Source organism: Odontesthes bonariensis, chromosome 17 (assembly GCF_027942865.1).
Source record: "Odontesthes bonariensis isolate fOdoBon6 chromosome 17, fOdoBon6.hap1, whole genome shotgun sequence".
Classification (NCBI taxonomy): domain Eukaryota; kingdom Metazoa; phylum Chordata; class Actinopteri; order Atheriniformes; family Atherinopsidae; genus Odontesthes; species Odontesthes bonariensis.
The window spans coordinates 20298590-20368925 of record NC_134522.1 but is presented as its reverse complement, the minus strand read 5'-3'; the positions used below and the strand labels follow the sequence as shown (position 1 = coordinate 20368925).

The window sequence follows — 70336 nt, the reverse complement described above, 5'->3', positions numbered from 1 at the left end:
AAATTAATAATGAAAAAAAAAAAAAAGATGTAGAAGTTACAAACAGCAAGCATGGACCGCAAAGGTCTTCAATCACCGATTTAAAAAAAACAAGATCAACCTATGTTTGTACTGTACATTTTTCTAGGTATGTATTACAGCGCTGCATCTATAACCCGAGAGGAAATGACGTTCTTTTAAAAAAAAAAATTAAATAAAATGTGAGGGCTCCTAAATAAACGAGACAGCATAATCATGGATGGAGATGTGGTGGCAAGCACAACTGGAAATGTCTAAGAAATAGAAAGCAGAGATAAAGTCCTTACTATACCAGACAGTCGTGATTTTTTTTTCTTTTTTCTCTCTCTCTCCTTTTTTGTGTTTTTTTTTCCTTTTTTTTTTTTCTCTCTTCTTTCAGCAGTTCAGACTCAAGTAGGCTCCGCCATGAGAAAAGAAGCCCTTCGACATGACAGAATCACAAGCGGGTCAAATTATCAACATCTTCAAAAATCTGGTCCATAAATTATATAAATTAAAAAAAGAAAAAATCTTTTATAACTCTTAAAATCATCTCGTCACCATACTGTGAAGGTTATTTTCTTTGTTTGTTTTTTTTGTTTGTTTTTTCTTGTTTTTAAACCAGCCCTAGTTAAAAGTTGTAGTCTGCAGACAGAGCTGTTGCAGTAGTGTGGTGTCCTGAGGCTGGCTGAGAGGAGCCGCTTATCTCGGACTGTCGCCCCTTCGTTTTCCTCTGCGCCGCTCGGCTGTGTAATCCTATTAATCAAGTGAACAAAATCCATAATCACAGTATCAATACTACCATTAAATTCATAAGAAAAGAACTGTATGCTGATCAAAGTTGATACTTTTTTTGTTTGTTTTGCTTTTGCCAAAAACATGGTGTACCACGGAGCATTTTTGTACAGAAGTGTTTTGTGTATATGTATTTACAAATATACACAAACATTTGCAGACTTCAGAGTGTTTTCTGTGAAGGGTTCATACCCCATACCCACCCCCCTCCCTTTCTGCTCATCACTCTACAGCAAGCAATCGTTTTATATATACATAAATATATATATACACATATGTATATATATATTTATGTATTAACAAAGTGACTATACTGTCAAAAAAAAAAAAAAAAGAAATAAGACAGCAAACAGAAACGCATCCTGTTCAGGACGTGCGTCCCATTGGACAGCTGAGTGATGCCACCGCAGGGTGTGGGGGGGGCATATTGAAATTACAGCTTTAACATCTGTGGGAAAAAAGCTGCACGCAGCCCGAGCAGCAGAAGCGCTTCGTGTGGCTGCGATACACCGATGCCATCCCACTCCTATCCTTATCCGCCAATCAAGAGCACGAGCGGGTTCTAAGGCAGGTTCTTTTTACCCTGCTGCTAGTGTTTCGTACTGAGGGCGCCGGCGTGCGTCAGCGGAGCCAGACGCTGTGACCGTTACTGTGGAAGAGAGTCCCTGTAAACCCATACAGAAAACATCTGAAGGAGGGAAGCATGTGATTAACTTAAACTGAGACCTTAAAAAGGATACTTATGTCAAGTAAATCTTTCGTTGCTTCTTTTTTAGAGTTTTTGCTTTGCTAGATTTTTTCTACGCTTTTTTTTCTTTTTTCTTATTTACCCTTTCTTAAATCACCTCTTCGTGTAGTTATTGTTTGTTGAGTAGAATTAGACATAGCAACAAATCTCTATCATTAGAAACACCTTAAAAAAATCTGAGCAACAGCAAATTTCGATTAGCCGTGTCCCGCCCCCTCGTGCTTTTTGTCATAACTGTTTACATATGCATTTCCTTCATAATAAACATTTCTATGTTGTTGTTTTTTTTTTGCGATTGCGATGCTCACACACGGGGTACATTCATAGACGTGAGGTGGAGACGGAATCCTCGGCTCCGCTCCCTGCGTCTGGCGTGCGACCTCGCATCCTGCCCGGGTCGCTCTGACGCATCTCTTCTTCAGCACCGCTGGTCCTCGGACGATGTCAGCAGATTAAGTGCCGACTTCCTTTTCTACACCGGCAGGGGAAGAGACGACGGAGGATCCGATCTCACGCAGCTGGGGGTCGACGACTCATAAAAGGGCTCGGGATTTGATTTTTTTCACAGCTCCTCGCCGACCGATACTGCTCCCCATATAAACACACGCGCACGTACGCAAAAGCCAAAAAAAAAAAAAATATCTTCAAGTCACTGTTTAGCCCGTGTAAAAGTTATGTGTGCCAGAAAAAATGTGGCAGAGCCAGGAGCCGGGGCCAAATCTGACACACAGAGCAGCTTTGGGAGGGCCGAAGACTCTGACACAGCAAGCTGCCGAGAGAAGGAGGAGGAAGAGGCTTTGGTGAAAGAGGAGGGGCACGATTGCAGGCGGGAGGATCTGTGATTTCACTGCACTAGGGGGGGAAGAAGAAGAAGAACAAGAAGAAGAAAAAAAAAAAGAGTTCTGTTTGTGTGTGGCTGTGTGCGCGCGAGTGTGTGTCAGAGTAGTGTGCTGTGTAATGCATGTGGAGTTGACAGCACATTCCCAAAGAGGTGTGCGTTTGTGCAACGGAGAGGAGATGTACATCGTACGCGAGCCCTCACACCAGGTTGTACTCCTTGAGGTTGAGCTGTAAGATGGTGTCTTTGACAGCTGCAAACACAAAGCGGATGTTCTCAGTGTCCGTGGCACAAGTGAAGTGAGAGTAGATGATCTTGTCGCTGTCTGGATTCAAGTCCACAAACATTTTGAGGATGAACTCCCGCGCCGCCTGAGCATCTCGCTGGGGACCTTCGAATGCACAGACAGACACGTCCAAGTTAACATGAAAAATGTTTCCCAGACTGCCTTTAAAAGGAATCGTTAACACCTGGGTCAATATTAAAACAACAGAAATTCCACCTTCATACAAAAAGTTCTGTTGTGTTTAACATTTAAGACATATGCATTAATGGGACCCATACAGCACTCAAACCAGCCATAATTAGGCATCATTTTACCACAGTCATCTAACAATTCTTCCTCTCTGTAGTTGTCAGAAAGAGTTTGCCACCAAAGAAAATCGTGGAGATGGTCAGCTTACACATTACACATGACTTTTTCCAGAGTATGAGTGAAAAAAGATCATTTCTTTTTGGTTACAAATCTAAAATCATGGGTCACCTAAACTACAAAATTTAAGGCAGAAGCATACAAGAATCATGCAGTTGTACAATATACAGCCAATCTAGTGCAATATAAAGATCATCATCTCACCATCAAATTCGGGAAAGTAATCCACCAAGTGAGAGTAGGAGATCTTCTCCTCCAGCAGGTCCTTCTTGTTGAGGAACAGGATGACGGAGGAGTTTTGAAACCAGGGGTAGGTAATGATAGTCCTGAACAGAGCCTTACTCTCCTCCATGCGGTTCTGATGTGGAAAGTTGGGAAATAGAAAAAAAAAAAAGATTTTGACTTCAATGTGTACGAGAAAATTCCCTTCTACTGTATGGATGACATTGTTCAACAAACACAAGGTACGCTCAACTCTCCGCGCTCACCTCGTTGTCCGACTCCACCAGGACCTGGTCATACTCGCTGAGCGCCACGAGAAACATAATGGAGGTGACGTTCTCAAAGCAGTGGATCCACTTCCTCCTCTCTGACCTCTGACCCCCTACATCCACCATCCTGAGGGCAGCATGAAGGTGAAGAGGAGGATAGCAAGTGAAAAAGCAAAAAAGGAGGAAAACACGTTAGATTGGACGACTGGGCAGCTTGGTTTTCATTAAAGGATCTATCTAAAGACAATGATGATTAAACAGAATTGTCTTTAAAAACTCCCTCTTGCTGCTCTCACAAAGGTTTTGAATCCATCAAGATGCATTTAGCAGCATCACATAATTGTGAAGAGTGTTTATTCTATGACATAAATATTCAACTTGTTTAAAAGGAGAAGGAAAAAAAAACGCACCTGATGGATTCAACACCTTAAGATGGCTTATATCACATTCACCTCATCCGCCTCTCTGACGTGTGTGTTAAAGTGTCTCACAACTGAGACCCACGTTTCAAACAGATCTGGCATCAGTTTTAAAAGGGAACGCCAGTCACTTTGGGAAATGACGTCATCTTCAGCAATCAAACTAACCTAAATTGTGGTTCATCATTTGCAGATACTGAATATTCCTTCTTTGGACACAAAAAGGAAGTTTGTGTTCGAAAACTAGACGAGTACGCTTCGAAAAAAGCTGCAGGACATGTCTTGTCTCATTAAATTAGGTGTATAAGGGGAAAAAATGTCTCCTCGTTCAATACACATCAAAGTTGGTGCAATAACACAAACACAGGTCTGTGGCTGATTAATGTGCCGCACATTCTATGGTCTCTTCTAGACATCTTTGATCAAAATGCTGTGCTGGGATTTTCAAACTGAATGGCAGATCTGTTGTGATCTGACATCCAAGCAGTCCACATCCAATCTGAATCTGTTCAATCTGTACTTGTGTGTATGTGTTAAAGTGGAAGGTCGTGGCGCATTGATTTCTCTACTACACAGGTTTGTCGGCATTCCCCGTTGTGCATGATAACGCCCAACTGTCAAGTTCTGAAACACACTTTGAAAAGATAGATGGGGCAACAGGAGACATGAAATGAAGGACAAAAGAAAAGAGGGACATGAGGTAAAGACGGAGGGCAGACAGGGGAGTAGTACAAAACAGTGGTGAAAGTTACCAAGAAGCCAAAAATGAGTAAAAGTAGTTTGGTTGAGCGCATGCAGGAGTAATTCTGCAAGTCATTTAAAAATATGCACACTGACAGTAAGTGCAAGTTCTTAAAAGACTTCAGATTTCGCAAGCTTCTCCTTGACAATGTCACCCCTCACTCATCAGGGACTTCAGGTCCCAGTTTCATTAAGCCTTCATTTGTGACGCCTGATTCGGTTAGACAAGAGCCCTTTTTTCACTCAAAGCAGCATACATAGACGTGATCGAAACAATTAAATGCCTCGCTTTGCAATTTTCTGGGCTCCTCTGGATGCACAGGTGCTGACAGACAGACCAGGTGCAACAAATGATCTGAGAGAGCTAAACAAAAACCAGCTGGAATACACTGTGCAATGGTGCCCCCTGGTGGTGGCCCAGTCCACTGCAGTCCACAGAGACCCAGGGCCAATATAGGCCCTCCAGGACCTGCTGCCTAAAATAACATTCCTCCACAGCGGAGAGGACGACCTCGTTTCTTGTGACAGCCGGGGAGGAAAGGAGGAGAAGAGGAGGAAAAGAGGAGGTGACCCATTTACAGAGACCGGGCACCAGAATGTAGGACTTTGTCTTTATTTGGGGTTGTGTTCTGTGTGGTGCGGTTGTTGTTGGAGGCAGCAGGTAAGTGTAGGACTATAAAATAGACAAAATGACTAGTTTTTAGGATTTAGAATTGTAGGGAGTTGGATACAGACAAACAAGAAAAAAATTGGGAGGGATAAAAACATGGTTTATGGGGTTCACGAGAGGGACAAAAAAAAAGAAAAAAGAAAGACACTGAATGAGTTGATTATGTTAAAACAGAACATTTAAGGACGCAGCCACAGTGGGCTCTTTCTACCTGAAAATGATGCTTTGCAAGTCGAAGGGGTACTCTATGATTCCTGTAGTGGGGATGCGCACCCTGAGTACATCCTGCTGAGTGGGAAGATAGTTGGAATCTGAAATACGATCCAGATCCGAAAGATAACTATAGGCAGGCCCATCAGGGAAAAAAAGGAAGAGAAAAGAGGAGGGAGAAAAAAAAAAAGAGAGAGACAGGAGAACAGTTATATAAAGCGTGACAGGCAATTACCGCAACCCCCTGCCATTCCAGGAAAGTGTGGATCTGTCCTGCAAAGGAAGATTCGGAGAAAAAGCCACATCACAGAAACAAAAGGGTGTTAGTTTGTGCCTCTGCTCCACCAGCACTCTTTCCATGAACCCATAAAACTTTTGAGACTTGCCATCAACTTGTTATTGCAGCTTTGCATTAAGTCAAGTCATTGGTGGGTTATGGTGCGAACAGTGCGGTAAAATCAGTGGCAGCAGCGTTGCCTTAGCAGACCTTGTATAAATATGAAAGAAGGATTGGACAAGTTGACATCAAGGACAGCAGGGAACACAACCACTGCTTCCATTTCAGAAAGGCACGAGGAAGGTGCGTTTTCAATTGAAGCTTCAATTGTTGGATATTTTAAGAGCAGCTGCTTCGCACGTTTTTTTAATCATGATTTCCTGGAGAATCTTTGACATCACTGCCTAATCCTTCTTTATCTGGCAGTTTGCGGCTGCTCACCACTCGCTTCAGAGCAGCATGTCTGGCCTGAGGCTTTATCCTGGAGTCAGAAACTCAGCACGATTCGAAACACAAACCACAGATATCTCATCAGATTGCATAAATCCGATTTATCTCCTCAGAAGAACTCATTCAGACTAATAGTTTGGGGTCAAATTTAGAATTACTACTGTAATGGCAAAGATAAAATGGAAACGTTTCCCTCTTTTGTCTTTCATTTCAATCAGACTACAATAAATCTCCCCTCTGTCTGAGCTGGCGTGTCTATTCTGACGGTCATCTGTGGTTTATGTCCTCTTGCCATGGTGATGCTGCAGTCTCGGTGCCTTAGTGGTACCTGAAGATGACGTTCTCCAGGTCAAATGGGTACTCTATTATACCCGTGGTGGGAACACGGACCCTCAGCACATCCTGCTGGGTGGGAACATATCCCTCCGCTGTCACACGGTCTATATCTCTAAGGTAACTGGAGATATTCATGAACAATATGGGTAACACTGAAATGAAGATAAATTCAATTAATTATTCATATTACTTTTTCCTCACACACACACACACACACACACACACACACACACACACACACACACAGGAACTACACACATTTAACAACACACTGCGAACACACCTGCATACATGCAGACTTAAAACAGAATTCAACCGCAGTACAGGAAGACCACAACCAGGGGGCACTATACAGTGAGACAACTGCCTACAGTTGGGTAGCCTGGGGTCACACACTGTTACATATTAAACACGTAATATTAATTTACGATTAGGAGTGCGACACTTGAAATGTGGAAATTATACACACGGTTTTAGTGGATATGCTGGCTGAAATTGCATCATGATGAACAACATTTTATCTCTGCTGCAAAATGGAGCACATTCACACACACAACAGCACGTTGTTCATGCCTATGGTGGAATTACAGGCAGGATCATGGCTTCAAAGTCTCTGCTCTGCTCCACATTAGCCGTTTGGTTCACCGTGAACTCGTCATCAGGCCATTCTTCCCCTTCAGTTGTAAAAACCTCAATGACACATTTCACGACGCAAGAGTATCTAAATGACAATTAAATGTGAATACGAGTTCTGCTCTTGTGCTTTGGGTGTAGTGGATTTTTCAAACAACATTCTCATATTGTGAAATTTAACAGCAGTTACTACGCATGAGCTAATGGCTGACGTGATGCCCCGCCCAGCATACATTACGAATGTGAATTTGTAAAAAGATACTGCACGCTGAACACGCACACACGACCTGACAACATACCACTCAAACACACGTCGACAAGACACTGAAGCACATGAAATCTAAGAGTCAGCTCACACAGAACCATTAGAAATGTCTTTCCTTTTTTCAGCTTACCCCAGGCTGTATGTACTGTTGCTAAGCAGAAACTATGAAAGCAAAAAGAATAGAATAACTGCCCGTTTCTTTTCTGATTTTGGTGAACTGACCCTTTGAAAACCCCTTCATGCATACGATATCTTACTAAAGCACAAAAAACATCCCATAAACTCCCACAAGCAGGTTTCATTACCAAACACATGCATTCATTTCCACATTATCAAACAATGCGCATAACATGAGCATACATGTTTGGAAACCGACACTTATTTGTCATTTTACACTAACTTCACAAAACTGACAAACACTCCCAAACCAGCACCACAGAGACAAAATATCCAGAATATACACACACACACACACACACACACACACACACACACACACACACACACACACACACACACACAGACAGAGACATAAATACCATCCTTAAATCCTAGACATGGATCATACCAACTGCGCTCACAGGGACACTGACACGCAGAAAGATGGACAGACGTACTATTTAGTGGAGTCAGAGAGCTGGTACTCTCTGCGGCGGTCGTAGGCCTCCTGGATCCCCGGGTCAGCCCACAGGGTTTTAATAGCTGCAATGTAGGGATGGTCAAAGCCATTGATCTTCTCGATATCCACCTCCTTCACGATCATGGCGTTAGCCTAGAATGAGATGCATGAAAGTAAAAGATAAGAAGGAGGGAAGAGAATGGGCAATGAATAAGACAATAGGCCAGATGAAGAGTCAGTTACCAGATTCAAGTTACTTCCGAGCTGAAGACTTAGGATACGTTTTTAGCTTTCCTCACTGTCTGTCTACACACATGGCCAATTCTAACCACCCACCTAGTCCATTTCCTCCAAAATGTTTTTGCTAGACAATCTACATTCACGACTTTCTGTTCGCCAGAAGCTTTCCCAAACTAAGAACCAACGCAGTCTGCCTACCTGCAGTGCAGCTTAATAAATGGAGAACAAAGAAAACTAAAAACTACGCAATGTCCCTTTGTTCATTTCCGTCCAGAGCTGCATTAGTTTTTCGCTGAGATCTCGTGTTGATGACGGAGGAATTGGACCCCCACGTTACGTCTTCTCCGGCACATCCCAAAGATTTTCACCGGGGTTAAAGTCTGGTGAAACCCCGTGTATCAAAAAGGACATTTCATGCACCCTGAACCACTCTTTTCACAATCTGAGCCTGATGAATCCAGGCATTGTCATCTTGGAACACGTCTGTATAGTCGGGATGAAAAAAAAAAAAAAATCTATTCATGGAAAAACATCGTCTTTCAGTATATTCAGGCAGTCAGCTGACCTCATTTTTTGGGGCACATAACACTGCTGAACGTCGATCAGATCAACCAAAGCAACCCCAGATTCTCAACGCCGCCTCTCACAGGGTTTTACAGTCGGCACTAGGCATGATGGGTAAAACACCACCCTTTTTATCCTGTTGTAAAACAACATTCTCGAACAGGGTAAATCTGAAATCAGACCACATGACCACCACGCCAATCTGTAGGCTCCCGATAAAATTGAAGCCTTTTTCCCCAATATCAGCCTCACTATAAGTGGTCTGCTAAGACTATGCAGCTGTTTAGTCCCAGTACCTTGAGCTCTTCTGAGCACTGTGTGTGCGTGTGTGTGTGTGTGTGTGTGTGTGTGTGTAAATGTGGAAACTCCTGCTTTTAGAAATAGACATTTTGCCAAACGTTTAAGTGATCTTCAATCAGCGTTTCCTTCCAACTACATTTCTTCCTGGAAGATCAGCACCATCCTTCCAGGTTTTAATAACGCGCTGGACACGTGACCCAATTTTTTAAAGTTTCAGCGAGCTCTTAAGTTGTTTGCCTCTTTTCCTTTTCGCCGCTTGATGCAGACCAGCCGTTTCAGAGGAAGGTCTTTTCCACAACCACGGGATGTGACAAACATGGTTGTTTAAGGAATGAGAAGCTACTCACTGTATCAGTTATTGTTGCCAGTTGAAATAAATTACTCACCGCAGTACTTTTCCAACGGGAGGCTCTTATCCGTTTGCTTAGTTAAATCCAGGTGGTGACTTTTACTTTTGGCTAATCTTTTACCTTTTAACCTTTCATGCTTCGCTTAAATAAGCATTAAAGTGTTATTTTGAGGCCACCTGCTTATCTACACAAAGTTAAGACAGTCTCTTTTTCCAATATGAAGATGTTTTAATCAATGCTTTGATTACACCATAATCTCTCCTAGTTACCGTTATATAAAAGTAGAGACTAACATCATTTCCTTGTTATTGTGGCATACACAGAGTGCGGCTTCAAGTTGCCAAATATTTGTCTGATGGATTTGCTACATAATTCAATTTTTGATTTGGGATTCAGCTTTTCCCAAAATCCATCTACCTGGCAAAGAATGGAAAACGCTTGCGAAACGCTACAGCTGCTCTTACTTCCGTGGGTCAGCCCTTACCCGGTTCTGTTCAAACTTGTACGGGATCTTGAGGTTCTCTGTGGCGCGGATCATGGCCTGCATGGAGGTGAAGATGTTCTGGTAAACAAGCCGAATGAAGCCTCTTTTATCTTCCTCAGAGTAGCCAGCGCCATGAATGATCCTCATCTGCTTGATGAAGGTGCTCTTTCCACTTTCCCCCGTACCTGCACAGACCACAAAACAGAGGCGGAAGCAGAGTTAGGTTGAGGGTAGCAACTTTTAAGGTTCGTCCATGCAGTATCGTTAGAGTGATGGTGTCTTCATACAGTGATATCTCCTTTGTTAAAGTTTACACCTGTATAAACGGATGTTTCCAGTAAAATAAAGATCTTCAAAGGCTGTTACTCTGCCATAGTCACTTGAGCCAACAAGAAAAAGGGCCAGAGGTATTTGCATATTGTTACACACCTTCTGTTACTTGACACGAGGAAATAAGGACCAGTGTGAAACTAGTGCCTCAGTCTTACCGACCCATCTAATGAAGGCAACTATTACTAGCCAGAAGAAGGCAGGTTATGTCTCGACTTCCAGAACAATACTGAATGCAATGCAGATCAGAGGGAATGTGGAAGTGGGTATACTCTATGATGACGGAAACTATAAATGGGTACACTCCATATACCCACGCATACCCTGCACGCATACCACTGCTCATCGAGTAGCTCGTACACGTGATTTGTGGATTCACCTGTACGAATGTTCTGCACTGAGGTGGTTCACTCAGGCAGCAGCACTCACATTTTATATGTGCGCATCTATATTCAAGAAAGTTATCTGATTGAAGGCACTCAAGTAAAAACCTAATAATGATTCATCTGACTGATTAACAATAGAAAAAAGTAGGTATGTGTGGATCAAAATACTTTGTATAGTTAACATGAATAATAATGTAATCACATTTTGAGGCCAGGTAAGATTCATCCCTCAGTTATGGACGCCAAGGCTCATTGTCTCTCTTACTAAGGGCGTAAAGACGTGCTATATTTGTGTTTGAACATCCTGAGCTATTGATTTGGGACGTTTAAGCCTTTCTTAGGAGTGAAAGGGTTTTCATATTTCTTGTTTGCGAAAAAGTGCGCAGAAAATGTCCCGTTTTCTTTGGTCACAGTGAAGAACTTCCACGGAGATGACATGCTAGCATAAGTGGTGTAGTGTCGGTTTCTGTCGCCGTGCACATAACATGAACCATCCTTGACTCAGCAATAGATGTATTCTTAGGGATCACTGCTGTTCTCTGCTATCAGTTAAGAGTTTAAAATGAGACTCCTCATCTGTAGGAAGAATATCATCTGCATTCAAAAAACAAAACAACAACAACAACAAAAAAAAAACAGATAAACAGTTCCATAAAAGCCACATATGTCTGAAAACTGCAGAAACTTTCCGTGTTTGATGTGTAATTATTCTTTCCTTATCTCGGTTTATTAATAGGCAATGCTTCTAAGCACAACCAGCTATGAATGCGTACTCCTCTCAAAACTCTAATGTCTGATGACTCGACTGAGTCAGATTTATACGTTACGAAATCTCTCTACTGAAATTCCAACTTGATTAACTAAACTAGTTATGAAGACCAACATGTCAAAGCTCCTTTGTCTGGCGTCAGGAAGTGGTGTCACAGTTTGGGAAGCGAACGAATCAAAAATACTTCTAGGAAGAATAAGACAGTCCCGAAGGGAGGGGGGGGGGTTAGTAACTGAATTAAGACAATTAAGACAACTTGCCCTAGATATTCGGGATCTGACACTGAACTACATCTGCCCAAAGGTGACAGCAGGGGTCACTGTCAGCGGGCCGCCTCCCTTCAGTGACCCTCCCCTGCCCTCCTTGGTCCGTATCTGGAAGTAAGATCACTGAAACATCTCCAGCTTTGCTTTCCAGTTTTACACTCGTGGTAAGGAGTTTAAGAAAAGGTTTGTTTTCAGGCAAGTTCTTGAAAACATTTCATCAGCTTCCTAGATTTCAGTGTAAAAGAGCAATTGGTGAAAAAGTAACGCCGGTATGATAGCTTAATTATTCTTGTTTTGTTTTGTTTTGTTTTTTTTGGGGGGGGGGGGCTCTATATTTTAACATGCTGCCTGGATACACCACCCTCAGGCCATGAAAATAAAATAAAATAAGGCGACGGCATTTCGTTCTCAGCGACATGAAAAGGGATGCAGCACATCTATAATATCTGCAAAACTGAAAGGGAGAGACGAGGTGGGAAAAAAGAAAAAAAAAAAGAAAAGAATGCACATACACACACATCTCACAACCACCTACATTCAAGGTTTTTGAAGAGCAGCCATATTTCCGTTACCATGGCAACCCCTCCTCTGTCTCCCTTGCTTTTTCGTTCCTGTGTGGGTTTTTTCCCCCCCTTCTTTTTTTAAACCCCTCCCATCCGCCCCTTCTCTCTCCTCTCTTTCGTGGCAGACGGTAAATATAACCGAGAGCCCCTCAGGCTTGCTCTTCATCTTTTGGTGTACTACAGAGAAGAAGGGCCTGAGCTCCACTGAGATTTAATTTTTCTATTCTGTTTATTTTCTTTCTTTCTATTTTTTTTAATGTTTTATTTTTATTTTTTTTAAAGAGGGTAGGGGATGTTCTGAGGTCAGCAGCAGGTTGGGAATGATAGCTGCTTTATTGTTCGTACGAGAGGGGGATATCTTCATCTCAAACACAAAGTTCGGTCTTCAAGTCTCGCTGCATAAAGGGGGGGGGGGGATCGTATGGATGTGTCATTGCATTGAGGGCTACACACTGGTGCACACAAGGGAGTGGTCGGCTCAATGAAAACAGATTGTTTAGTGAACAAAAAAACAAAAAAAACGAGTCAAACACAGAGAGGGTATTCTTTGTGAGGGGCTGCGCTGGTAGTGACGGCAGCCTGCTTCAGCAGAGGAGCAAGAAGATCACTCCTCAGCTTAATGTCTGATTTATTTCTCGTGACCCCGTCACAAGATCTCCCTCCGCTGTGCTCTCGTAACCATCATGTCCCCCTTTGACCAGACAACACACTACGTGCCTCTGTCTTCCCTTTTTCCTCCCCAGATTGCACCAGCGCCAGCCACAACCATTTCTTTGCCCTTACCAACTCTCTCCCACAAGCCTGCGCCCCCCCCCCCCCCCCACACACACACACACACACACTCCCCCTGGTCCATTTCATCACACCCCCTCCTAACTTCCCCAAGGCAATCAATATGCCTCTCCATTCTCATCCCTCTCTGTCAAGAATTTTGGATATTCATAAGTAGAATCCATCCATTCTTTTTTGGTAATGACCTAGAAAAAGGAGGTCACCTTTTATTAGCTCAGACACTACTTCGGCTTGATAACGTTTTTCTGTTCTTAGCTCTCTAAGAGAGCCGAGATGATGTCCCAATGCAACACTGCAAGGTACAACACACAGCCCACATACCAACACTGGTCTATTGAGTCTTTATCGAGGGGAACCTGACGACAATGAGCTTTCAATTAAAAACTTACCCGGAATACTCTTATTAGAAGAACTGGGGAAGTGAAAACGGTGTGTAAGCAGAACCGCTACCTACCACGTAAAGGCGATAAACACTTCCCCTGCATCCTCCACCGCGGGACTAGCTTTCATAAGTCTTTACATAATGCGACTGATGCCAGCTTGTGACACATTACCTGATAGAACTGATGCACAGCTGTCTTAGGGAAGCAGTTTTGGTTGCGGCCAGATTGCCACACCGTTAGGCGTGTGAGCGCAGAGCAAATCTGTTAAACTTCCTGCTCACATCCTATAATTCTCCCATCCTGCTTCAAATGCAGACATGGGTGGCCACAACACCATCTCTGCTAAACCAGGCATCCTACTGCAATGCTCGTCACTGCTTTCGGCGCACATCAGATTATCAGCATCATTGGAAACCCACATGCAAATACACACAAATATAATGGTCCACTGGTATGAATGGTGGTGGCTTATCTGGGTTTATGAACTGTCCTTTCAGGCAGCACATGACAATTCAATCTCAGCAGGGGATATTTGCAAAGATATTTGCATAAATAGCAGAGATTCAAGTATTATGAAACCCTCAGAACTGGACTCAAACAGGCAGAAAGATGCTGTATGAATCAGACAGACACAGAGCTAACAAAGTCTTAATCTTAGTCACTAAATTCATCTTGGAAACTGGCCTCTTTCAGGCACACAAAGAAAGGAGACTGAGCCAAGACAGCCTGGAGCAACACAAGACACACACCACCTGCCTAACCAACTGTGGACACACTCGGATCCTGTGGTCAACCTCAAGGCACGGATGTTACCTCCACAGTCACGGCCCAATTTTTTTTCCCCCCTGCAACGACCTAGGCCACGCAGACTGTACATGGCTTGAAACACACGAGCAGGAAGACAAAGTAAGAGAACAATTGCAAGACACACAATAGGCGCACACACGGCAGGCAGCAGTCGGGATCTGCTGCTTTGTGCTGATGTCTCTGCATCTGCTGAGCGCTCCACGCGCGTGGGCGTCGCAGCTGTAAATCGAAGATACATGCTGTAACACGCTCCGCACGCAGAACAAACACGTCTTCACTGGACCACCTTCGGACGGCCTTGTCTGTTGAGTGAGCGTGCGCCGAGTGTTCTGTTAAAGAGTCAGACGCAGCATCAGTTAGTACACGCACACACACGCACACACACTGTGCTCAGCTGCTCACACTAGAAGCGGCCAAATCCTTGATGGTGAGATTATTTCTTTGGTCGTCGCACTCACTTTATGGAACCTCATGCTGGAGTTCCACTTCAACAAAACAGCTTGGTGGTCCAACGAGAGGCAGAAAAACGAGGTGAGGATTTACAGAAAAGTGCGGGATACGCTGTGCACGCCAGCCCCGATACAGGCAGTGAACAGAGATGCGGGCTATGTCCCCGTCCTTCCAGGGGACCGGGGTACCAGCAGTATATGGGACAGTCACCATCCAGCCTCATTCGCCCTCGAATCTCCAGAGAACCAGCAGTGACCCCTTTTAAGAGCGCGTGTGTTTATATGTGCACCACTGAGCCAACTGTGTGAAAGACACCGTGTCACAGGGAGAGAAAAAAGGAATATATGCATGCCTGGCTGAGAAGAAGGTTCCTGAGCATCTATTGCAAACAAGCAGAGACAGGAAAAGGGGCACAGATGGAGACACGGCCTTTTTTGATGAGGCGCAATCTTTGTGTGCGTCCTTCACTGCTCAAAACTGATGTTACAGAGGGTGGGCCCTGTGAGCTAAAAGGGACATGCAAACAAAGATTTTTTACAGAACTTAATAACAAGTCACTTTGTTATTAAGAAAGATTTGGGGTACTGAGTAGCCTGACACGCAGTTCTTCCTATATATATATATTTTTTTTTGTTTCTCATAAGACTCGGACGCACTCCGCCTTTTCTACCAAGAATCTGTAAAATGTTCCCCACCACAAAGTCAAAAGAAAACTGCACTCATTTCTCTCAGAGGCACAAAGAACATCAAATAAACAAATTTAATTTTTGTTTCTCCTCAATCACAAGGAACACAAACTTTGTTACACTGCTCACCGGCCAAGGGCCGTTGTTTTATTGACATTCCTTCCCTCCATCCCCCCTCAAGTCTTTTCATCATCACTATCCACAGAATTATCTATCATTGCTTATTTGGAATATTTCAGCTTGAGCCGAACAATAAAGCCCTACAGTTACATCATTACATTAACATTCAACTGCCATCGAATTACAAAGCAGTAGTTGGGTTATGTAGCTTTTCCAAGAGTCCCAAGATTTCTTATTCGAATTTACAGGATCTTTATCAAAAAAATTAGTTTAATATATTTTGGAAAACAAATATCACCCTTCACATGGTTGTCTTTTTTTCTTTCTTTCTTTAAAGAACACATATGAAGAACATTTCAAAGCGTTGGATCTGACGTTGTAAGAAGATTTCAGCCATGCCGCTCCATCTGTGTGGCTCAACATTTGCTGCCAATAAAAGCAGAGTACTCGCACACAAGCACGGAAGACACGCTCAACCACTGAGGAGTAAGAGCCAACACATCCCTATTGCCATATAAGAACAAAATACCATGGCTTGGCAACAGAAGCGAGGTCAGCAATAAACATCTGAGCCTACACCTCTGATCCTCTTCCTGGTTCAATCAAACTGTTCCTGTAAAGGATGTCTGAACCCGGTAACTAGAAGAAGCACTGCTGACACGAGCAGCCTCAGCAACGACACCAAAATCATAGAGGACTTGATGACTAAACATGCCTTCCTGGCATCATCAAAGATGGTAAATATACGAGTTAGCGTGATTCAATTCAAACTTAATGTTACATGTGAGACCCATCAGAAGTTAATGCCGGCCGATACACACCGAGCGCTCTACTTCGAGCAGTTTGGGTAAACCCAAAACCATTTACCCCGACCATCTCACTGCACTGACAGCTCCAACAGTTCATGTACCCAACGCAGCAAAGGTCACAGCTCTGAGCCCACTGTGTTTTGACCAAGTAGAGGCAAATCACTGGCCTGTGGAGCAGGAAGTTATCGGTACAGCCTGATATGGCACTCGGTGACAGGCAGGCAGACTGTGGGCACGGCTGGCAGAGCTGTTAGCTTCTGAAAAAGTGGTTAAAATTCACACTCACTGTATTCTTGGTTTGGAAACTTTTTGAGCCGGTATGAAAATCAATTCGGATCTTTAAATTGTTTTGTTTTTTTTGTCAGAACATAGGTATTCTTCTAGTAAGGCAGTTTTTTTTCCCTCTCTCCTCTTTTTTTTTTTTTTTTCCTAAATTGATGAATTGGATTCTAAAACGTGCCAAATTTCCATTCATTACAATTCCTGAACTTCCAACTCGACGCCAAAAACTGAAACCATTTCCATCTGCGATGTCATAAGGGTGCTGTTCCTCCTACAAGGGGAACCTAATACTGAGGTCATTCTTGTTGAATTACGTAAAAACCATCAATAATGTGAATTAGTCGTTCTGGACAAATTCAATTTTAATCAACTAATTTCATCGTTTTAGTTTAACCTGTTCTCCATAAAGCTCAGTCAGCAGTAACACATTATGCGCTAAAAGCACACATTTCCTGTAGGTTCTCTGAATTGCTTAAATGAGCACGTGATGACGGTAAAAACCTTCAATCCCCCCTGTTGAACTTCTGTAGAGTAGAACACACTTCATGGGGAGCTGAAGGGCGACTGTGACTGCGTCACGGCCCCTTAATCATATTTTAACTACTGATTTTATCTATTGTTCTTATACCTTTCTTTTTTGTTTAAGATTTAAATCGTGCTTTTTATTTCTGTTTTAATGTCTCTGTAAAGCACTTTGAATCACCTTGTTGTTGAATTGTGCTATACAAATAAACTTGCCTTGCCTTCAGACAAGAAGCGAGTAGCATCAGGGTACATTGCGACATATTCTCAAGTAGCCAATAGACTTCGGCAATCCAGTCGAGTACAGAAGTCCAAATGGATTTTAAAGAATGATATAGTGCGTGTCTGAATTGCTTCAAATGAATCATACAACTTTGTGGTAATTTCTCCTGTCCCCATGGGGCCACTATCTGAAAGCACAGCAAACCTCTCCTGTGCATTGAAACTAAAGCTGCAGCGGTGTCATCGGTTTTGGGGATTTAATTGTTTTGCGTTGCGCACGTTCGCGCATTGTAACGTTCACATGAATCCCCAACAAATCTTTCAAACTGTGGGAATTTTGTAAGTATTCATTACAGTCAGGTAGGTCTGATTTCTGGTTGATGTCGGTGCCTGGGGAGTTGCCATTTCGTGTTCATCGATTACCCTTCATAACAAACTCAGCGTCAACTCAAGTAAGACTCCAAACCGGCTTGAAAATGTTCACGAAAACAAGGTGGTCGGCATGAAAAGATTGTGGCGCTGCATTCCACCTCACAGCGATGCCCCTGCGCCGTCTTCTATGACAAACTAAGCCAATAAAGCCTTGTGTGGGTGTTGCGTTTGGGTGTTTGGCGGAAATGAAACCTGTAACAGCTCAAAGAAACTTTCGCACAGGTGTACCTTTGGCTCCCTGTATCACGTAGGGTCACTCCCTGTACGTAGTTTCGTTTAAATTTCATTGGAAAAAAAAAAAAAAAAAAAGACTAATAAATTCATTTTGATTTAAAAGCTTGAGCAATTGTGTTAAATAATCATGAATATAATATTGACCAAAATACTTATGACTATGGTTTTCGCTATATTCGAGCAGGCCCAACATGGGTTGGAAAATGAATGGGAGTTATGGCTATTTATTGGTGAACTAACCTAAATTTCATCATTAGCCCAAACTGAAAAGCACACTGGCACAAGTTCTCTTCTTCTTGCTGGAGAGGGTAGTGGCAGAACTTTAGAAAAAGATAAACGGATAAATTGAATACAAAACTACAATGGGGAGGCATTCAAATGCACAAAACAGATGCATCTCCTTCGCTTGCAAAAAACTGCATCCAAATGGCATGCTCGAAATTGAAAAAAAAAAAAACAACTCTGCAACCGACCAGAGTGCAAGTCAGTGACCTAAAGGGCCATAAAGCCGGTCTAACCAAAGAGCTCGTCTTTTCAATCCTGTCAACATCTCTCGAGGCAAAACACAAAAGAAAAAAACGACACCGTTTTAACAACCAGAGCTACATTTTACAGGTTGGGTGCAGCCAACTGTGCGCACGCACAAATATAAAGCTCTATAAAGCTGCTGCTACTGTTGCACGTTTGGTTAAACGTTCAGAAACAGAGAGGGTCTTCTTCCTCCAGTGAGGCGTGGAGAAACAGGCGGCTTACTGCGGCCCTGAGAATAATGCCACAGGATAATAGGAGTCAGTGACATCTGAAAGTCTGAGCAGCAGATGTGTTTAACGAAGCCTATTAAAACCTGGACTAATTCCGCCCTACACGTCCTTATCCAGGCATCCGCTAACAGACTTAACTCGAGCAGGATGGTCCTCTTACAGGATGACTAATTGCAGTTCTTGTTTGCTTTCCGTCTTTCACACTGACACTTTGATAAATGCTTTTTAATGTCGGCTATAAAATCAGGGTTATGTTGGCGACGGAGAGGCAAACAGCGTCCAAGAATAAAGCTAAAAAAGGCAGAATTGAGAGTGTTTAAATGTTGCCTGAATCTTAAATACATTGAAATCTGTACTTTCAGCCCTCTCACGTAGGATATGGCCGAAAGAAATACGATTGGAGCACACAAGCTTTCAAAAGCAGCATTAAAACAAGCACCTGCTTATCTTGGCAGCCAGGTAAAAGAGAGAGCAGCGGCGATTTAAATGTGCGATATTAAACGGAATATGTCCCATCAACGGTATTGCTCTAGTGTGGCCTACTTTACTGAGCTGAGGTATTCAGCAGGGAAATAAAAGGAGACACACATGTCAAATAACCAGGGCTGCTTTAGGAGGGTGAGAAATGGGAGCAAACGTTTTGAAACCAAGGATGCAACCTAGATAATTCTAATTGTCCTAAAAATGGACACCTTTCTTTTTTTCCCCCTTTTCCCTCTCCTCAACAAGCTCTCGAGTGGCCGGCAGGCCACCATCATGCACGAGCAGTTGAAGATACAAAATACATTTTCCTGCACGGAACACAAAAAACTTGTGGCTTTCTGTTGAATTTTGTGAGTCCACAAGAACTATGAATCAATACAGTGCAGAGCAACTTATTCAACAGCAGCTCCCACCTGCCCACACACGGGCTATAAAAATAGCTAACCTACTCAGCTAGACTCCAGGATGAGGGGGCAAGTCCCTCAGCATCCTTGTCCTCTGGAAGGGTCGACTCGCGACTCTGGGTCCTTACAAAACAATAGAAAATGAGCAGGGTTGGACGAGTCGGGTCCCACTCGAGGACTACGTGAGGCACCAGAAGGCTTCTCTAGGCTTACAAACGTTATGCAACCCAATGCTTCTCCTTGTTCCATCTTCCAGGGACCAACAGGGGTGAAACAGCACATGTGCTTCATCTCAACCCATTAGCTGAGATGCAAGCCTTTGAAGACGCACAAAGAATACACATTACAAATATGAATCAATAAAACATGGAACCAAAGTTGACATCATAAGTCAGCTACAGTTTTGGCCACATTAGCAAAGGTCATGTTACCACTGCCATCAGAGGAAGAAACCAAACTTAACTCTTCAGCTTAGGTGGGACGCACATGTGGAAACAATTTGAACACGCAAACAGTGGTATCACCCGAATGTATCTATTAGCAGGATGAGACAGAGCAAGAGCTTAAGGCAACTTCTTCTCCCTTCAGTGCTCCAGCAGCCTCTCCCTGCACCAAAGCGGCAGCGAATGCAACAGGGACGTTAATCACTGCTGATACGCAACTCTACTGTCGAAGAAAATGACAGATTTAAGCAGAGCGTCAAAGAGTTGGAGGCCTGCTGCAGCGTGAACTCATGTGCACAACCTAGTCTCATGTGGCTGCCATATGACCCAACTCAAAGAATGACTACAAAAAGGCAGAAATGACCAGACAAACCAAACTGAGTGCAAATAACCAAAAAAGGGGTGCAAAAGATACAAGTAAAAACACACACACAAAAAAAATACAATAACAACAATAACCTGCCAACAATAAGGCAGGAAATGTGATGCAAATGCAAAAAAAGACGACACGTGACCAAAAAGAAAATGAACCTCGTGAAACAAAAGACAATAATGCAAAACCTCCCCAACCTCTGGACAGACTAACACCTCAATATCTTGGTTTATCATTCGATGATTAAAATGAAAGAATCAGAGGAAATACAGGTACGACTCGTTTAGATATATTACAAAAGTTTAAATCATTCCAAAATGACAGCAAATGCAGCTCAAAAACTTCTTTGGCGTCAACAAGGGTGGATGGTTAAATTTAGTAGTTAAATGCTCATTTCCTAATTTCATGCATGATAGCATTGAGATATCGTCAATTTGCCATTTTGAATTTAATATGCAGAATTTCTCAGATTCGATTCATTAATGTCACGAATGAGCTGTGCTGCATCATGGTGTTTCAAAAATTGTGAGACATTGTTGACACCTACTTCAGGGAGGTAAAATATTTCCCCATAGGGGACCTTCCCTCTCTCAATGAAACCAAGTCCCCTTTTTCACCTCCATTCTAAACTAATTCAGCTGTGACATACAACCTGCATGTCAGTCAACAGTGCCAAAAGCCCAGTCTTTGAATGAGAATTTAAAATTGAAAAAATTGTATCTCCATGAACCCTCAAATCGGAGAAAGTTGTGTTGAATCAGATAAATGTCTCATAGAATTGGGAAATGTTCATAGTTTGCCTTTCATATCAAGCAGGAAACAAGTTGCATGGTGCGTTATTGTACCAAAGTTCATTTGCCTTCCACATCAAATTCCACATCCTGATGTTCCCTGATGTGTGTGCTTGGGTACATCTCAGTCTAAATGTTCCAATTGCAGCTTATAGCAGCTTAAATACACAGATGGAGACACAAACAACCACAAACCGTATCCGCATGCTTTGAAGTTGCATAGTCTCGGTTTTTGGTGCGACAAGTAAGGAGGGGGGGGGGGCTTTCGCCAACCTGTGCCCAGGGGCCCGTTGTCTCTGAATACGTCCATGGCTCTTTTAGATACGCACCTGGAAAAGCCAGCTAACTAATGTTAACTCGACAAGCATGACGACACGCCATGCACTTAGTAAAAATCCTACCAAAACGTTCCTTATATTGAAACCAGACTTTCAGCTAGCAGCCTTTGTAGCATGTTTGCTAGCATTGCCAAGAAGGCCTAATAATGTTGGTGGTGCATTTACCGACACACACACACACAAAAAAATATGACAGTTAAAAAGATACACGAGAATTTCTGTGCTACATACCGAGTAGTAGTAATTTCAGCTCCCTCCTGGAGTCTCGCTTGTCTCGGCGGAGTTGTTTGTCAATTTCTGCATTGATTCGTTTCGACTCCTTCGCCTCCTCGCTCAGGCAGCAAGCCATCATGGACTCCAGAGTCATCCCCTCTGGTTTTGGCAGCCCGGTTCAAACGGGACCTGACAAGCACTTGCTCTCGGGTTTCAGCTTCTCCCGAATCCCCGGTCCTCGCTTGGATCTCTCAAGCGAGGAAGTGGCCAGTCGGGCTGGACGGATGGATGGACGGGACTGGGGGAGGGGAGACTAGCCAGGGGCCTCGCTGTCAAGTTGTCCCCCCAGCCGAGAAAAACTGCGACTTCACCCGGGTGCTCACCGCAAATCACGGGGGATTCAGGCAGGAGAGGGAGCCAGGAGACGTGAGTGGCCTCCAGGGGTTGATCTGGCTGCACCTCTCAGAATACAGCTCGAGGTAAAATTGTAACACAGATTAGCCACTTACTATCTGTTTATATCATTAACCCCTTGTGTCACTTGGAGGTCCGATTCTATATTTTCGTCTGTCACTGCCGTCTTATTCAATCCTCCCAATCCGCCAACGGTGTATCAAACCTGCAGTGTCGCGGTGTCCAAATCCGTAACAGCTGATGTCTGTGCAGTCTCCCCGACGTTTGTCCAACTACACCAGCGAGTGTTCGCTAAATTAGACGCAACCGCTTGGAAAACTGCACTGCTAGCCCGCTAGCTCACTAAACAGCGCCTCGGCTAATGCAATGTCAGCCCGCAGTGATTGAAACAGCAGGCTGGTTGAAGGAATTTGTCCGCCTAGCTAGCAACAACAGGACAGCACCCCATCACATCCTGACTCATCTTCACGGTGAAAATACAAAGCTACAGCAACAATGGAGAGAACGCGAGCCGAACCGGCGGCTTTTGCAGTAAATGTGTTCACTTCAAACAGAAGGATGTCGAGTCGCTCGTCGCTGGAACAAGGTGGGCACACCAGGATGATGCCAAGCGAGGAGGAGGAGGATAGCGTGGTGTTGACTGACAGACGGCGGACTGCATGAAGCAGATTTGGGGCAGACCAATTGAATGAACGAGGCGGGTCTCGGGGTGGGATCTGTCTCACAGCGCTCAAGTTGGGTCGATGAGATGGGGGGAAATAAAATCAATGAATATAAATTGCAAAAGAGCTTGTAAAAAAAACAAAAACAAAAAAAACTTAATTATCATATGAAGCGTAGGTGGTGTCACATCTCTACAGTTATGACATAAAATGAAAAATGGATACACAACACGTTAATTCATAAGAAGACTGAGAACATACGAATCCATTTGACCAATAACCGCACTGAACCCATCCAGGTGTGCTGGGGTAGCAGCGACATCTTGTGGCCATGGAAAGCAACTGCACGTACTGAGTTGGCTCATGTGGGAAATAAGGACGAATGGCATTTTTTTTTTAAAAACTGTGGGATTAGCGTCTGCGCTAACAAAAGTATAAAAGTGTCTCTCAACAGTTTTATGTATTCAGTTTAAACATGCAAACACGTTCCGAACAGTGTAAAAACAAATGCAGTATGCAGGATTGATTATTCTTTCACTGTTGATGCAGATCATCGAGCTTTCTCATCCATCTCCACGTCTGTCTGTCATCCCATTGCTTGGTTTAAATTGTCTCGAAAGTAAGGAAATTATTCACCTCTTTCCCCACCCAATGTTATAGTTACAAGCTACTGAAATAAACTACAAAAAAATCCATAATTATGAGAGAAACTCATAGACAGCCAACACATTTCATTGGGAATAAAAGATGAATTAAAACGTGAATCTTTAAACAGCAATGCAGCACACATCCACAAAACGGGTGAGAATGGTTAAAATGTCTTTTTTTATGACTGACATTTCTCTGAGTAAAATGGTAAAGTAGTGTCACCCACTGAAAACATAGGTAAAGACAAAGTACAACGCTGTGGTTGTTAAAGAAGCTGCACAGTTAGTAAACTAGTACTAATACTTCTGTTCCAACTACAACAGTTGATCTGTTGAATGCGTACTGTGTAACATGCCAATAGTCAACTTAAGGATTCATGTTGACGATGGGTAGTGTCGCACGAGGAGTGTAACAACATTTACAAACACAACAGCAGGTTTATTTGATCTTATATGATCCAAGTCAATTACTTTGCTGTGCAAAATAGTCACAGAGGAGGCCTCTGACCTCCTCGGCGTGACTCTGGTCCATGCCGGTTGAGATGAGCGCCTTGTGGCGGGGTTGCGGGCTCTCTGCCTCGGCCACCTCATCCTGCCACTCGGCTTTGAAGGCATCCCCGTGGGATTCGCACACGTTGTGCAGAATGCAGCAAGCCAGGATCATTGTGGGCACCACGTCCAGCCCGCAGTCATTCCTTTTGCTCAGGCACTGCCAGCGCGCCCTCAGCCTCAGCAGCGCCTCCTCAGACACGCGCAGCGCTCTGCCGACCTGCCGATTAAACAGCCGCTGTGACTCAGTCGGCGCGGCGTGACTCGCCTTCCGGCTCCTCTCCTCAGGATAGGCTTTCATCAGCCAGCTCTGAAGCGGGTAGCAAGCCTCCCCCAGCAGCACATATCTGCAGACGATAAATGACGTTTCAGTCATTGACAGATGGGCTACAAAACAACAGGCCCCTGGGCACAGGAAAGTAAAGCGCCCTCAAATTCTACTGCTGAGGACTCACACACAAAAACTCAAGAGTTTCAAAAAGTCCTACAGATTTGATGTGTTATGTGTGTCCACCTGTGTGTCTCACAGATGTTTTGCACTTTGGGGTAATTTTGCATCTCTTTATGGTTGTTTAGTGCCTGATTTCATTGTTTAATTAGTTCCTTGTCTTGTTAATTTTGTGTCCAATATTGTTCAATTCGAATCTAATTTTGGTTGGTTCGTGTCTAAGATGAGTCACTTTGTATCACTTTATATCCTTTTTAATGGTAATTTTGCATCTCTTGGTGGCCATTTTTAGTCTCCGCCATAATTTTGCATCTTTTTATGGATGGCTTTATTGTTAGTTTCTTTTTTTTTTTGTAGAGAAGACTTCTCCTTGTAGGTTTTGAAGACGGCTCTTGTGAGGTCAAAATCAAAAGAGCAGAGAAAGATTGTGGCGCATAAATATTCAAACACGGCTCGCGATGATCCTTATGACTGATTTTAATAACAAATTAATCTCTAATTATGCAATTGTTTTGTCAACCAAGTGACAGCAAAAGTGGAAAGGTGGTACCAACATTTGGCAGTGCAAGAGATGTCTTCAAATGTCTTGTTTCAAAGACTATTATGTGAGAAGAAAGTAAAACATTCCCCCAATTTTAGGGAAATGATCAAAAGATGAAGTGATGACCAAAGCTGCTACATGCTGTTTTACACGTGTGAAAACTTAAGTCTACCTCAGTGGTTTTCCCATGAAGACAGGGGGTGATGCAGGTGATAGCCCACCCTCTGCAGCCGTGGCCCACAGCGATGAGTTCTGTAAGATGTCAGCTGGGTCCGTCCCACCTGGGAAACTGGCACATACATCCCAGAAGTGCCCGCGGCCACTGACAGCCACCTGAAGCAGCGCAAACAGAACAAGGCAAGCGGTCTAAATCTGCAGTGACTGTGAACATGCAGCAGGATGCATTCTCTACCTGAGACAGCACGGAGAGCCAGCCAGCAGGGTTGGCATAGTCGGACGCGTTGCTCGATGGGGTGATGATAGCGGTGTGTAGCGTCGCTATGGCAGCAACACAGTGAGGGAAGCCCCAGTAAGACCGGAAGAGCTGAGCCGAATCCTCCAGCTCTTGTTCACCGGGGGGCCGCAGGTAGACGGACCCGAGGAGCGCCACGATGGCATGACACATGTCTCTGACACACCTGCACACTGTGGACTTCCCCACACCAAACAGGGTGCTGATTGTGCGGTACTCAATGTTCGATGCCAGACGCCAGAGAGCCACGGCTACACGTTTCTCCACAGGCAGTGCCAAGCGGAAGCTGGTGTCCTGGCGAGCCAGACGGGGTCTCAGCTTGTCACAGAGGTAGAAGAACGTCTCCCGACTCATACGGAACTTGTCCAGCCAATCAGAGGGCTGGAATTCTGTCATCACTACTCTCTCCCACCAATCGGTGCTGGGAGTGGTGGTCCAGGGACGTGTGCGGATGCGTACGTTGGAGTGGATTCCTCCTGCGATCATCATCTGAGGAGAGAAAGATGAAATGAAAGTAATGAGTTTGCTCAGAGGTTCCTGTTTGGAAAATGCTGGAGACTTTCTGTGGTTCACAGAAACTTGCATGTTCACGTTCAACCTGTGTAGGTTTTTTTTCCCCAGGCACTCATGCTTCCACCAACAGTCTGAAGACACACATTTCTGATGCACTGATAATTGAACATAGGGATACAGCAGCAGTGACTAAAGGCATTATTAAAAAATCTCATTCTAATCTGTAATAATCTCTTCCTTTTGGCTTTCTTTTATCACGTCTTCTGTGGTGACCCATCATTAGTTATGCATATTTCATATCTGAATGGCAGATTCTCTGCCTTGAACTATTGACAAGCCCAGACTAGACATCTGATACTGGCTTTTATTTAAAAAATCTCATGCTGTATGCTGCTCCATTCATGCTTTTAACTCTGTAGCTTTTTACTTTTTATTTCTCCACCTTCTTTATTCATAACTAAACTTGGACTCGAGAGGTTGGTTTAGTCTGTGATGGTTGTGATTCTGTGTACATGTAGACTGAGAAATATGCGAATGGCAGCGTCCGTGTGCGTCACAAACGCCTGCGATCACAGCTGATATGCAACAGAGATGGAGGCACTGACCATGAGCATCCTCCTCTGTCTCTGGAAAAAGTACTGTCGGTGTCGGATCCGTCTCTGGATCTCATGGCGCCTCTGGACATTAGCGTTGTTTATGTCTCTCCTGCGTTTCAGCAGCACGTAGGTCATCAGGAATAACAAAGACCGAAGCTGCTCCTCTTCTTCCATCCTGGCCTGGCAAACTCAAACGGGAGACAAAACGCCAGTTACATTAAGCTAAAAGTATTTGGAGCGCTATACCAAGCTGCCCATGTTCTTCTTCTACTAAACAAATGTCTATGCTACTGACTTAATAAACCTCTATTATACAACTGCCTTTCCATTATGCTGGTTATCGTAAAGGTTCTCATATGAACCCGCTCTTACGCTGCCAGTTTTATTCCGCCATTAAATTCACTTCCGGTTTTTGCTTGTTCGTGTCTGCCTCTGAATGGTGCCGCCACCTAGCGGCTGAAACTAGTCATTTCGACATTATGTCAATGGGCCCACTTATCGCACAGACAAACGGCATCAGTTGATCTTTAATCCATTTAGCAAGTCTTATCTACTTCACTTTTTTATATATATGATCAGAAAAACGGTAAGCAGTTGCAACAATTCATCAACACATATGCACACATAAATCTAAATGCAGTGTATAAGGCAAAAACAAAGTTTGTAAAATTCTAACAATTTTGAAAGCCAATGTTACGACTGCTGAACCAATTTAGAAGGCATTTCTTGTGATTTCTTAAAGTAGTCTTTAGGACTAGCTTTCCAGGCTTCTCGAAGGACATCATTAAATCATGACGAAGAAGTTAAGGTATCACGAACCAGAAAAACCGCAGTTAGTACCTTTTCTGGCTTTTGGGACAGCTTGAATTCTTTGAGGACTAAACTAGTGAAAAACAAATGTTTTCATCAGTCTAGCATCTGCATAGCAGTTGACAGATCAAATTATAGGATGGGGTCTTGTCATAAAACGTTTTTTCAATTTCCATCCTAAATTTTCTCATCTGTCATTCAACTCATTTATGTCCTCCCTAAAAAAAGGTTTCAGTGCTCTGTGCTCTGAGACACAATGCTTCACCCTGAAAATGACCTCAGCATCGCAAAACCTTTTTTTCATTGATGGAATGAGAAACCTGGCCCCTTACCCCTGGCCATCACCCATCACAGACCAAGAAAAAGCCTGGTTTTTGAGCAGTTTGCCACAAAAACAGAGTGTTTTCCCAGGAACACAGCCTGGATATATAGCCGGTTTGCTGCCAGGCCAGACTGTAACGTTTTCAGTTGATTGTGTTCGAAACCTAGTGATCAATTTAACTGTAAAGCTAGTAGTTTGTTAGTCTGTTCACTTCTTTATTGAGTGAATCCTGGCACGCCTACAGTGTCTCTTCGAAATCCACCACTAAGTTGTAATATTTCAAAGCATGCAAGGGGATTTATTTTTTGGGGGGGGGTGTTATAGAAGGCTGAGTTTTGCACACGTATCAGTGATTTTTCATCAAAATTAAAAGACTTCCAGTTGACTTGCAAACAAACATAAATGTAAATGAAAATGAGGCTTATGTGCAACTAATTTCGGATGGTCTGCGATGTGTTGTTTCAAATGTTTGTGTTTTTTTTCCCTTTTTTTGCATTGGCTCTGTAAAGCACTGACTAAAGTCTGACTGATTGATTGATTGATTGATTGATTGATTGATTGATTGATTGATTGATTGATTGATTGATTGATTGATTGATTGATTGATTAATTAATTAGTTGATTAATTCATTCATTTCTGATGAGGCTTCTACCAGCTGTACCTCTCAGGTCATTGCTGTTTTGTTTTTTTACCTTTTTCCTTTCCTTTTTTTTGGCATTGACTTGAGACACAGTTGTTGAGCAGGTGTTAAGATCAGGTCAAATCAGTGTTGGTAAAAGTCCAAATCAGTTTCATGGCATGACTTAAACTTGACACGTAAGTTTTATTTATTTATTTGTGTCCTTAGACATGATTTTCTCCATTTTATATGCTAGTCTTTGTTATATGTGAGCCTTTTGAAACCAGGCGGCAATTTTGGGTGAGCTGGCTTTGAGTGAGTTGTATGGCTTGGTTTTTGCTGGCATTTTTAGTGATTATAGGACTGTTTAGGTGAGTTTGTCTGCTGAATCTGCTAGCGTGTCTTGTCCTGCCTACACCTCTGGCACCCTCTATATTTTCGTTACCCCCACCCGAACCAGGGTTTGAATCCCATTCCTACTTATCTTTACCTCTTTTATTTCTCCCCCTACCTGAACCAGGGTTTCCATCCCCACCCCGCTGTGACTGGTGTGCAGTTGGTGAGAGGCTGAGGTAGCTTGTGGCTGTAAAAAAAAAAAGATGGTTGTTGTGGTGTGAGGAGCAGTGTTGGCTGGCATTAGGGGGGTGACTCTGGGACGCCAGTGGGCATTGTCTAGCCTCCTGGAGGTGTCGTGGGCCCAACTAGACGAAACACTGATGAAAGGAGGTTCCCACCTGATGACCCCAATGATATGTTGGTCAGCACTGCTCACTGATCTAGATAGGGAGTATAGGGAATTACTCAGAGTCTGGTAAAAAAAATAAAAAATTTCCTTTAGCTTGTGCTTTCTTGTGTTTACCTTGAATCCAAATCTAGCCTAGCTAGTGACTGTTGTGAATAGGCCAGCTGACAACAAGGGAAAGACCATGTGACAGATTGGAAAGACAGCTGACAGGAGGCAAAGACCCCAAAGGTGCTGCCATGGGCTATTAATCCATGGTAGCGGTAGTGAGGCCTAGCAGCTTTGTTACAATCAGCATAAGCTACAAATAGATCAAAGAGAATACCTCTAGAGTCAGCGAGAGCAGGGGCGGAAGATGACTCACAGGCAGACTACATGGCAACTGACACTGGAACGAACATGACTAAGAGGTGGATACGCGACTCAGTGAAGGATAGGGGCACGGACCTATTCTCTAGGGCTAGAACTGACCAGAATAGTTCTCAGAGGAAAGAGAGCGTAGTTGGACAAAATAAAAGTGGTAGACTAGAGGGAAGTAAGCTCCAGGTTTGTCCTTGTGGCTGGCAGAAAGTAACATCAGTTAGAGGCCTTAAAATGCATCAGGGAAGAAAGAGATGTGTGGTAAAGGAAGGGCAGTGTGGCCGTATCGATCAGTACTTTTTAAGAAGTTAATCGAGTAAGTCGGATGAAGTCCAGCGGCAGGTAGAAAACCACAGTTCAAAGGATATCAATAACACAGCTACGGAGGGGGAGGAGGAGGTTCTAAGAAGGGATGCAGCTGATACTGAGGTGAACAGGCCAGTTATAGAGAGAAATATGGAGCAGAAAGCTAGAGTTAAGTGGCCTAGGGCAAATAGTAACAAAGAATGGGAGGCAGTCAATAAAGATTTGTCGATAATATTGGGTAGGTTAGGAGGAAATGCAAGCGATAGGCTAGAGAAGATGGGAGATATAATTTACTCCTATGGTGTAGAAAGATTTGAGGTGCAAGATAGAAAGAGGGTTGAAAGAGTACATTTAGGTAAGTCTAGACGGCAAAAAGAGATGGAGAAATTGGTTTAGGAAAGAAGAAATTTAAGAAAGCCGTGGAAAAGAGCTACAGAAGAAGAGAGGGAGGGAATTAATGTTTTGCAGGAAGAATTGAGAGGCAGACTAGCAATACTCAGAAGGGCTGAATGTCTTAGGAAAAAGAGAAAGAAGAAAGAATATGTAAGGACGGCATTTTACAGGGACCCGTTCAAGTTTGTTAAAGGGTTGTTTAACCAGGAAAAGTGAGGGCAGCTTAAGGCAACAAAGTCAGAGGTGGAAGAGTATCTAAAAAATACATATTCAGATCTTGAGCAGCGTAGAGTAGTAGGCCTTCCACCTGACATGCCATCATAGGAGAGATAGCTCATAAGATGGATGTTAGACCAGGTGGAAAGAGGTTGAGGAGGTAGTCAGGCGTGCAAAGGCTTCGTCGGCCACAGGGCCAAATGGAGTCCCCTACCAGGTTTATAAAAGTGCACCTGATATCCTAAAGTTTTTGTGGAGGCAATTAAGAATAGTTTGGGAGAAACAGGTTATTCCTAGAGCATGGTGTGGGGCAGGAGGCGTTCTTATCCCTCGAACCCGAGTCAGTTCCGGATGAACTCTCTACTAAATGTAGAGGGGAAGATTTTCTTTAGTTTAGTTGCAAAGAGATTAGCTAATTATTTAGAAAAGAATAGCTTGATAGATACTACTGTGCAGAAGGCAGGAATACCAGGTTTCGCAGGGTGTTTAGAGCACACTAGCATGATTTGGCATCAGATTCAGACAGCCAAGATTGAGAAAAAAGACTTGCATGTTATATTTCTGGATCTAGCAAATGCATTTGGTTCAGTGCCTTATTTGGAAAAGCGTTTGAGTATTTTAGAGTGCTCGTAGTAGCTGTTAACATAGTAAGAGCATATTTTCAGCATATTAGACTGTGCCTTTTTTTTCCTTTAGCACAAGTTTCTTGTGTTTACCTTGAATCTACAGCACATGAAAATAACTCCAGAGAAAAACAAAAAGTGAACAGGCACATATTGATTGTTGCATCACATTCGTTTGACTAAAAATTTTTACATTTTGAGATTGAAGTGGCTGGAGGGGGGCGTTAATCTTACTGCCAAGTGGGAGATTGGAGAGCTAGTTTCATTCTAACTACTAGCGTCTTTCGGGAACTTCAGCTGCTGTTGCTTTCAAATAACTTCACTTTGGAGTAACAAGTCCTCTAACTGAACCAGTCACACAGGACATTTTAACTGTAGTATTTAGGTGGTGGTCCACACCTGTGTGCTCGTCGATCAGAAGCAGAGCCTCTATGGCAGCGTTTTCAACTTCGGTCGCCAGGGGCCTCTGCCCTGCATGTTTTAGATGTTTCCCTAATTCAACAAACCTGGCTTAAATTGATGAGTCATGAGCAGGCTTTTTTAGAACTCCACGACGGGCTGTTCACTTGTGTTGGAGAAAGGAAACATTATAAATGTGTAGGGTACAAAGAAATAAAGTAAAGGAACACTGCTGTAAAGAGGTGAACACTGAAGAAATAGAAAACATGATCCTCACAGTGCTCCCAGGCTTCTCCAAGTGAGTTGGAGCTCGCTGAAGGAAGAAGATGATGCCGTCACCCACCCCTTTGTCAGGCAGTTAGCCACCTGAATGGCTCCATCTAACTTTTAACAACACTTGTGTTCTGTCTGATACTGAGACTAAATTTCTTGAATGCAAATCTGAGTGCAGATGATTTTCTTTTGGTCAAAACCATATGCACGGTCATAAAAGAAAAATAAATCTCTCAAAATGCAGTAGTGTCCTTCATTCCATCAAAGCTGAGGAACAACTTCTGAAAATCTTCAAAAATATGTAAAAGTTTTTGCAATGCCTTAGATTCAGATTTCCTCAGCAAACCAGAAAAAAACAAACACCTTTTAAACACCTTTAAAAACTGAGGATACCAAAAGTTTATTGATATCAGAGTCTGGATATAGTGCGTTGAATTCCCATATTACATAATGTAACCAAATTAAGTAAACTTTTAAAAGAAGTTTTAGTTTTTTTTAATCAAATATTTATAAACAATATTAAAGATCCATAAAGTTGTATTGACAATATAAAGATAAAGATTCCGTCATTGTCACTATACGTAGGCCTCGTACAGTGAAATTGGGGCAGAGCTTTCTTTTCGGCAGAGCAGCATACGTACATTCTTACGTGCTTTTTACTCATGCATTCATTGGTCAGAATATAAATACTGAATATAAAAACAAATAAATACACACAAAATACTGTGACCTAAAAATTAGTACTGCATTTTTGTAATAAAAATATTAGATAAAAAGGAGAAAAACTTAATGATAGTTTAATAGGAACAATTTAATTGAAAGCATTATTTGACCGTATTATAAAAGACAAATGCTCTAACTCCTTACGCTACACTGACGAAACGTAATTCACAAGAAAGTTGCAATAATTAAAAAAAAAATTAAATATGAGACCTGTTCTAACAAACTGAAACATCACAATTCATATATATTTTTTAAAGTTTTTTTTTTTTTATTTAAATTTAAATGTATTTGGTTTATTTGGCATTCATGGACTGTTTATTGTTTTTGGTTAATGCCTTTTTGGGAAGTAGTGAGTGCCAGTTAAGCCAATAACCTAAGAAACCACTTCTTCCTTTTCTTCTTTGTCTTCTTCTCTGTAATTGTTTTCATTTTTTCCTCTAGTTGCTGCAGCTTGTCGTCGATGATCGTTTCTGACTCGTCTTTCTTCATCTCTGTCTGTTGAGCTGTCATCTCTTCAGCCTCCTCTCTTTGCGGATCATTTCCCACGTCATCAGTTTCTATTTTATGCTGTTCTTCAAGTGCAGTGCTGGACTCTTTGGCTTTTTTAAGATCTTCCTCCAAGCTCAAGGCCTTGAGCTCAGATTTTTCTTGAAAATCCTCACTTGTAAAGAGTTTCTCTTTCAGCTGAGTAATTTCCGAGCTGAGCATCACTTTGTCCTTATCGTGTTTTGCTGCCTGCTGCTTTATGTCTTCCTGTGTTGTTTTGAGCTGCTGCTGGAGCTGCTCCATCTTCTCCTGCTGCTTCATCCACTCTGAATCAGCCTCTTTAATCACAGGAATTTCCAGTTCTGTCTGCGTAGACGCAGTCTGTGTGTCCTTTGTTCTTTTGGTCAAAGCCTCTCGATGCTGCCTCAGTGTATTGCTAGCCTCGTCCAGCTCGTCATTCAGGTGTCTGCTGTATTTTTCTGCAAAATGCAAGCTGATAGCTGTGTTGCTCTGATCAGCACGAGTTTCACGCAACTCACATTTGAGCTTCAAAATAACCTCCACCTGAGACTTTAGCTTAATGTTGGAATTTTCAACCTTGTCTTTGAGGTCTTTGATTGTTTTTTCGGAGTCCTCTTTCTCCGTGCGAAGCTTTTGCAGCTCCTCTTTAAGTTGTTTGATTAATTTCTCAGATTCTGCATTGTTCTCCTGCTTGGGGCTCTGCGCCTTATACATCCCTATCTCTGATTCAGCCTCTCTCAGTCTTGCCTCAAGTTGAGCATTTGTATCCATCACGTGTTTCATTTCTTGTAGGGGTAGATGCTCAGTATGTGAGGAGTTTTGTGCCATGTGTTCTGGCTCTGCTGGTTCAGTGTTTCCAGGTTCTGATCCATGGGCAGCTTTTTCATGTGGATTATAAAGATCTCCCTGCTGCTTTGGTCTAAAGTTTGGATTCTTTGGATAATGGTGGTTGTATGTCATTTGTCTTGGCTGTGGGTTATAGGTGGGGGGCCCATAACTATTGTACTTTGGATTATAATTGGGCTGCCAGTACTGATCGGGTGTATACTGTGGGTTATAAATTGGGTTCCTGTACTGATTGGGTCTGAAATTCTGAGGAGAATATCGATTCCCAGTTTTCCAGTTGTTCTGGGCCATGTGTCTCGGCTGTGTATTTTCCCCTGGGTTCATCTCACTTGTTTCTGGACCAGAAGCAGCGTTGTCCAGGTTGAAATGAACTCTACGCTGCTTCCGTTTTGCCTTGACACTTTCGGGATTATTTTCCACAGTGTGCTCCGTGTCTTGGATGGCGTTTTCCTTCTGTTCCATTTCAACTGAGAAATTGGTTCAAATAGCAAATTTCTCTCTGTATGTTCTGTTGGATAGTTGTTTGACGACGATCTGTGTTGGTGTTTCTCACACTGCAACGTGAAAATGTTTGAGGATGTAGAACTTATACCCTGAAAACCTGGTTCCATAATACATCAAAGAAAGCATCACAAAGATGTCACAAAGTAATGACATCACAATGATGTCACAAAGTAATGACATCACAATAATGTCACCATCACAGGATGCGATGTAATACTAAACTGGGTGGTTGTTGTTTTTTTCAAAATAAAACCAAACCCAACAGGTGGTGGGTGGGAATCTTTTAATTTGAAATACATCATTTCAAATGAATCTAAAAACCATCTGAACCAAGTCAGTGACCGAAAGAAAATTTCAGCACTTGTGCTGGAAAAGCTTCTAGTGCGGAAAGAAACTGTTACTTGCGTGTGCAGCATGTTCTGATGTTCATATGGTTTGAAGACTCTTCTCATGCTTCTGGCTTCACGCATATCCAATAGAATGGAATAGAATAGAAAAGAATAGAATTTAATAGAATAGAACAATCCTTTTCCACCAACAGGGAAATATATGTAACTTCAGCAGAGCACAGATGAAAACACATGTATGATTTAAATCAATGCACATTGTACTTTGATTTAAATCATACCGCACAATCATGTGTGAAGCAATTTCAGTCTTTATTTTATGTTCTGGTCTTTTAGAAGCAGTGCTGGTTGTACAGTCTTACAGCCACAGGCAGGGAGGACCTAAGATATTGCTGAATTTCCACATTTGGGCTGTCGGAGCCTGCTTTTTTAGGAGAAGAAGCTTTCCAGTTATGTCACAGTGTCATGCATGGACTGAAAACAATTGTCTTGGAGCGATGACTGGCACACACCTCTCATGAATGATCAGTACAGAGTTAAGAGAGCATTGCAGAACAGAGCTGACCTTCCTGATCAGTTGAACAAGTCTCCTCCTCTTAGCAGTTGAAATACTGCTGCCCCATCTGATCACTCTCTATTGTACAAATAGTTAAGCTTTAGTTGTTTTTCAGACTGTTGAATTTAATAAATGAATAAATGATAAATTAATCTAAAAACCGTCTGAACCAAGTCAGTGAACGAAAGAAAATTTTGAAGGAAAAGCTTCTTGTGCACAACGAAATAGTTACTTGGGTGTGCAGCATGTTCTGATATTCATATATCAGCAAGTGAGGTTTGAAGACTCTTCTCATGCTTCTTGTTTCACACATATCCAATAGAATAGAATAGAAAAGAATAGAATTTAATAGAATAGAATAATACTTTATTATTCCACCAACAGGGAATTATATGTTACTTCAGCAGAGCACAGATGAAAACACATGTATGATTTAAATCACTGTACAATCATGTGTGAAGCAATTTCAGTCTTTATTTTATGTTCAGTTGAAATACTGCTGCCCCATCTGATCACTCTATTGTACAAATAGTTGAGCTTTAGTTGTTTTTAAGCCTTTTGAATTTCCAATAAAGCTTCTTTCGGTCACATAATTTTCTTTTTCTCTTGTTAGGCCACTTAAAGCATCAGAAACTGACTGAAAATCAGCGCATTGAAACTACACGTCAACCCATAGTCATTTAAAGCTTTTCCGGACTGTTGGTCTGCTTGAATCAAAACCTGTTTTTATAACCGCGCCGTTATCTCACAAAATCACAATTTGTCGTGTACAATTTTCTCCCACAGAGAAAGTTAGAAGCAGCACAATGTCTTCAGCGTTTACTTCCAGCCCACAGTTTGGCAGTGTTGGACATACTTAAGTAAGAAACTTGATTTCGCTCTTCTGCGTGGATACTGGGACAAATTTGGCCGTCCAGTCAAATGGCACCGTAGCTTTATTGCAAACCTGCAACACAATATAATCACATATAATAATAGGAGAAGGTTTATAGCCACAAAACGTGGCATACATTTTCATTTTACTGCAGCTTTTTCCTGCAAAACAGTTACCAGGCAGGTTATGTTTCTAATATGCAGGAAAACAATCAAAATCATCATCAATATATAAGGAAATCTTTTATTGGTGGTCAAAACAGGATTTATACTCCTTTATTTCAACAGATGCAGAGGACACAGAGCTACTTTCTCATTGGAGGACTTCTTGATAACAGCTGTACACTGCTAAAAAGGATCTAGATTAATACAGATTTCCTGGAATAGATATGATTTAGGAAAGGTCAAGGCGACTTAGCACAATTCCTCATTTATGCCACAGTAAGTTTAAGAGCTGTCCAGCTACCATCATGTTTTACAGAGAGAAGATTGGGTTTAGAGTCCATCATCGTTTAGAGTTTATTTTTTTTATATAGGTGTCATGGACACCTAGTTTGCATTAGAGGTAACAGAAGGTAATTAACTACTCTAAGATATGCTGCGGGTTGCTGTACATACATGGATCATAAGAAAAGTTAGGACACGACTTTTACTCGAGTGATAAACAGCTCTGCGGCTGCATTTTCAAATTCCTTTGCGTCCATGTTGCCACCGGGGCCCCGTGTCTGTGCTCCGGCCATGGACTGTGCTAGCTTGTTGGGAGAGATTTTGGCACTGGCCTCCAAGTAGCGGATAGCTTTAACATTAGCCTCCAGACAGCTATAAGATTTAGTATTAGCATTAGCACAGCAATTTGAATCGCAGCCCTGGGACGTCTCTAATGCTTCCTTTAAGGTCCCAAGCACAGCCAGGCACAGCGCCCGCGAGGCAGGCCCCTCGTCCGGGCAGCACACCTCAGCGTAAAGCTTCTGAGCCTGCCGGATGTAGTCTGAGAAAACGGCACACGTGAGCACGCCGTGACGGAAGACATCGTATGGGACAGCCTCATGGTTCTGGCAATGAAGGCGTCGGAGGAGTGGGGCAGAGGTGGAGGCAGGGACTCCTCCTTCGCTGCACAAGCACTGCAAAGTCTGCATGTAGAGGCCTCCTCTGACACCTCCACCTCCAGTGGGGCCTTCAGAGCCATCAGAGCCTTCGGGCGCCTCGCCTGCTTGTCTCTGAACCCCGGTGAGGTTTAGGAGGTCGTAGGCCACACGGACGTTGTTGCTGAAAGCTGACCTGCGTGAAAAGTAGAAATCATTGGTCAGTCTGTTATTATTATTATTATTATTATTATTATTATTATTATTAATTTATTTTTTTTAAATCATATTTGACCTGAAACGTTTTGAGAATAACATCAGTTCAGAGCAAAAACATGTCACATACACTTCAAATATCAGTTATAACTATTTCTAAAACCAAAACTTTGAGCTTATTCACTTTTTTCCAAGGGTTTGTATACATGTTCCTATTTGTTGCCTATGTCTATAAAAGGAGACAAAATAGTGTCCAACACCAGCCGCGGCCGCTGTATTTGGGCAGGATGGGCAGAGCCCCGCCTGCCGCCACACCCCCAACCTTTCCGAAATTATAGATAAAATATTTATTTCAACTTCAATCACAGTGGGAATCGTATTACACCATATTGTGGCTTGTGACGGACTTTGCGAGTGGAATCTGTTTTTATTTTCGCTGAAATATAGCCTACCTCCAGTGTGGCTGCTTAACGTTAGATCTATGGCCACTGGCCAGGGCAGATGCCTGGCTGCCCTCAGCTAAGCCCGGCCCCGCCCCCCCTTCTTAGAACTCTCGAGCACATTCTACCAATCAGAATCACTGTAGGCCCCTACTTAGCATAATATCATGTAACATTTAGCGCGCCTGTATAGATGCTATTGGGGCAGGTGTATGATCTGCCCTGATATGATGTAATACTGGACATGGAAAGGACTCAAAGGGTTTAAGAAATATATTACTCCGCCCATCTAGCCAGTGGGAACTTCAGTGCCGCCAAATTCACCTACAAACTTGTTGGATAAAACGGATAACTATGTCAGATTTGATGAAGGATATTGGCTGTTTAATCCGGATTCATGTTTGTGGTAGGTAAAGATTTTACTTTATAGTTGCTATCTTACAAAGTTTAAGTGATTGTGAATGAAGTCTTTGCTAAATGGGAAACTGGGAGTGATTTAATGAAATACCTTAGCTTGATGAGCAAAGCAATGTTGAGACAATAAACAATGTGTTGACAGCTTCGTACATGTACAGTAGGTTACTTGTCTGCTAGCTTAGGTTTCCCCAAGACTAGCTAAAAACGTTGTAAGGATCTCCTCCGAGAATCTTTGCTAGACACTGTCCCGCCTACTGCTATATTACTCTGCACAACCTCAGGAGCGAGTCAGTCTGATAGTAGGCTACAGTGAGTGAAAGCAGTAATCCGCCGGTGAAGTTTTAACCATGGCTGCTAGCCTCGAACCTGTAGTCAATAGCATTGAGTTTCTCTTGGAGAACTCATTTGAAAGACTAGATTTGGGAACAAAATTGGCTATTAAAAACCTCGGCCCCCATAAACCTGATATTAATATAGTTCAGCAAACAATGGATAAGGGTAGGTCTTTCAATCGGACGTTTTCCCGTACGTGGTATGACAAAAAGCCCTGGCTCTCTGGTTGTTCCAATAGGAATGAAATGTTCTGTTTCCCATGCTTGCGCATTAAAGTTTCCCTCTAATTGAAACGTAGGCAGTATTAATTCCTTTCACAAACTTTCTCTTCGCTCATTTTCATGGGGCTTTTGTGTTTGTTGTATGGCAGACTTTTATGCGAGTGCGCACATCCCCTCCTGCGTATGGTTGCATAGACTATTGGCCTATTGCGTATGCTCCATAAAAGCTTGCATTTTGATAACGCAGATCATTTGCCCCGCCTATTTTCCAGACCACGAGCCGCTACTGTCCAGCACTTGTCTTTACTGACATATTTGGCCAATTAAGGCCACCACACTTCAATAAATAGGTATTGGTTCATCTATATCATATTGTTATTGTCGTTTTGCTAGTAGTTTCTTTTTTTTGTGGCACAACAAAACAAAACAAACTAAGCCTGAAATATACTACTATGTATACTGTAAGTCTGTCACTGTAATGTGTGGAGATCTCGGCCTTTTTAAATCGAAGCTTAAGACCCACCTTTTTAGACTGGCGTTCCAACTCTGATTAGGGCCACTATGCTCATTCTATCCGCTCTCTCTTTTTTTTAAATATCTTAATTTTATACAAATTTTATTCAATTAATTTTATTGCACTTGTGGAAGGCTTTTAATGCCCTGCAGCACTTTTAGCACTTTTACCATTTCTGAATCGTGTTTTATGTTTTGTTTTACGTATTGTTGTTTTTTATCCTGTTGTAAAGCACTTTGAGTACCAGTAGGTGATTGTAAAGGGCTATATAAATTAAATTTGATTGATTGATTGAGACATTCATGGATGCCATGGGATATTAGAGATTAGCTTGTTTTATTGTAAAGGTCCCTGTGAAAACCATCCCACTATTTTAGCATATCTGCTTGGAAATTCTGTCTAAGTACTCCTTTCTTAAAGACGGAGAGCCCAGACCTCTGAGAGTGGTGCGCCAGCCGCAGGTGCCACAGAGCCCGGTTGAGATGCTGCTGCTCCTGGGCGCATGCGCTCACGGGGCCGGTGTTCAGCTGCTCCTCATCGCCGCATCCAGCTGTGCCGCTCTCTGTTACCGAGGCCAGGTTGCAGAAGTGGTCGGCGAGAAAGCCGATTGGATCGTCCGATCTGGCTTCGACCATCTTCAGGATGGCCCCACGGAGCAGGTCTCCCACCCCCGCCTGCGTCAGAAACTCCCTGTCGCTGTCCGATTTGACAGCACTCCCCGCGGGCATCCCCGGTGGAATAACCGCGGGCCGGCGCTTCTCCTTGTCAGCCATTGCTGTTGACGTCCAGTGTCGCAGCAACGGTAGCGGAAGTGCTGGGGAGACGGTCGGGAAACAGGAAGTGGTGGATGACGTCTCAAAAAAAAAAAAGAAAGAAATGATAAAATGATTTTTTTTTTTTTTTTTACAAAAAAATTACTTAATGCAGCAGGGTTGATTTCAGATTGACAACTAGAACTTTACTCTACACTTTTCAGATAGTTTGACTCGGGTGATGTTTTACATTTAAGTACACCTTACGCTTCTCTGTTATTTGCACTGCCAACTGTAAAGAAGATCCATGACTCCGTGTTGTATGCTGGGCCGTCAGCGCCATCTTGTGAGGAATGCCCTTCCTTTACCACGGTTTATGGAGTCATTTGCGGTGGACTTTAGTATCACTGGTTTTGATAAATAAAGATTATTTTCTATTTAAACTCTTTAAAGTTGTGTTGAAGTGCTGAAGATCGAATTCAGGGTCTGTAATTAAAAAAGACAGCCCGTAAACTCAATTTATTATACTCCAGTAGCAATAGTTCTATTAAAATGACAAACGGCTCCACCCCTAGATTTGACCTAAAACGTGGTATTCGCCAAGGATGCCCCATTTCTCCATATTTATTTTTACTTTGTTCACAAATTCTTACAATTTCTGTCTCCAATAGTGATGTAATATCTATTGTTCTTATTTCTTTCCTTTTTGTTTAAAATTTAAATCATGCTTTTTATTTCTACTGTTTTAATGTATCTGTAAAGCACTTTGACTCGCCCTGTAGTTGAATTGTGCTATACAAATAAACTTGCCTTGCCTTGCCTTGCCTTACAAGGAATCAGCATAGCTAATAAAGAGCTTATAATCAGCCAGTTCGCTGATGACACCACAATTTTTTTTAAGGAATACAAACCAGATCCCTCTTGCCTTAGATGTGATTAATGTCTTTTCCAAAACCTATGGTTTATGTTTAAATTTAAAAAAAATGTGAATTACTAGCAATTAAAGACTGTCCAGCAAATGTTATTTGTAATATCCCTGTTAAACAAGAAGTTACTTACTTAGGACTTTTAATCTCTAAAGACCAACAGTTAAGATGCTCCTCCAATTTCACTAGCCTGACTACGTCATACTCACGATTCTAGTCACAATGTGAGTCTGATACCGCTCAATAGAGATTTGAGTATGGGGCGTGTTTCAATAACCTGACTCACGTCATCTGGCTGCGTTCACCAGCTACACGCGGGGGCGTTCCCTTAATACCAGAGGGCGGGAGTCAGGTTAGGGCCATTTCAGACCAGGGCGGCAAAGCGTGGCGGAACGGAAGCGATTTTCACCGGCGGAGGTGAAAATACATGGAAACAGATCTGTCCTTGCACACCGACGCGGCGGTAGTCGGGCGGTAGCGGCGCGGAGACGCCTCCGTCCCGCGCTGCTTTTGGAAAATAGAACTCGAGCGGAATTTGGACGGCAGCGGCCGGCGGTGTCCCGTTGAAATGAATGGGGAATGCAGACAGGGCTGGAGCAGGGCTGGAGCAGAACTACCGCGGCCGCGGACTGTCCGGTGTGAAAAGCCAAGTTGAACACACCGCCTGATAACCGGCGTAAGACTGCCGTCGTTTCGCTGCCGCCAAGCCATGCTCTGGTCTGAAATCGGCCTTAGTGTTTCAACCGAACCAGGAGAAAAAATGCCTCTTCGCTCAATTGGATAGACCTACAACCAATCAGAGCAACGTAGTATGTGACGTAGATTAAGCGACACACACTTGTTGTAGGAAAGACGGCAAAAACATCTTTTCTATCGATAAAAGCCTTTATCGCGTTCCTCTGTTCGTCTTTCAAAATTAATGCAATGTGAAGATCCTGTAGAACAGACTCGATGGCAGAATCTACACACCCTAGCTCTCCAGCAGCAGCCATGTTCAGCTCTTTAGTGACGTACTCGATAATGTCCCTGTTGATCATCTGTCCATCATCGTATAAAGCCCGCCCTGGCAATCTGATTGGGTCGACCGATTCTTGGTCGGGCATAATGATTTCCCAACTGAGCAGAGCAAGACCGAACTTCCCGACCAAAACTTTTATGGGTGGGGCTAAGTTCGGCTGGCACCCAGGCTATAATTTCACACCAATTATACAGAAAACCAAAAAAAAGACTAAACCAGTGGCTGCAGAGGAACTTATCTCTAAAAGGTATAGTATTAATTACTAAAGTTTAAGGATTATCCTGACATATGCTGCTCTCCCCTTACATTTAGACAACAAAATTAGTAAAGACAATTACCGTATGCTTCTTAATTTTGTATGGAAAAATCGTACACACAAACTGTTATTATGAATAATTATGAATCAGATGGGCTTAACTTTTTTGATTTCTCTACCCTAAATAACACATTGGGCTAAATTGGGCTAAACACTTTCTTAAAGGGGAACTCCGGGGCATTTGAAGCGCAATCCCATTGCTAGAGGTTGTCAAATACTGACGGTAGGACACAGACTGGTGCAAATCGGCGCTCCCTGTGCGGCGATTGCGCTGTTTGCGCAGCCTGTCATGCTAGCCAACTACGTGGTGGCTAGGGGCAAGTGCTAAACCTTCCACGTAAAACAACAACTTGCACACTGCAGAAACGTCACACCACTTTATAAACCATCCGACAATAAAGTCACAAGCCTTACCATCAAAACCATATGCATGGTTCTCACATTACTGGCATGGGGACGTTACAAAACAACTTTATAAACAGCATGTCACTTACCTCTTGTCGGTATGCTCGCGCATGTGAAAGCCCAAAACAGTCAATGGACGATACTCCCATAAACAAAACAATTATCTTCTCTAGAAAAACTGCGTTCAAGTATTTAAAACATTACAACAATACATGCCCAGTAATATTGTTGTAATGTTTTAAATACTTGAACGCAGTTTTTCTAGAGAAAATAAGCCATTATCAGGTTTTCTTGCGCTTTGGTGGCTTTAACTTCATTTTAAACTGTAATTACAATGTTGAGAAACTTCCTGTAAAACTCTCATCTTTCCATAAGCAGGTGCTCTTAGCGTGGATGCTCATTTATAAACATAACTTCTCACCTCACAAATACCTTATCTGGAACAACAGATATATTTTATTTAAAAACAGGTCACTCTTGGGTTCAAAATGGTATCCTACTAGTGGCTCAGCTAGCTAATAAGGAAAGATGATTACTCAGTTATAATTAATTCATTATATCCATCATTATCCTTAAAGCTGCAGTCTGCAACTCTTTTTCAAGCATAATGCCTGGAACTGTCCGGGGATTCTGAAAGTAGTACATTAAATACCCCAATACAAAAAAAAATGAGTTCTCTAGGTCCCCTATATGTCCCGCTAGGTCCCTCCAAAGCCAGCAGGTTTGTTTACAAAATTGCAGACCGGACCGGTAAAAGGTAACCAATCAGGTTACGAGCTGGGCTCTGCTGCCTGTCAATCACCGATTGTGCACGCGCGATACAAGGTAGGCTCGTCCCCATGCTTATTTATCTAGACTATTGAACTTCATTACGGGCTAGTCTACTTACTGTGTCTTCCATGATCGCAAATGACAGGTGAGTTGATGAATGAGGAGTCGTGTACGCGCATCTGGCGTGCACGTAGACGTGCACGAGTTCTCATGTGTTTTGATGGGGCGGGACAGGAAGTTGAATAACTTTTTATTTTTCGGTTAAAAAATAAGCATTTCTTGCATTTTGCGACTACGGAGGTCACCGTTTTCAACTTCAAGCGTTCTGATAGATCATGTAAACTCTTAAAATGCCAAAAAGCAGGACTTTACGTATGACAACAACAAATCCTGCAGACTGCAGCTTTAATGTTGTTTAAAAACACTAACTATACTATTCCACTCACTGTCCCTGATCCAGCCGAATCATCTGTGGGAAAAATCTGTTTTTCACAGGAGAATGGGAAGAGCAATAAGGGAATACACAGGTTGTTCCAAGAAATTATCGTTTCCCGTCCATTTATAACATTTTATTGGAGCCATTATATCCCGAATATATCCACTGGAAAACTGTTTGGATGATCCCCCATAAATATTTAATTGTAAACAAGGTGAAGAAAGTGTCATTTAAAATTCTCTATAAAATTGACCCTGCTAAGCACTATATAGTAAAATTTAAAAGAGACATAAATATTAATTGCAGTTTCTGTAATGGCCTTCCAGAAACTGTGACGCATCAATTTTGGCTCTGCCCTTTCACACGAAGGTTTTGGATGGAGTTTAGCAGGTTTATTAATGACCATATTTTAAGGAATTTTCCCTTGTGCTGGGAAAATGTTTTATTTTGTTTCTATAGCTTCCCCAGAAAGGATGCTAAATGTTTTTTTTATAATAAACTTGCTAATTCTTTTTGCTAAATTTTCTATTCATAAATGGAAATTTGCAAATAAAACGCCATTTTTTCCTCATTTTATTAAAGATATAGGACTATATTTTAAATCAATAACAGACTCTACTAATGAAAAAGCTCTAAGGACAATTTATATATGTACATCTTTGCATTTTTTCATCTAACACCCCTGGTTGTTTGTTTGTCTGTTTAAATAAAGTATTAAAAAATAAATAAATAAATAAATAAAAACAAAAATAAAATAACCTCGATTTAAATCAAATATCACAACCTCTTAGACACTCTTATGCTGTCGCAGAATAATATGGAAATAGCACAGTATTTATTAAATGCAGTATTTTTAGTGGACCTGGGTCAACAGTCTGCTTTTATCTGTTGGAAAGTTATCCTTAAAGGGACGTCGTGAGTCGGTGGGGGGAATACTTCGAGGGCCTCCTCAATCCTACCGACATGCCTTCCGATGAGGAAGCAGAGTTGGGGAGCTCGGACGTGGGGCCTCCCATTTCTGGGGCTGAGGTTGCCAAGGTGGTCAAAAAACTCCTCGGTGGCAAGGCCCCGGGGGTGGATGAGGTCCGTCCTGAGTTCCTCAAGGCTCTGGATGTTGTAGGGCTGTCTTGGTTGACACGCCTCTGCAGCATCGCGTGGACATCGGGGACAGTGCCTCTGGACTGGTAGATCGGGGCGGTGGTCCCCCTCTTTAAAAAGGGGGACCGGAGGGTGTGTTCCAACTATAGGGGGATCACACTCCTCAGCCTCCCTGGTAAGGTCTATTCGGGGGTACTGGAGAGGAGGATCCGCCGGATAGTCGAATCTCGGATCCAGGAGGTGCAGTGTGGTTTTCGTCCTGGCCGTGGAACAGTGAACCAGTGGACCAGCTCTACACCCTCGGCAGGATCCTGGAGGGTGCATGGGAGTTCGCCCAACCGGTCTACATGTGTTTTGTGGACTTGGAGAAGGCGTTCGACCGTGTCCCTCGGGGACTCTTGTGGGGGGTGCTCCGGGAGTATGGAGTGCCGGACTCCTTGATATGGGCTGTTCGGTCTCTGTATGACCGGTGTCAGAGTTTGGTCCGCATTGCCGGCAGTAAGTCGGACATGTTTCCTGTGAGGGTTGGACTCCGTCAGGGCTGCCCTTTGTCACTGATTTTGTTCATAATTTTTATGGACAGAATTTCTTGGCGCAGCCAGGGCGTTGAGGGGGTCCGTTTTGGCGACCTCAGAATCGGGTCTCTGCTTTTTGCGGACGATGCGGTTCTGTTGGCGACGTCGGGCCGTGACCTTCAGCTCTCACTGGAGCGGTTCGCAGCAGAGTGTGAAGCGGCTGGGATGAGAATCAGCACCTCCAAATCCGAGACCGTGGTCCTCGGCCGGAAAAGGGTGGAATGCCCTCTCCGGGTCGGGAATGAGATCCTTCCCCAAGTGGAGGAGTTCAAGTATCTCGGGGTCTTGTTCACGAGTGAGGGACGAATGGAACAGGAGATTGACAGACGGATCGGTGCGGCGTCTGCAGTGATGCGGGCTCTGCACCGGCCCGTCGTGGTGAAGAAGGAGCTGAGCCAGAAGGCGAAGCTCTCGATTTACCGGTCAACCTATGTTCCTACCCTCACCTATGGTCACGAGCTGTGGGTAGTGACCGAAAGAACGAGATCGCGAATACAAGCGGCTGAAATGAGTTTCCTCCGCAGGGTGTCTGGGCTCTCCCTAATGCCCCTTTTCCACCGAACATTTTTGTAACAGTACAGCTCTACACGGTACGACTCTACCCTGACTGGGAGCTTTTCCATCGCGGGTTGAAGGTGGGACCCGCTACGATTTTTAGCACCGGCTAGTACCTGTCTAGTCGGTACTAGCCGATACTAAAACGTCACGTAATCAGTGATGTCCACTGATTGGTCAGGTGAAATTACATCATACACGCCACGAAGCTCGGGGAGCTTTAAATAATCACCCGCCATGTATGAAAACACACCTGCGAGAACAACAGAGAGTAAACAGAACTACGAATATGGAAGACCAGAGAAGGAAAGCCAACCCATGGACAGTGAGCGAGGTGCAGGTATTGCCAAAGTTTCCTTTCTTTTTCAAGTGTATTTCGTGTCGCCTCTTCTTCTCTTCGCCTGAAACCGACGTCACGTTGGTGGTGAACGGGCCGACTCCGCCCACTTCCAGGTCACGGTTTGGGTGGAAAAGGAAATGGTACTGGTGCCGTGTCGTGTCGTGTCGCGCTATATCGAACCGAGTAGAGTAGGGCTAGCTTGGCGGTGTAAAAGGGGCATTAGAGATAGGGTGAGAAGCTCGGTCATCCGGGAGGGGCTCGGAGTAGAACCGCTGCTCCTCCGCATCGAGAGGAGTCAGATGAGGTGGCTCGGGCATCTGGTTAGGATGCCTCCTGGACGCCTCCCTGGTGAGGTGTTCCGGGCCCGTCCCACTGGGAGGAGGCTCCGGGGAAGACCCAGGACACGTTGGAGAGACTATGTTTCTCGGCTGGCCTGGGAACGCCTCGGGGTCCCCCCAGAAGAGCTGGAGGAAGTGGCCGGGGACAGGGACGTCTGGGTTTCTCTGCTCAAGCTGCTGCCCCCGCGACCCGATCCCCAGACAAGCGGAAGATGATGGATGGATGGATGATGGAAGTTATCCTTGCTCATCAATTTTAGAGATAAGGCGGTCTTTATTTTTAGAAGCTTTTTAAATTTTTATTTTTTATTATTATACTCCCAAAGGGTGTGTGTGCATTTTAAAGCTAGGCATCGCTTAAATATGTTTTGATGCTGGTGCAGATGATACATGAACCTATATAAAGCTATAATGGACTTTGCATTGAAGTAATCAAGTTATGATTAATATTTTGTTATTATTTGGTCACCAACCATGTTTTTGTATAATAAAGCCATTGCACAGGTGGCTATAGTGTTGTGGCTGATTGAATGAAAGCTTTTAATTGGAGTGATGAGTCAATAGAGGAAATGAAATAAAAATGGATGCCAAGTTCAAACATCAATCATTCAAAGTTTACTGTATATTAATAGCCAATTTACACACAAGAAAAAACAACTTCTGGGTGACTACAAAAAGGCAAAACACAGCAGGTTATCATTCAGTGCAGTTGACAACAGCAGCAAATACAGAGGTGATCAGATTAATTTTTTACAGCTTAACAGCTACTTTTGCTCCTAAGACTTGTTTACCTGTTTTCACATATTTGACAGTGTACAGTTGTGCATTAAACAAGCATAGCTGGAAAACAAATGAAGAATTACATTGTATAATATAATACAAAAAACTGTGAGTGTTTAAAAAAAAATTATAAAACTACATACAGACTTGATTTGTTACAATATGTGGCCTTCAAATAGATCTCGGCTTCAAGCTGACGTTGAAATGTTGATTACTGACGGCCTTTGTTAGCGCCCCAAGAATAGCTCACAGTCATTTTCATTTCTGTCTCAGCTAAGTCGGGCTGTTTCGGGATAATTGCAATCATAGCGCGCGCGCTGTATCCTCGTGCGCATATATGCCATTTATCTGAGGTGCCGACCTATGTTTCCCATTGGTGAGAGCCACCTTTTTCAAAGTGGTCACATCATCGTTGATGTAGGTTGTGTGCGGAGGCAAGAAGTTCCGCTGCAGCTTGTGCTCCAGCAGCATGTGATTCTGAGGAGGGAGACCAAGGCACGCTCTGAAAAAGACAAGGAGGGAGGACCGCTTTAACTACATGAACTCAATTTCTCGGGGTTTCTTCCGTTAAATCAACACTGCACAGCTGAGGAATTTCTGGGTCAGAAAGGTCACATTTCAAAATGAAAGCGACACGCACCTCATGATGTTTTCAATGCCAGCTCTCTGGCGGAAGAAGGCATTGACAACGGGAGTGCCCGATGGGACCAGGGGGGCCTTGCAGAGGAAGGAGAGCAGTGCCAGCACACTGTGGAAGGACTGGAAGTCCTTCTCTCCCTGTGGCCGGACACCGACACGCTGACAAAGCTCTGTCAGGATCACCAGGTCAAGAATGATCGGGCTGGCCAGTAGAGAGTCCTGTTGTGATGAAAGAAAGACAAAAAAAAGTCATACTGTGTAAAAGAGGGGAAAGGCAACACTCTGACCTGACATGGTTTCATTACACATGCCGGCATTGCTCATTTCGGTACAGTTTTTTCTGAATATGTCAGCTAAGTCAGCTCTATGTCCATGTTTAAAAAAAATATATATTTGATCTAAAGGATGGTGATGAATCTTTAAACATGAATTAGATACTTCTAGGTTGGGTAAGGCCCATTTATAACTGTAGAGTTATGAAGAGTTTTTGTTTGTTTGTGATTTCTGCCACTAGATGGCGCTACAGACAAACATTTCTAATATCAAGACTAGTGTGGGGAACATTACTATAATAATACATGAAAAACTAGATTTGTTATATTGGCTTCACGAATAAATCAAAGTTTACTTAATTTTTTCGCACATAAAGAGTGTAAATGTAAACAAATTGTTGCATTTTTATCAATAGGGGTTGCAGTGTGACGGAGCGAGCGGAATAACTACAGCATGTGAGTGACCCGCATGTGTGTCTCTTTGTATTAGCTCTGAGTCTTGTTAGGGATTATCAGCAGGATCTGCTGCCCCTGAGCCTCCCTCCTCAACAACTACTCGCACTGGAAACTGTTCTCATGTGTTCGTTTTGTTACAGATTGTGCATGTAACAGATCACATAAGCACCAACCTCGCAAGTGTTGTGCATTGCAATAGTGTTGATCCCTCCCATCATTATCTCAGAAGTGTACTCATCCATGGCACGTTTGCTGTCTCCTACATACGGAACGTATTTAATCACCACCTGAAAGGAAGCCGAGATGAAAGAAGTTTGAACACTTGTCCTCTGTAGACACACACATGAACCTCATCGTTTTTATGCATCACTCACACAGTGGTCGGGTTTCTCTCCGGGCTGGAACAGTATGGGGTTGGACTGGACCATATCATCCACCACATTGCTCTTTGAGATCTCCTTTGAGCGGAACTGCTGAGGGGCCGACAGGTTTTTCCCGTCGTTGTTGCCGAGGTGATTGTAGCTGACGATGGAGGTTGGCTATGTTAAGACAAACAATTAAGTGTCATTTCAGTCTTGGCTCATCTTCCTATTTGAAAAAAAATCTGTCTATTGCATGCATGGATCCTTTTTCTCACCTTGATACCTGCGCTGACCAAAAAGTCCACCAACACCGACTTGATCTTTGTCTGACCCGACTTGAAGTCGTCACCTCCGATGAACACGCCCCTCTGCAGAGACAGCTCTACAGCCCCGGGGACGAAGGTGTTCTGTGGGGAGCCATTGATGAAGGCACAGCCCTCCAGAATACTAGCCACTGCAAACAGGGTGGAGGGAGAAACCTCTGCTCCAGCCTGATGGATGAAGAGGAAAAAAACAAAGATGACGGGTTGTTACTGAGGAGGAAAAGCTTAAAAGGCTACATGTCCCCCGAGACTCTTCACATCAGCTTAGTAGTAACCTGTGAATTACACTCAACTTTTTGCAGACGATCCTAAGCCTGGACTATTAATATTAATGAAAGCAGTAAAAGTATGTTGTAATAAGGAAATTCAATTAAAAAAAAAAAAAACTCAGAGGGGGTAAATCATTTTCTACTCTTGATCTGATAGAAATCTAATAAATTATAAAAGACAGTGCAGACCATTTCAGACTTACACACAGTGTTTCATTATACATCCACTGTGTGACCTGAAAGAGCTACTATTTTCATCCTCTTAAGCTTTATTAATCAAAATGTAATTGAGGATTACTGCGTGGTCTTCTGCATTAGGATGAAATTTAAGTCAAGTGAGTGATTCACGATGCCTGCCAGCCACCAACAAGTGCGTCTCCTCTATAATTGCTATGCCCACTGAAACAAAAAGTCCGGATTTATTGTGAACCATTTTTCAAGCTTTTTCTCACCTGAACCGCAGCCAAAAGGTTCTGGGCCGTGTCATTAACCCCTGGTATGATATCGCAGAAGCGCTCTGTATTGGCTGTCCACAAGACTATGACTTTGTCAACACCGCTGGACTGATGGAAGTCCCTTATGTCAGCTCTGATCTGCTCCACCTGCAAGAACATTTACTCTTTTAAGTCAAAACACAGAGGGAAACAAATGTTAAACTGGTCAAATAAAATGGGATTGGAGTCTTTTATCACCTGCTCTGCCATGGTCCCAGTGATGACATTGTCTGCCCGGCTCTCCTGGTTTGCAGCAATGAAATCTGGAATATAGATGGATGGCCTTGGTTTCAGGCTGCTCATGTATGGTCGCAGCTGCTCCTGCAAAGCCCAGTCGAACACCTGGGCTCGCTCCATTGCACTGCCCAAATCCATTGAGGAGATATCCCAACCTAGAAACAACGGAAACAATTACAGGTTGAATACAACGTGCAAGCTCTCTCTGATATATTTCTCATTTTCAAAGGTCTAAAAGAGCATAGGCCGATCAGCTGTGACAACTCCATGAACAGTCTGACTGTTTAAAGTGCTCTGGAGCACAGAGTAAGAGCACATAAATCTTTGCCATCTGCGCAGACGCTCTGTGCTCTGCAGATTTTGCTGCTCTGGCTCTGGCTGTCTGGAACTCTGCCCACCGTCAAAGACGATATCATCGGGGTGCACCATGGGCAGGATGTCACGGAAAGGCACGTTGACGTCGCCCTCCAGCCCCGATCCCAGGCAAACAGTGGACGACTGCAGGAGGGAGCCGTAGTAATTGGCTTTCTAAGAATTGAGAAAGAAGAAAAAGGAACTGTTCACTATTTACTGTTCTTAGATAAGTACTCTACCATTCAAATTAAGGTTCATGACAAAGGAAGAAAGAGGTTCATAGAGGTAACAATGCATGCCTATACATGGGAAAATTTCCTAGAACATTCAAAGTTAATCACTTAACACCCCATTGAACATGTCACCATAACCAGCTTAAGAATCACTCCCAATGCAGTTGAAGCCACAGGGTAGGTTATATTTATAAAATAGGACAAAATCCTCTCTATGAGCCCCCTTATGACAACCAGGGGGTTTCACATCCAATTATAGTCTAATTATAAAGTTTGGTCACCATGAGCCAGTGGCCCGGGCAGATGGTTTGCATCCATTTCAGTATAACACAGAAATGAACATGCAGAGACCTGCAGGTTGCGTTAAATAATTGGGCTGCCCCGGACTAAATTTTCTCTTGGTCGGCATCATGCTTACACACTTAGAAGGACTCTCGTATCACACACTTCAAGTCAACGCAAGCTACATTTTCCATCCAGGCAGCCACAGTTGAGCCCCCCCCCGCTCACCTTCACTCCAGTTTTGGTCTGCCAGGTGAGCCCCAGTTTGTTTGCCTGCACAGCAGCTGTGACGGTGGTCCCGTTGTTGCCTCCCCAGCCCACCAGCATCACACCCAGCCGCGGCACTTGCCGCTCGGTGCGGAATGTCATCTCGGTGCTGCGGGGAGTCACCTGAATGCCACACAGTGCAGGGTGAGAAGGAGACTGAGCAGATGGTAGATTTATATGGAAGTTTTTCTGTGCCATCAGAGTTTGAATACGAATTTCTAAAATTGAATTTTTACAGCATCAAAATCAGACTTTGAATTTGAAAAACCAACAGTGTAAAAAAAAAAAAAATTCTTAAAACAAAAATCAGTATAAAAAAATTCTAAAAACAAAAATCAGTATAAAAAAATTCAACATCAAAAAAAAATTCAGTGGAAAAAAATTCAACATCTAAAAATTCAGTGGGAAAAAAAATCAACTTAAAAAAAAAAAAATCAGTGGAAAAAAATTCAACTTAAAAAAATTCAGTGGAAAAAAAATCAACTTCAAAGAAATTCAATGGAAAAAAATTCAATAGAGCAGACCGAGCACTCCCTAGCCACCTAGCGATAGCTGCACCTGTTATGGTGTTTACTGCTCGGTCTGCACAATTTTACATTGGACGCATTGATATCAAGGGAGGCAAAAATAGCGCCAAGCGAAGTGAGGTCTGACTTTTTCCTGGACAACATTTTGTGATGCAAATGTATTACTCTTTTGAACGGATATTTTTCTGAGAAGCAAAACGCTTTATTTTTTTGACCCCAGCCAACTAGCCGGACTACCTTCGTGGAACGCAAAACTCAGCTGGAATTCGGCTCACAGGACGCAGCGGGGGTTAAGTCAATGTTCATAAATGATATTGCTAATATGGGATGTCATACAGCTTCATGTCAAAAGAGGCAAACTATCCCTTTAAGTAGAATTTTTTCTAGTTGAATTTTTTTCAAGTTGAATTTTTTTCAAGTTGAATTTTTTTCAAGTTGAATTTTTTTACACTGATTTTTGTTTTTAGAATTTTTACTCTGATGGCATAGACAAACTTCCATAGCTTTACTGCACGTTGGGGTTTAATTTAATTCAGATTTAATTCACGTTCCACAGAATTTTTTGAAGTTGAATTTTTTTGAAGTTGAATTTTTTCAAGTTGAATTTTTTCAAGTTGAATTTTTTCAAGTTGAATTTCTTCAAGTTGAATTTCTTCAAGTTGAATTTTTTTTTCCATTGAATTGTTTTCCACTGAATTTTTAGATGTTGAATTTTTTTTTAGATGTTGAATTTTTTTACACTGATTTTTGTTTTTATAATTTTTTTTTTTTTTTTTACACTGTTGGTTTTTTCAAATTCAAAGTCTGATTTTGATGCTGTAAAAATTCAATATTAGAAATTCGTATTTAAACTGATGGCACAGAAAAACTTCCACAGATTTACTGCACGTTGGGGGAAGGGGGGCACTTACCGTGAGGGTATTTCCCTCTTGATGCACTGATGTGGTTTGGTAGGAATATTGAGCCACGATGTGAGTATCCGTGTACCTCACATTGGGGCTGTTGATCTGGATGTTCACGGACATGGCTGCAGAGTCTGCAAACTAGCAGAAGAGACGCAGATTAGTGTTGTCCTATTTTCCTTAACTCGTTATAGATTACACGGAAAACGCGCAGATAATAAACCAGCTATTAAACAATCTGCAAACTTTCCCTCAGCTTTTCCTTTTTTTTTCTGGTCACTGAATCATGAGAAACGGAGAATGTAAAAAAAATTAATGGACCGTTTTGGGTGATAGGCCTACCCGGAAACTCTCACCTTTTCCCTTTTTGAGTGTAAAAGCAGCTTTCTGTATTTCCGCTTCTAAGAAGACAACACAGTATCGTCACGCTGGTGGTTCTTCGTCTGAAAGGATGACAAGTTCCAGCTCTTGAAGTTGAAGAGTGCCGGGTGGAGTCGCGGAGCTGGATGGTCTGGATGTGATACGCAGTTGTCTCGCATGCCACTGATCCTGCGCTGTTGGCCAATCACGACGCTCCCCGTCGCTCTTATGTAAGCCGAGAGGATGCTGATGCGCCGCGCTGCAGCAGCAGCAGCGAATGGCAGGGCTTCTCTCCCGGCCAGTACGCTCGGGGAGGGACTGAAGCCAAGTTGAAATATTTCACTCTAGAAGATTCTGAACGAAAACAAAATCTTCCGTCGAAATCGGCCTGTGCTTGTTTTTCCCCCCAGAAAAACAGCTTGCACAAACAATAAAGAATTCCGTTGTTTTTGATAGATTAGTGACACATTTACACAGGGGCCACGACGAGCATAAACCGTGTGTATACCTGCAAAGGTAGAAATGTGCGCACGCATTCTTTTCACCAGATCTGGCGGTATAAGGTTATGCTTGTCTGTGAGAAACTGTACACACGTACTAACCCTTTTTAAACCATCAACTAAAATCAAGCCACTCTCCTAACTGATCACTTTTAACTGAGTTTCAACTGAGACACTCGTGAATGAAAAGGAGATAACTTTATTTGTGAGGAAAAGAAGTGATCGACTCGTTTATGTTACAGGGAAAGGGCCCCGTTGAGGTTAAAAAACAAAGACAAGTCGATTTCAAAGTAGAGGAGATGCGCATCAGCTCATAGACCCAGGGCTGCGAACGGAGGACCGGCAGTTGGTTTGTGTGTGATTATTGGCCCAGGTACTTAGGTGAAGTTAGTTTTAAGTTGGATATTCGACAGACATTCGCAAGCAAGCCACTCCAACATTTCAAGTGCACCCGTATTGCAGACTTTACAGTAAACACACGGAGAGGACGACTGCAGCGTGTTCCAACTTCCTGTTTTCAAAATAAAATAAAAATAAAAAATAAATTATATTTAAAGCAGAGATGAGCGACTGTGTATAAAGTTATTGAAAATTATGGACAGAACTGAATTGTAAAAATAAAAGATGTATCTCATGTAGCAAGTGTAGTTACATGACCCCACACTGATTTGGAGTCAATTGATCACATGACCTGGAAGCTATTGAGCAAAAATGCTAATATTTACATATAAAAATTAATAAAAAATATGAACAGATATAAAATGTAAAAATAAAAGGTGTATATCATGCAGCCAGTGTAGTTACATGATCCCAAACTGATTTGGAGTCAATTGATCACATGACCTGGAAGCTATTGAGCAAAAATGCTAATATTTACATATAAAAACTTCATTAAAAATATGAACAGATCTAAAATGTAAAAATAAAAGGCTTATCTCATGCAGCCAGTGAAGTTACATGATCCCAAACTGATTTGGAGTCAATTGATGACATGACCTGGAAGCTATTGAGCAAAAATGCTAATATTTACATATAAAAATTAATAAAAAAAATATGAACAGATCTAAAATGTAAAAATAAAAGGCTTATCTCATGCAGCCAGTGAAGTTACATGATCCCAAACTGATTTGGAGTCAATTGATGACATGACCTGGAAGCTATTGAGAAAAATGCTAATATTTACATATAAAAATTAATAAAAAAATATGAACAGATCTAAATTGTAAAAATAAAAGGCGTATCTCATGCAGCAAGTGTAGTTACATGATCCCAAACTGATTTGGAGTAAATTGATGACATGACCTGGAAGCTATTGAGCAAAAATGCTAATATTTACATATAAAAATTAATAAAAAAATATGAACAGATCTAAATTGTAAAAATAAAAGGTGTATCTCATGCAGCCAGTGTAGTTACATGATCCCACACTGATTTGGAGTATATTGATCACATTACCTGGAAGCTATTGAGCAAAAATGCTAATATTTACATATAAAATTCATTAAAAATATGAACAGATCTAAAATGTAAAAATAAAAGGCATATCTCATGCAGCCAGTGTAGTTACATGATCCCAAGCTGATTTGGAGTCAATTGATCACAATACCTGGAAGCTATTGAGCAAAAATGCCAATATTTACATATAAAAATTCATTAAAAATATGAACAGATCTAAAATATAAAAATAAAAGGTGTATCTCATGTAGCAAGTGTAGTTACATGACCTCACACTTATTTGGAGTCAATTGATCACATGACCTGGAAGCTATTGAGCAAAAATGCTAATATTTACATATAAAAATGAATAAAAAATATGAACAGATCTAAAATGTAAAAATAAAAGGCGTATCTAATGTAGCAAGTGTAGTTACATGATCCCAAGCTGATTTGGAGTAAATTGATCACATTACCTGGAAGCTATTGAGCAAAAATGGCCGTTTTCTTTTGGAAACTAAAACCGGAGCGCGCTCCTTGGAGCTTAGGCGACAAAGCTGTGGAGCCAGATAAAGGCCACAAAAATGCAATAATTGACGGTTGTAGATGAGGAAGAAGCCTCGTGTGTTTTCATTAATGCAGCTTTTTTGAGATAATTCCTTTTTACCAGTTCATTTTCCTAAAATGGGCTGTTGTTCCCTCTTGACAAACATCCACAATTCACAGTACTGTTTGCCGAAACCCGGGATTGAACGAGTGACCTTCAGATCTTCAGTCTGACGCTCTCCTTACTGAGCTAAAGCTGGGGAACAATAGTCTGTTTGGGGGGGGGAAGAAGAAGGAAAGAGGGGGAAGAAGGGGGAAGAAGGGAGAAGGAAAAAAATGAAGGAAAAGAGAGGAAATTTTGAGAAAATGAGAAAAAATGAAAGGAACTTGTAGTTATTTGTGTCTCTGCTGTCCATCACAAGTAAAAGAACACATATTCTGGTCTATTCATTTGAGAAAACTAACCAAACATGACACTTTACTGTACAATAGCATAGGAGGCTCTTGATCCAAAGGTCGCTGGTTCGATTCCACCATTGGAACATGACGCCTGTAACACAAACTACTACCAAGTGTGATCAAATGTAACTAAATGTACTTTTAAAGTGATTTCTGAATTAAGTACTGCAACAATCGTCTTCTATGAATGAGTTTGCATGTTTGCAGAAAAAACTGAAGACACTCACTGAAATGTAACAAATTTATTACTAATTTCACACACACAAACACTCACAAACAAGTGTGTGAAATTAAACCAGAAAACCTGAAGCAATAAAAACAGGAATAAATTAAACAATTAAAAGTAGAAAAAAAAGATAAATAACCTAAATAAAATAAAAGCAATATATAAAATGTTTAAATTTAGGAAATATTAGAACAATAGTAACAACTTGAAATAGAATAAATAAATGATAAATACCAAAATAAAATAAATATAATAAATAAACAAAAATGGAAAATATTTAAACTTAGAAAATTTAGAACAAGAAACAATTTAAAATAGAATAAAAAAAGATAAATAACCAAAACAAAATAAGTAAAATAAATACAATAAATTAACAGAAGAAGAAAATAAATTTTAAAAAAATTAGAACAGATTTTTTAGATACACCGATCAGCCTGGCCACTGACAGGTGAAGTAATTAACAGATTGCCTCATAAAAGGTGCATATATTAGGCCGCCAGTGAACCTCAAAGTTGACGTGTTTGACGCAGAAAAAATATAGGCAAGCACCAGGATGCACCCCCAGCAGAGGCAGTGGGATGCAGCAGGATAATACGCCCTGCCATGAATGATTCAAGAACAGTTTGAGGAACACAACAAGTTAAAGGTGTTGACATGGCCTCCAAATTACATCCAACCAGCCATTTTGGAGCTGGAGCCTGTCCCAGCTGACTTAAGGCGAGTGGCTGGTTACACTCTGGACAAGACAGCTCATCACAGGGTACACTGAGACAAACAACTATTCACATGAACATTTTAGTCATCTATTAAGTGCATGTCTTTAGACTGTGGGAGGAAGCCCCTGCAGACATGCAAAGAATAAACAGCCCCCACATAGAAAGGCCCCAAATTTCCTAGATCTCAATCCAATCGTGGGATGTGTTGGACAAACAAGTCCGATCCAAAGAGTAAGTATAAGTAAAATAAATACAATATATTAACAAAAGAAGAAAATAAAAGAAGTTAGAAAAATTAGAACAGGAGTAAATGAAGACATTTCTTTTCTTTTGAAACTATTTACATTATATTATATACATATTGACAAAGAATGTCACACCATTTTTTTTTCTTCCCTCTTTCTCCTCATCTCCTCCATCCATTCTTCCAGTGGCATTCTGTTATTTTTGGGACAGTATATACTCCCATAATACTGCCCATGACCATTTTCCTTTATGCGCGGCAGGTGGCACTGACGGCATTTGTTTTTTTCAACCGTTCGGGTGTAAGCTCTCCGGGTCGGCGGTGGTGAGGGCAGGGGGCCAGACGGCACAATCTGTTTGTTTCCAGCAACAAACGCAACTGGCACAAAGAATGGGCTGGCGTTTGAAAGAACAGGAGCTGGAGGTGGTGGCTGAATGAATAACTGCCTTTGAGCTGCTGACCTCCGCTTATCCACTGCCTGTCCAACTGTACTGCGGGGCAAGTGGTACTGATGGTGGGGACCAGGCCGTGGAGGTACAGCAGGAGGGCGCACTTGCGCAAGTGGCAGAGGCCTCGCAGCAATGGGGACAGAGTCAGGCAGGTTGACCCCTTGCAGCAGAATGCCACTGTCCTGCCTCTTCAGTCTCTTATTGTGCCACTGAGTCAGTGTTGTTTGATTAATATCAAACAACTGCAGAGTAGTGCTCTGCATCACTGTGGCATTCCCCAGAACCAGCTGCCTGATCTTGCTGTAGTCAGTCAAAATCAAAGTCCATCTTGTCAGGCTGGAAGTGCCCTGTTTTTTGGGGCTCTTGTGAATGTTACACAGCTTGACACATATGGACTCTACAAGGCGACTACAGTCTGGCCACTGGGCAGGAGATCCTGAGGATGCTAAAACGCAGCGTGTTGTGCTCTCCACACCAGGTGTAAATTCAGGTCTCTTTTTAGAGCACCTGAAACGTCCTGTGGTAAGGCGCACCTGATGACGTGCAGCATATGCCACCCGTTGCTGGTCGTACGGCAGAAGGTTCTGCCACAGTGCTACTATTGTACTGGCCTGCTGATTGCTCATTGTTTGACCAGTTTCTGTCCTCAGACCCACCAAATATTCTGCCAGGCTATCCACTCTGTCCATCCCTGGGATGCCACGCTCATCAACAGCCTGGAAAAGAGGTAGGAGTATACATCAAAATTAAAACACAATAACACAACTAGAAAAGTACAGCTGTCACAGTCCAACAGTCACAAAACACTTACCAACTACTGTAGGATGTTCTTCTAATCAGACATATGGATATGGATCAGTGTTTTTGTGTTACCTTGACATGTTTTGACTGCATCTGATGTCTTCCTCAGAAGAGTCACCTGATGTTGCTGTGATGTGTCTTCTCAGCTGATTTTCTGTGTAACATCAGCTGGTGTGACACATCACAGCAACATCAGGTGACTCTTCTGAGGAAGACATCAGATGCAGTCAAAACATGTCAAGGTAACACAAAAACACTGATCCATATCCATATGTCTGATTAGAAGAACATTGGTGATTATTAAATTAAGTCTTAATGAACTTCACTGAACTAAGACTTACCGCCTGTTCCACAGGTGCTGCTGGAGCCAAGGTATGTGCCCCAGAGGGACCAACAGTTGCTGTGGGGAGAGTGGCTGGTTGGATGTTAAGGGGGGGGGCAGAGGCTGTTCTGGAGGTGACAGCTGTTGGTCCAGAGGACAGGATGTGCTCAATCTGTTAAATGTAATAAGACAATTATTAATATCAGTGATATATAATACATTGACAAGCAGGACATTAAGACCACTGACACCTTTTTGATGCAAAAAGACTAACCAGTTGTTTCTCAGGGGCTGCTGGGGTGGCGGTGGCCATTTTTGACCCAGCTGTAGCTGCAGCTGCAGCAGCAGAGGTAGTCATTCTGAAGGCGGTGGAGAGAGGAAGGGCAGAGGCTGCACTGGTGATAGTGGCTGACTGGCCAGAGGACAGCTGAAAAAAAAAATAGAAATAAAAAATAAGAAAAAACATATTACATCATATTACAAGTGCAACAAATGATATGTCACATAATAAGAACACTTACCAGCTGTGACAGTTCGGCAGGCGTACTTGCTGGGAGGCTGGTGGAAGTGTGGAGAGCAGGAGCAGAGCAGGTAGCTGATGGATCAGAGAGTGTGGACTCATGCACAGGCTGTAAAATGTAATACAAAAAGGTGATTATAAAAATGCATTCAATTGGACTTCATCTTTTTGCATAATTACTTTATTAGTATGTATTTATTTACTATAATTATAATTCTATAATTATTACCAGTTGTTGCTCAGGTGCTGTCAAGGTGGAAACAGCCGGACTAGGGGAGGGCTGGAGAGAGGTGGGAGTTGGAGTCGAGCTGGTGGTGACAGGGGCTGGATCAGACAGGTCCAGCAGCTCTACGGTGGGGTCTAACCCACTTTCTTCAAACCCCTCATCTTCCAGCTCCTCCTCAGTGCCTACATCTTCCAGCAGGGCCTCAGTTTCCTCTGAGTCAGGATGTACATCCTGCAAGGCCTTTCCGGTCTGGCTGTACAGGTAGTCCATGCCAAGAAGCTCACCTGGGACAGGTGAGAGAACAATAGAGGGTGGAAAATTCACTTTCAGAAAATGCATTAAAAAGATGAATATATAGTAAATATAGCAAATAGCTTCATCAGGATGAAAAGCTTAAACTTACCAGTGTAAACAGCAGGTGGCTGAAAGGACGGGACAAGGTGCCTTCCAAAGACCTTGACACTGAGGGTGTTGACGCAGTGAACAAGGTCTCCAGAATAACTCAGCAGGGGGGCAGGCTTGACTGCTAGAGATGCAGCTTCTCGGTCCTGGTTCCACCTGTTCAGTCCTTCCAGGAGGTACAGCTGGAAATTTAAACTGTTGGCACTCGTTCCTTAAGATAGTAGAAAGGTAAACACGATGATACATTTATTTGTTGTGTTTGGTCATCTGAAAATTATTAATTGTGCCACTGTTTCCAGGGTAATGGTAATGACAAACAACAGAATTGCGATGTTAAAGAATCTTACTGATGAATAATGATTCATACTGACCTGGAATGAACCTGTTCACATGGAGGTGAAAGGATTCCAACGATGTGGACCCTCTGGCACACCTGTAGTTTGGCAGGACAATGCCTGCCTTGGTGGTGGTACCAGTCTTGGTGTAAAGCAGCACACCTGGTTCGTCCTGTATGCACTTCACGTGCCTCTGTTGGACTTGCCAGATGTGCTGCATCCTTTCGTGGTCCAAAAGAGGGACACCAAGAAAATCCCTGCCCTTTGCCCCCATCAGTTCATTGAGGAGCTGCTCAATCATCCCCAATGTCTGCCGCTCTCCTCTTGTCTGCCTCCTGCAGTGCAGTGCCAGCTCGTCTTTGCTGATGCGCTGATCGACGAGAGTGTCAGTGATGCCAGGGATGCCTTCCTGTCTCAGCTGCTCCCGCTTGGCCTGACGCAGCAAGGCAACATCTCCTCTGTCCCACTCGAAGATGCAGCTCGACAGCTTCGCCATGAAGACAGGGTACAAAGGATGAGCATCCTTTGTACACCCTGATGCCAGTCGGCGCATAAAATGGTAAATGTCCAGCTTGATTATGAGGTCTGGCCACCCACCAAATCTCTCCTTCAGTTTGGTCTGTCCTCTGCCCTCCCGACAACAGTCACAATCGACGTACAGCAGCTGAGGTGGAGCCACTCCGGCATTACTGTACCTGGAGATGAGGCCAGTTGCCATTCTGTCCAGGGCAGGACCCTCCTGAGCAGACAGGACACTGATCAGGATTTGCCCTCTCTCATTGCTTACAGAAGTAAGCCACAAGGCTGTCCCCTTAGCAGTGCCTGAGAGCTTCTTGGTGATCTGCAATAGCACAGAAAACACAGTGAATGCCTAAATAAATTGTTGAATTTGTATCTGAACATCAGGGTTATAATTATGTATTTATTTTACATGTATTTACTGAATTTCACAGCATTAGCAGTTAAAATACTTACCTTCTTTGTGGAGTCCATTTTTAGGATACTGCCAAAGGTGGACGTTATGCTGGCTTTGATGTGGTCCAGCCTGCACAAAATGTCCCGCCCATACACAGCCAGCATCCATCGGTGCGATGGAACATCCACAGGCTCAGGGGGATCCTGGAATGTTACGGGAAAAAGGCTTGGCCTGGCAGCAAAGTCAGAGCAAGCTCCAAGGTAACGGCAGAGGCGCTTAAGCCATTCCTCGCTGTGGTTCTCCCTCAGCTGTCTGACCAAGCGGGTGGGACTGTTTCCAAGGGCCCTCTCCCTCAGGAAACGGATCACCCGCACATCACAAGCGAATCTGTATAAAACAAAGGAAACGAGAGACCGAATGAGACAAACATCAAAACCTTCTAATTTCTTGATAACAAACTAAGGCAAAATTATCTACGTATACTTACTTTCGAGTCAGAATCAATCTGAACTCCAGCCTGTGAGCCAAGTCCAGCTGGTCCAAGACTGTCTTGCTGGAGGAAAGATATGTTGTCTTGCAACCAGCTGAACTGCACCAGAGAGTCTCGGTGATCATCAGGTAATACCTGTCCACATCCAGAATGTGTCGGGCTCTCTTGTGAGCTCCATAGCTTGTGAGCTGTGTGCCACAAGCAGGACAGGACAGCCTGACCTTCCACAGATGGTATGGCATCCACAAGAGAAGCCGGTGATGGAAAAAGCGCTCTGGAGTGGGGACTTGATGATAAATAAGGGACGGCTCTGGTGGATCATACCACAGTTTTAGGTCTGTGCGCAGACGCTGGTTCTTCCACAGGGCTGCTGAAATCCACTTCTGGTCTTGCGGTGGTATTGTCTTCAGCAGCTTTGTGGGCAGCCAGGCAGCATCTGAAACGTGTGGAATCTCCATATTTTCAGGAAATGGCGAGGTGAGAGGAGCAGAGGGGGTTCCAGAGGATACACAGGAGGAGGTGGCAGATGACACTTCCTATTTTATGAAAAATAAAATAAAATAAAATAAGGTAAATACATAGATATGATAACAATCTACTTAAGAGCAGTTCCTGTTTCAAGTGTAGTAGAATATCTTCTTACAACTGTAGCAGTGGAGGGCAGAATGGAAGGAGCTGGTGATACAGGAACAGGAGAGGGAGGAAGAGACAGAGGAGAGACAGTTTGCAGGAACAACTTGGAACTGCGGCCAGGCGGTGACAATGTTCTTTTGGGTGGGCTGATGATGAGGCTGGATATGTCAGAGGTCTGAGGGAATAAAGGCACAGTTCACAATATAGGATAACCTTAGATGATAACGAATGAATGAATGAATCTATCCATTATTGGTATAGCAGTCAATAAAACCAGATCATTTCAACATGAAACGGATGCATGAAAGTCCCACTATAGTTACTGCTACATGAAAACAATAACAGTGTATGTTTTTTAAAATCAAAGTCAGTCTATGTATCATTCTCTTTACATTACCTTAGATGAACGCTTCCCAGCCGAACTTAGGTTTGGCTTCAACATGGCACCATGAGAGCCACCAAACCGTGGCTTTGTAAACTGACAAAAAGAAAAAAATGACCTTCACTGGGGCTTTGTACATTTTTTATAGTTGAGTATATTAATAACATCAAGATAAATATCAGCATAAGTAAATCCTCATTACTTACTGATGCCAAAGTCAAAAGGGGCCTTCTAGGTTCACCAGCAGGTGAGGGTCCTGACTGTACGGTCCCAGCAGATGACAGCCCTGGCTGCTGTGCCACCGTACATGAAGGTCCAGCAGATGAAGGCCCTGGCTGCTGTGCCACCGTGCATGAAGGTCCAGCAGATGAAGGCCCTGGCTGCTGTGCCACCGTACATGAAGGTCCAGCAGATGAAGGCCCTGGCTGCTGTGCCACCGTGCATGAAGGTCCAGCAGATGAAGGCCCTGGCTGCTGTGCCACTGTACATGAGGGTCCTGAGTCAGGGAGCGAACTGGAAGGCTACAGGTTCACAGAGAAGATGAAAAAATTGTAATACTACAGAATTCAACACCAGCACGTCATAATTATATGAGAAACTTCTGATACCTTCTTTGCATGGAAACCACAGTTACAGCTCTGTGCACCTCCAAACAGTGACATTTGTCCCCTCGTCTGCATTGGGCATTTCTCAATCTGTATTAATGTTTGACAGCGAATAAGAAGGTGTTCCGTTTAAATATGTCATAGCTTTACATTTAATATGATACACATATCACTCTGTCCAGGTTTACCTTCAGATACAGATCATGCCACTTTTTCTGCCGAGGTGCTGGTCTGTTTCCTGCCTCAGAGGGCCAAACGCCTGAGGCAGCAAATCTACGAAGGCGGCGTATCCACTCCTCCTCTCCCATGGCCCTGTGCTTTTTTTGTTTGCAAGCCATCTGCCATTAACAGGGAAAGAATATTTATACCAAAACGGCTAATATTTATTCATAAATATGAACAATGTGCAATATTTTTAACTTACTAATATACATATATTTATGCACACACACAAGTTCTTACAGTCACACAAGCACACAGCTAATTATTAACAAAGAGCAGTAGTCTACATATTATATATTTATTACAACAGAAGTGAATACTACACAGATTTCATTCATCATACCGTAGCTTATTATCAACTAGTACTAATAGAAGCAGTGCATATTGAAGACTTTGGTGAAGTGAATACTACCAGTAGACAGATTTAATTCGTACTGTAGCTTATTATCAACTGGTAGCAGTGCATAGTCAAGACTTTTGTGACAATAGAAATGAATACTATACAGGTTTAACATACTGCTATACGTTACGAATACGTTCGTTATACGTTATACCGATGCCGGTAACCGGGGAGGGGGCCAGCATTACCGTTAGTCGTTGCTCTTGGAGGAAACTCGCACATAGAAAAAGTCCAAAAGTGGTCAAAATAAGTTTCACAACGGTGACTGCAACAGTATGTGACGATGATGGAGACGATACTGAAAAGCCAAAACAAAATGGCTCTAAAAGTCACGTTTGGACACGTCGACGGCGATGCGACGTCAACGTCGTTTCTTTTTAACCGTAATTTCTCTTTTTAATATATCATTAATATTTGCCTAGCTACCTAGCTAACTTAATACAATATTATAACGAGTGTCTGAGTATTATAACGAGTGTGTTTCCTTTTGGCGGCGAATGAAAAATCAATTTAATGTTAACGTCTGGGGAGGCAACGGCAGTCGTTTCTGTTATCGTATTTTTTTATTTATTTTTTTCTCTCTATAATACATATTTCACACCGACCAAGTTAGATAGTTGACAGAATACAATGATATTAGCGATATATTTACCTTTTTCCACAGCTTTCGGTAAAGACATTTGAAGTTCGGCGGGATGAATTTTTGGAGAAGCGGCATCGTGATTGGCTGTCAGAAAGATGGAACTTCTGGGCTGCGATTGGTCCGTCCCAGCAATGTTGGAGAAGGACTACTGTGATTGGCTGACAGCAAAGATGGAGAAAGATGGAAATGGGCCAACGTGATTGGAGGAGATTATACAGACGCTCGGTCCCCCGCTACCGCTATTTCGGCTACACAGGGTTAAACTGGCCGTTTTCATTTGGAAACTAAAACCGGAGCGCGCTCCCTGGAGCTTAGGCAACAAAGCTGGGGAGCCAGATAAAGGCCACAAAAATGCAATAATTGACTTTTGTAGATGAGGAAGAAGCCTCGTGTGTTTTCATTAATGCAGCTTTTTTTAGATAATTCCTTTTTACCAGTTCACTTTCCTAACATGGGCTGTGTTTCCCTCTTGACAAAGATCCACAATTCGCAGTACTCTTTGCCGAAACCCGGGATTGAACGAGTGACCTTCAGATCTTCAGTCTTACGCTCTCCCAACTGAGCTATTTCGGCTACACAGGGCTAAACTGGCCGTTTTCATTTGGAAACTAAAACCGGAGCGCGCTCCTTGGAGCTTTGGCGACAAAGCTGTGGAGCCAGATAAGGGCCACAAAAATGCAATAATTGACTGTTGTAGATGAGGAAGAAGCCTCGTGTGTTGTCATTAATGAAGCTTTTTTGAGATAATTCTTTTTTACCAGTTCACTTTCCTACCAGCCTCGTATGTTTTCATTGATCTAGGTTTTTTGAGATAATTCCTTTTTACCAGTTCACTTTCCTAACATGGGCTGTGTTTCCCTCTTGACAAACATCCACAATTCGCAGTACTCTTTGCCGAAACCCGGGATTGAACTAGTGACCTTCAGATCTTCAGTCTGACGCTCTCCCAACTGAGCTATTTCGGCTACACAGGGTTAAACTGGCCGTTTTCATTTGGAAACTAAAACCGGAGCGCGCTCCCTGGAGCTTTGGGGACAAAGCTGGGGAGCCGAATAAAGGCCACAAAAATTCAATAATTGACTGTTGTAGATGAGGAAGAAGCTTTGTGTGTTTTCATTAATGCAGCTTTTTTGAGATAATTCCTTTTTACCAGTTCACTTTCCTACCAGCCTCGTATGTTTTCATTGATCTAGGTTTTTTGAGATAATTCCTTTTTACCAGTTCACTTTCCTAACATGGGCTGTGTTTCCCTCTTGACAAACATCCACAATTCACAGTACTCTTTGCCGAACCCCGGGATTGAACGAGTGACCTTCAGATCTTCAGTCTTACGCTCTCCCAATTGAGCTATTTCGGCTACACTGGGTTAAACTGGCCGTTTTCATTTGGAAACTAAAACCGGAGCGCGCTCCTTAGAGGTTAGGCGACAAAGCTGGGGAGCCAGATAAAGGCCACAAAAATGCAATAATTGACTGTTGTAGATGAGGAAGAAGCCTTGTGTGTTTTCATTGAGATAATTCCTTTTAACCAGTTCACTTTCCTACCAGCCTCGTATGTTTTCATTGATCTAGGTTTTTTGAGATAATTCCTTTTTACCAGTTCACTTTCCTAACATGGGCTGTGTTTCCCTCTTGACAAAGATCCACAATTCGCAGTACTCTTTGCCGAACCCCGGGATTGAACGAGTGACCTTCAGATCTTCAGTCTTACGCTCTCCCAATTGAGCTATTTCGGCTACACTGGGCTAAACTGGCCGTTTTCATTTGGAAACTAAAATCGGGAGCTCGCTCCGTGGAGCTTTGGCGACAAAGCTGTGGAGCCAGATAAAGGCCACAAAAATGCAATAATTGACTTTTGTAGATGAGGAAGAAGCCTCGTGTGTTTTCATTAATGAAGCTTTTTTGAGATAATTCCTTTTTACCAGTTCACTTTCCTAACATGGGCTGTGTTTCCCTCTTGACAAACATCCACGATTCATAGTAGTCTTTACCGAAACCCGGGATTGAACGAGTGACCTTCAGATCTTCAGTCTGACGCTCTCCCAATTGAGCTATTTCGGCTACACTGGGCTAAACTGGCCGTTTTCATTTGAAAACTAAAATCGGGAGCTCGCTCAGCCTCGTGTGTTGTCATTAATGAAGCTTTTTTGAGATAATTCTTTTTTACCAGTTCACTTTCGTACCAGCCTCGTGTGTTTTTATTGATGTAGGTTTTTTGAGATAATTCCTTTTTACCAGTTCACTTTCCTAAAATGGGTTGTTGTTCCCTCTTGACAAACATCCAAAATTCACAGTACTCTTTGCCGAAACCCCGGATTGAACCAGGGACCTTCAGATCTTCAGTCTGACGCTCTCCCAACTGAGCTATTTTGCCTACAGAGGAAACTAAAACTTATGTTTTCATTGATCTAAGTTTTTTAAGATAATTCCTTTTTACCAGTTCACTTTCCTAAAATGGGTTGTTGTTTAGGGTGACCATACGTCCGTATTTCCCGGGACACGTCCGTATTTCACTTCCTGTCCCGGGCGTCCCGTGAAATACGGACATGTCCCGGGAAATACGGACGTATGGTCACCCTATTGTTGTTCCCTCTTGACAAACATCCACAATTCATAGTAGTCTTTGCCGAAACCCGGGATTGAACCAGGGACCTTCCGATCTTCAGTCTGACGCTCTCCCAACTGAGCTATTTCGGCTACACAGGGCTAAACTGGCCGTTTTCATTTGGAAACTAAAACCGGAGCGCGCTCCTTGGAGCTTTGGCGACAAAGCTGTGGAGCCAGATAAAGGCCACAAAAATGCAATAATTGACTGTTGTAGATGAGGAAGAAGCCTCGTGTGTTTTCATTAATGCAGCTTTTTTGAGATAACTCCGTTTTACCAGTTCACTTTCCTACCAGCCTCGTATGTTTTCATTAATGCAGGTTTTTTGAGATAATTCCTTTTTACCAGTTCACTTTCCTAAAATGGGCTGTTGTTCCCTCTTCAGATCTTCAGTCTGACGCTCTCCCAACTGAGCTATTTTGCCTACAGAGGAAACTAAAACTTATGTTTTCATTGATCTAAGTTTTTTAAGATAATTCCTTTTTACCAGTTCACTTTCCTACCAGCCTCTTATGTTTTCATTGATCTAAGTTTTTAAGATAATTCCTTTTTACCAGTTAACTTTCCTACCAGCCTAATATGTTTTCATTGATCTAGGTTTTTTACCAGTTCACTTTCCTACCAGCTTCGTATGTTTTCATTAATGAAGCTTTTTTGAGATCATTCCTTTTTACCAGTTCACTTTCCTACCAGCCTCATATGTTTTCATTAATGCAGCTTTTTTGAGATAATTCCTTTTTACCAGTTCACTTTCCTAACACGGGCTGTGTTTCCCTCTTGACAAACATCCACGATTCATAGTAGTCTTTACCGAAACCCGGGATTGAACGAGTGACCTTCAGATCTTCAGTCTGACGCTCTCCCAATTGAGCTATTTCGGCTACACTGGGCTAATCTGGCCGTTTTCATTTGAAAACTAAAATCGGGAGCTCGCTCCGTGGAGCTTAGGAGACAAAGCTGTGGAGCCAGATAAAGGCCACAAAAATTCAATAATTGACTGTTGTAGATGAGGAAGAAGCTTTGTGTGTTTTCATTAATGCAGCTTTTTTGAGATAATTCCTTTTTACCAGTTCACTTTCCTACCAGCCTCATATGTTTTCATTGAGATAATTCCTTTTTACCAGTTCACTTTCCTACCAGCCTCATATGGTTTCATTGATCTAGGTTTTTTGAGATAATTCCTTTTTACCAGTTCACATTCCTAAAATGGGCTGCTGTTCCCTCTTGACAAACACCCACAATTCACAGTACTCTTTGCCGAAACCCGGGATTGAACGAGTGACCTTCAGATCTTCAGTCTGACGCTCTCCCAACTGAGCTATTTCAGCTACACAGGGCTAAACTGGCCGTTTTCATTTGGAAACTAAAACCGGAGCGCGCTCCTTGGAGCTTTGGCGACAAAGCTGTGGAGCCAGATAAGGGCCACAAAAATGCAATAATTTACTATTGTACATGAGGAAGAAGCCTCGTGTGTTTTCATTAATGAAGCTTTTTTGAGATAATTCCTTTTTACCAGTTCACTTTCCTACCAGCCTCATATGTTTTCATTGAGATAATTCCTTTTTACCAGTTCACTTTCCTACCAGCCTCATATGGTTTCATTGATCTAGGTTTTTTGAGATAATTCCTTTTTACCAGTTCACATTCCTAAAATGGGCTGTTGTTCCCTCTTGACAAACATCCACAATTCATAGTAGTCTTTGCCAAAACCCGGGATTGAACCAGGGACCTTCAGATCTTCAGTCTGACGCTCTCCCAATTGAGCTATTTCGGCTACACTGGGCTAAACTGGCCGTTTTCATTTGGAAACTAAAACCGGAGCGCGCTCCTTGGAACTTAGGAGACAAAGCTGTGGAGCCAGATAAAGGCCACAAAAATGCAATAATTTACTATTGTAGATGAGGAAGAAGCCTCGTGTGTTTTCATTAATGCAGCTTTTTTGAGATAACTCCGTTTTACCAGTTCACTTTCCTACCAGCCTCGTATGTTTTCATTGATCTAGGTTTTTTGAGATAATTCCTTTTACCAGTTCACTTTCCTAAAATGGGCTGTTTTCATTTGAAAACTAAAATCGGGAGCTCGCTCCGTGGAGCTTTGGCGACAAAGCTGTGGAGCCAGATAAAGGCCACAAAAATTCAATAATTGACTGTTGTAGATGAGGAAGAAGCCTCGTATGTTTTCATTAATGCAGGTTTTTTGAGATAATTCCTTTTTACCAGTTCACTTTCCTAAAATGGGCTGTTGTTCCCTCTTCAGATCTTCAGTCTGACGCTCTCCCAACTGAGCTATTTTGCCTACAGAGGAAACTAAAACTTATGTTTTCATTGATCTAAGTTTTTTAAGATAATTCCTTTTTACCAGTTCACTTTCCTACCAGCCTCTTATGTTTTCATTGATCTAAGTTTTTAAGATAATTCCTTTTTACCAGTTAACTTTCCTACCAGCCTAATATGTTTTCATTGATCTAGGTTTTTTACCAGTTCACTTTCCTACCAGCTTCGTATGTTTTCATTAATGAAGCTTTTTTGAGATAATTCCTTTTTACCAGTTC

At 42.7% G+C, this 70336-nt stretch overlaps 5 protein-coding genes across 8 annotated transcripts in view; all 5 read right to left on the bottom strand.

Moving 5' to 3' along the window:
* Positions 1–23022, bottom strand: part of LOC142366680 (guanine nucleotide-binding protein subunit alpha-11) — a 25378-nt gene extending 2356 nt beyond the window's left edge. Inside the window, exons 1-8 of one of the 3 annotated variants that reach the window (XM_075448635.1) lie at positions 21957–23017; positions 10080–10264; positions 8140–8294; positions 5563–5691; positions 3519–3648; positions 3235–3388; positions 2724–2769; positions 1–2631 (exon numbers count right to left, since the gene is read on the bottom strand). The exon at positions 1–2631 is cut by the window's left edge and continues 2356 nt beyond it. In XM_075448635.1, the coding sequence (XP_075304750.1) occupies positions 2478–2631; positions 2724–2769; positions 3235–3388; positions 3519–3648; positions 5563–5691; positions 8140–8294; positions 10080–10264; positions 21957–22092 (1089 nt within the window). In that variant the 5' untranslated portion in view covers positions 22093–23017 and the 3' untranslated portion in view covers positions 1–2477. Of the gene's footprint in view, positions 2770–3234; positions 3389–3518; positions 3649–5562; positions 5692–6616; positions 6746–8139; positions 8295–10079; positions 10265–21956 lie in introns of all 3 variants that reach the window. The other 2 variants (XM_075448637.1, XM_075448636.1) reach the window with 2 other exon arrangements.
* A 433-nt stretch (positions 23023–23455) lies between these two features.
* Positions 23456–27196, bottom strand: LOC142366679 (uncharacterized). Its single transcript, XM_075448634.1, has 4 exons — positions 26790–27196; positions 25612–26160; positions 25372–25532; positions 23456–24557 (listed from the first exon to the last, which is right to left on the bottom strand). Exons 1-4 carry the CDS (start codon positions 26952–26954, stop codon positions 24125–24127), a joined length of 1308 nt encoding a protein of 435 aa, XP_075304749.1. The 5' UTR covers positions 26955–27196; the 3' UTR covers positions 23456–24124.
* Positions 27197–36460: 9264 nt separating this feature from the next.
* tpgs1 (tubulin polyglutamylase complex subunit 1) lies at positions 36461–40233 on the bottom strand. The gene is made up of 2 exons (XM_075447838.1): positions 39859–40233; positions 36461–37478 (listed from the first exon to the last, which is right to left on the bottom strand). The coding sequence occupies exons 1-2, from the start codon at positions 40194–40196 to the stop codon at positions 36836–36838; spliced, it is 981 nt and encodes a 326-aa protein (XP_075303953.1). The 5' UTR covers positions 40197–40233; the 3' UTR covers positions 36461–36835.
* A 7312-nt stretch (positions 40234–47545) lies between these two features.
* On the bottom strand, positions 47546–53910 carry LOC142366501 (inositol-3-phosphate synthase 1-A-like). Of its 2 annotated transcripts, none has more exons than XM_075448399.1 (11): positions 53707–53910; positions 53360–53484; positions 51883–52044; positions 51184–51313; positions 50747–50940; positions 50507–50656; positions 49738–49953; positions 49475–49639; positions 49274–49387; positions 48374–48591; positions 47546–48235 (listed from the first exon to the last, which is right to left on the bottom strand). In XM_075448399.1, exons 2-11 carry the CDS (start codon positions 53471–53473, stop codon positions 48037–48039), a joined length of 1662 nt encoding a protein of 553 aa, XP_075304514.1. In that variant the 5' UTR covers positions 53474–53484; positions 53707–53910; the 3' UTR covers positions 47546–48036. The 2 variants fall into 2 exon arrangements, with proteins under 2 accessions (XP_075304514.1, XP_075304513.1); XM_075448398.1 differs by having other exon boundaries at positions 53360–53491; positions 53707–53909.
* Positions 53911–57178: 3268 nt separating this feature from the next.
* LOC142366357 (uncharacterized) lies at positions 57179–63006 on the bottom strand. Its single transcript, XM_075448218.1, has 10 exons — positions 62940–63006; positions 62294–62832; positions 61866–62193; positions 60927–61731; positions 60557–60766; positions 60157–60437; positions 59929–60036; positions 59682–59834; positions 59427–59579; positions 57179–59000 (listed from the first exon to the last, which is right to left on the bottom strand). The coding sequence occupies exons 2-10, from the start codon at positions 62752–62754 to the stop codon at positions 57966–57968; spliced, it is 3534 nt and encodes a 1177-aa protein (XP_075304333.1). The 5' UTR covers positions 62755–62832; positions 62940–63006; the 3' UTR covers positions 57179–57965.
* Between the last annotated feature and the right edge of the window lie 7330 nt (positions 63007–70336).

What these genes read in the sequence shown, in the direction of transcription:
- LOC142366501 (XM_075448399.1), bottom strand. Translation starts at nt 53,473, where the DNA reads ATGTCCGTGAACATCCAGATCAACAGCCCCAATGTGAGGTACACGGAT. An exon ending in CGATGATATCGTCTTTGACG is followed by an intron (nt 50,941 to 51,183) that starts GTGGGCAGAGTT and finishes CGTTGTTTCTAG; the next exon opens with GTTGGGATATCTCCTCAATG. An exon ending in GAGAGAAACCCGACCACTGT is followed by an intron (nt 49,388 to 49,474) that starts GTGAGTGATGCA and finishes GCTTCCTTTCAG; the next exon opens with GTGGTGATTAAATACGTTCC.
- LOC142366679 (XM_075448634.1), bottom strand. Translation starts at nt 26,954, where the DNA reads ATGGAAGAAGAGGAGCAGCTTCGGTCTTTGTTATTCCTGATGACCTAC. An exon ending in GACAGAGGAGGATGCTCATG is followed by an intron (nt 26,161 to 26,789) that starts GTCAGTGCCTCC and finishes TTCTCTCCTCAG; the next exon opens with ATGATGATCGCAGGAGGAAT. An exon ending in TTCATGGGAAAACCACTGAG is followed by an intron (nt 24,558 to 25,371) that starts GTAGACTTAAGT and finishes TATCGTCTGCAG; the next exon opens with ATATGTGCTGCTGGGGGAGG.
- LOC142366357 (XM_075448218.1), bottom strand. Translation starts at nt 62,754, where the DNA reads ATGGAGATTCCACACGTTTCAGATGCTGCCTGGCTGCCCACAAAGCTG. An exon ending in AAATGGACTCCACAAAGAAG is followed by an intron (nt 61,732 to 61,865) that starts GTAAGTATTTTA and finishes GTGCTATTGCAG; the next exon opens with ATCACCAAGAAGCTCTCAGG. An exon ending in CAGCACCTGTGGAACAGGCG is followed by an intron (nt 59,001 to 59,426) that starts GTAAGTCTTAGT and finishes CCTCTTTTCCAG; the next exon opens with GCTGTTGATGAGCGTGGCAT.
- tpgs1 (XM_075447838.1), bottom strand. Translation starts at nt 40,196, where the DNA reads ATGGCTGACAAGGAGAAGCGCCGGCCCGCGGTTATTCCACCGGGGATG. An exon ending in CTGGCGCACCACTCTCAGAG is followed by an intron (nt 37,479 to 39,858) that starts GTCTGGGCTCTC and finishes CTTTTCACGCAG; the next exon opens with GTCAGCTTTCAGCAACAACG.